The 72,089-nt window shown below is 31.0% G+C and overlaps 1 protein-coding gene, 1 long non-coding RNA gene and 2 pseudogenes across 7 annotated transcripts in view; 2 read left to right on the top strand and 2 right to left on the bottom strand.

The window, feature by feature from the left end:
- Positions 1-24,076: 24,076 nt before the first annotated feature.
- Positions 24,077-26,305, top strand: LOC130933244 (uncharacterized). 3 transcript variants are annotated; one of them, XR_009067654.1, is made up of 3 exons: positions 24,077-24,545; positions 24,857-24,996; positions 25,334-26,305. XR_009067654.1 is itself a non-coding variant. In XM_057862800.1 (2 exons), exons 1-2 carry the CDS (start codon positions 24,145-24,147, stop codon positions 24,861-24,863), a joined length of 408 nt encoding a protein of 135 aa, XP_057718783.1. In that variant the 5' UTR covers positions 24,077-24,144; the 3' UTR covers positions 24,864-25,327. The 3 variants fall into 3 exon arrangements, 1 of the variants encoding a protein (XP_057718783.1); XR_009067655.1 differs by having other exon boundaries at positions 25,378-26,305; XM_057862800.1 differs by lacking the exon at positions 25,334-26,305 and having other exon boundaries at positions 24,857-25,327.
- A 349-nt stretch (positions 26,306-26,654) lies between these two features.
- On the bottom strand, positions 26,655-49,038 carry LOC130934167 (ceramide synthase 1 LOH3-like; annotated as a pseudogene).
- Positions 49,039-50,318: 1,280 nt separating this feature from the next.
- LOC130934168 (E3 UFM1-protein ligase 1 homolog) lies at positions 50,319-52,165 on the bottom strand (annotated as a pseudogene).
- Positions 52,166-69,380: 17,215 nt separating this feature from the next.
- Positions 69,381-72,089, top strand: part of LOC130936734 (uncharacterized) — a 4,981-nt gene continuing 2,272 nt past the window's right edge. For 2 of the 4 annotated variants that reach the window (XR_009068167.1, XR_009068165.1), the window contains exons 1-4: positions 69,381-69,544; positions 69,656-69,922; positions 70,237-70,517; positions 71,119-71,611. This is a non-coding gene — a long non-coding RNA (uncharacterized LOC130936734). Of the gene's footprint in view, positions 69,545-69,655; positions 69,923-69,999; positions 70,091-70,236; positions 70,518-71,118; positions 71,612-72,089 lie in introns of all 4 variants that reach the window. The other 2 variants (XR_009068166.1, XR_009068168.1) reach the window with 2 other exon arrangements.

The following is a 72,089-nucleotide window of genomic DNA, read 5'->3' on the forward strand; positions in this document are numbered from 1 at the left end:
TGGACTTAGTCAGGCAAAACAGTAAAAAGGTTTGTTGTTGTTGTAACGCATAAACCATAAACAAGTGAAATAACGAAAGCAATAAATAGTTCAGTGTGAAAATAATATGAGAAAATAGTTAATGTCTTGGAGATGTTTACCTTTTCGGATTAAAATGTCTTACCAACTATTTTAACAATGAATGATTCATTCTATGGCAAACCATAAGTGATTAAACCCGAAACTCTTAGCGATTTAATCTCCTCTAATCCTCATCAAACGCCACTCTCGTGGTCACTCAATTCAAATCAGAGGATGAAGTTCATAAAACTAGTTTAACGCCACATAAACCCTAATTACCCAAAGCTAACAGGATTATATGTCACATATCACGATTAGTTTATTTATTTAGCAATTTAGGAGGAGTATTTTTAAGTTGTAGTTCAAGCAAGATAACTCTCTCGAGAATCACAAGAAGTCATGTAGAAAAGAGTCATACTCTCGTTCCACCTAGTTCATAAAATTAAGAACAAAAACAACACCTTAGAATTGAATCAAACATAAATTAAAATAGAAGAATAATAGTTCTAATCCATAGAAATAAACAAAGCTCCTAACCTTAACCAGGAGGTTTAGTTGCTCATAACTTACAGAGAAAATAAGATTCCGGAAAGTGCGGAAGGGAGAAGATCATAAACCTCAGTGATCTTTTCTTTTAAATACTAACCTAATAATAAATGCTAGATATTATTTGTAAATAAAAATTACAAATAGAAAATAAAATAGGCTAAGAAGTGCTAAATCCACTTGAGAGGCCCAAAGAGGAGTGATTTGGGCTGCTGCTGGAGTTTAACCCAATAATGGGCGTTAAACGCCCCAAAGGTGGTCAAAATTCGTGTATGCTGAGGTCCCTTGCTGGCGTGAAACGCCAGGTGGGCGTTCAGCGCTGGCAGGGGGGAGTTTCTAGTGCGGGTTTTGTCCCTCTTGGACACTAAACGCTCGGCTCGGCGTTTAGCGCCAGATTTGGCAGTGACTCCAGAAAAAAAGTATAGAATATTACATATTGTTGGAAAGTTTTGAAAGTTGACTTTCTAACACTGTTAGAATCACATCAATTAGACCTCTGTAACTCAATTTATGCTCGTTGGAATGCAAGGAGGTCAGAGTTGACAACATCAACTATCCTTTCTTCGTCTTTACACAAAACTCTGCCAAATTTATCCAAATTTTACCTACAATTATAAAAATACTAAAACAACTCAAAGTAGCATTCAAAGAGGGTTTTTGCACTAAAATAAAATAAAAGCAAATGAAATCTAACTGAAAATAACTAGAAAAAGGGTATATAATATTCACATATCAGAAGTGGGGTTGGCAGAGAAAGACACACACGTTACTGATAACATAGAAAAAAATCCCAGAAGATGAAAACAGGTCAGAAGACAATGTTCATCTCTCTTCTCAACAACCACAAATTCTACCTACCAAAAGTACAACTAAAGAAACGGTTCCTGTGTCTGAATATAAATCTAGAATTCTATATCCTCAGAGATTACAAAAAGAAGCCAAGGATTGTCTAGAAGTACACCTATGAAAAATCTCCCTGAAAAGCTAAAGGACCCAAGCAGTTTTGTGATTCCATGCACTATTGGTGAAGTGACTGTCCAAATAGCCTTATGTGATTTAGGAGCCAGCATCAACCTAATACCATCCTCATTAATGCGCAAGCTCCAAATTGAATAGGTAAAATCCACCAAAATCACGTTGCAACTTGCTTACCGTTCCTTGAAATTTCCATTAGGAGTGGTTGAAAACTTATTGGTGAAGGTGGGGCCATTCATCTTTCATGTGGACTTTGTCATATTGGACATGGAAGAAGATGTCAATGCTTCAACTATACTGGAGAGGCCGTTCCTTGCTACAGCAAGGGCATTGATTGATGTTCAGAAAGGCAAATTATCCTTAAAGGTGAATGATGAACAAATTGTGTTCAATGTGTTTAAAGCTCTGCAACACCCGAATGATTCTGTGGATTGTATGAAGATAGATGTTATTGACTCACTGGTACAAGAGGCATTAGAAAAGGAAGAGTTAAATGAAGTACTTGGAGCCTCTGTTTAATCTGAAGCTGGAGGAACTAAAGAGGCAGCACCATTTAAAGAAGTTGTCTTCATGCCTCTTAAAGATGAAGGACCCCCTGAACCTGAATTAAAGCCTCTACCCACTTCCTTGAAATTTATTTTTCTTGGAGAATCTGAGACATAACCAGTAATAATCAACTCCTCACTAAACAGATATGAAGAAGAGGCATTGATTTAGGTGCTAAAAGATCATAAGACTGCAATTGGATGGAGAATTTGAGACTCTTTATTCTTGAAGTTGATTCTTGTTTCCTCCATGAATGAGATTGTGGCTTGGGATAGCTTTTCCAAGGCTAGTTCAAGACTTGAAAGCCTCTAGGAGTCTTGTTGATTTGGTTGGGTGGGGGTGGTTGTTGTTTGTAAGAATTGTTCTAAGGGTTGAAAGGGTGGTTATTTTGGTGATGAGGATTGAAGGTGTCATGCTAAGGGTTGAAGTGGCTTTGTTGATGGTTGTTGTTGAAATTATTAGGCCTCTGACTTTGATTTTTCCACCCAAAATTTGAGTGATTTCTTCATCCCGGATTATAAATCTTGGAGAAAAGATCATTCTAATGGCCTTGAAGAATTGCCCATATAATTCACTTGCTCTTGGGAAGGTTGTCCATACTCCATGATTTCACTTTGAGGTAATCCATTGCTTACACCATAGGAATTTTTTTGAGAGCTCACTGCTGAGACTTACATTCCTTCTAAGTATTGAGTAATTGCATTAATCTATTAGGACATGACTTTATTCTGAGCCAAAATAGTATCTAAAGCATCTAATTCCATTACTCTTTTCCTCATTGAACTTTTGGAGGAATAGATGAATTGATTATTGGCTATTATTTCAATCAACTCCATTTCTTCATTAGTGGTCTTCTTCGTATGTAGAGATCTTCCAGCTGAATTATCTAATGAAACCCGTGAAGCAGGGGTGATCCCATCATAGAATATCTGGAGTTGGACCCAGTCTTCAAACATGTTTGGGGGGCAATTCTTGAGCATCTCTTTGTACCTCTCCAAGCTTCATAGAGGGACTCTCCTTCATGCTATCTGAAGGTTTGAACGTCTGTTTTGAGCTTAATCAACCTCTGAGGCGGGAAGAACTTGTTTAGGAACTTAGTGACCAAGTCCTCTCATGTGGCTATCCTCTCCTAGCTCTAATTATCCAGCCACTGCTTAGCCCAATCTCTTACAGCAAAAGGAAAGAGCAATAATCAATAAACCTCAGCCGGGACGCCATTGGTCTTGACAGTGTCATAAATTTGCAGGAAGTTTGAGGTGAAAAAGTTAGGATCTTCCTGCGGGATCTCACTGAATTGACAATTTTGTTGCACTAGTATGACAATATGAGGCTTCAGTTCAAAATTATTAGCATTGACAATTAGTGTAACAATGCTACTTCCATAACTCCTTGGATTAGGGGTAGTGAAAGATCCATGGGTCCTCCTAGGTGGAGGAGCATTAGCATTATTGCTTGCATTCTCTGCCATGTTGAATTGAAACTCTTCTTCCACTGCCTCATTAATTTCTTCTTCGACTCTTTGATTTCCAGCTTGTTTCCTTTGTCGCCAAAAAGTTCTTTCAATTTCAGGATCGTATTGAAGATGTTCTTTATCCCTGTTGTTCTACATATACAAAAATAACAAGAAAATCAATCTGAAAATCTCTTCACAGTGACGAAGGGAACTCCCAGAGGGGAATAAAATAAAAATAGTAAATAAATAAAAGCTAAAAAGGTCTAATCTAGATAATCAATTAATTGGTAGTTTGTTAACCATGATTAATCCCTGGCAACAGCGCCAAAAACTTGTTGCGGATTTTACACCACAATACTGCCGGCAGGTGTAGCAGGTCGTACCAAGTAATAAACTCACGATGAGTGATTGTCGATCCCATAAGGATTAACGGATTAAGCAAGCAATGGTCAAACAGTTAATCTAGTCAGACAATCAAAATTAGGTTTATGAAAAGCTTGAACATAAACAACAATGTAACAAAAGCAAACAGTGAGTATTGAAAAGTAATATGATTAAAAGAGTTACGGTTTTAGAGATATTGAAACATCCAGATCAATAATTTTCACTTTCCACCTTGATCATGCAAATATATTTCTATGGAAAATCATTAAAATAATTAAACCTCAATCCCTTAGTAATTTAATTTCTCTTTAACCTAATTAACTGCTAATTCCTTAGTCAATTCTGTAAGAAAAGATTCAAGCACGTTCACTGATTTATAGGCCACACAATTCATAAGAGTTTCCCCTAGTTTATTAGTGTCACTTATCAAGTCTAATTCAAAACTTAAGAGTTGTGAGAATTGGTTTTTAAGCTTAATTCAATTAGTCAACTTTTCCAAAAAATTAAGAGAATTTAAGTCAGAGAGGAATTGTTTCCCAACACATTCAAACTCTTTAGGATGAAGAACGAAAACCTTTTCTTAATAAAGTATAAATGCATTAATCAAAGGTATGGAAAGCTAGAACATTAATCTATGGAATCAACAGAGCTCTTAACCTTAACAAAGGAGAATTAGTTGCTCATGTTCTTCAGAGAAACCCTAGAATTATCAAAAGTAAAAGTGCCAAAGAAGAGAGGTTGTCAGTGACCCTCCCTTTTAAATACTAACCCTAAACAAACTTAAAACAGAATCAGCATTCAAATAAAATAAAATCTTCTTCATAACTATTTTTCTCTCAGCAAAGATCTCCTCCTTTTCTGTTTGCAACTCTCTAATTAATGCTATGATTGGTGGGACTTTGATTAATCACATAAATGATAAAGAATTGAAGGTTTAATGGCTTAGTTTGAAGTCCTTGGAAGTGACTAAGGATCTCACGTGATACGTGAGTACTTTACATTGTATGTAAAGTCTTGCTAAGGCCCAAATTGTTATCTGTTTGGTTTACATTGCATGTGAAAAATCCACATTGTACATGGCCTTGGGTTCCTTCAATTGTGGCCTCTATTTGGTCCACAACATTTTATGTAGAGAATCCTATGTCCCACATAAAAATACAATGCATGATACCTAAAAATTCCTTTTGCTGTGCATGCGTATGCATGACAGCTCACGTACCACGTGAAGTCTTTTACGTCCCACGTTGAATGATGAAGTCATCCATACGCATGATTGTCAAATTATCCATATTTGTGCGTACGCATGCTAGGTGCGTACACATGATATCTCTTTGCTCCCCAAATGTGGTATGCCATGTCTTCCACCTTGCACGTCTATATGGGTTATTTTCAGTGGACTTTTTGCTTGGTCCAGAAAGCATCCTATTCAGTACAGAAAGCTTTCTACTTGATGATTCCTATCTTTTTTTTCTTTTCTATTTATTGCTGTTTTTCTTTAAAAGTTTTTTGTAATCAATGAACTCAACTAAATCAAAGCAATGCTCATTTTACCCATGAAATCATTGCTTATTCAACAAGAATTCTTAGTAAATTAAATAAAATCATGAAGAAAAAATGCTAAAGATATGGATTCATCAAAATGGCAAAAGAAAATACAAGGATTGGGTGGCATTCAAAAGAAACTTGACATTGAAAATTTAAACAAAAAAAAAAGAATACCAGTGGAGAGGAGGTCAAAATATAAGATGCTGTTGTCGATGGTGGATTTTAAGTTGGAGTCAAAATAGGAGTAGACGGATTAATAGTCTAAATAGTCTGAGTAGGATGAAAGAATTCTATTTCAACATGAAAGGGCTAATCCACTTCTCGACCAGAGGGATTGTCGATATTAGCAACTCGAAAAGAAGTCCCTGTCCGGGATTACTTCAACTACAATAAATTAGAAAATTAAAAATTGCAAGTATAAGGTGAAATTTCTGAGTTGCGACAGACATCATTAAGCATATACCTTTGAGATTGCAGGTCAAACATTTTAAAGCTTTGGTGTTTCATCTTTTTCCAGAATACCAATAGGACCACGCTTCTTTGAGGTAAGGGTTGCACCACTTGACCTTCCTCTAATCTGACCTCTTCTTTGTTTGATATTTTTCTTAGGTGTAACCTCTTCATCATTATTCCAGTTTTTCTCAACTAGTTATGGGTCAGCAGTAACTTTACTTTTGGGTGTTTGTCGAGTAACTGGAAAAATTAAAAGGCAAGGTGAGTCAAGTACTGAAATGATTCCTAAAGAAGCACCAAGAACTTAAGAAGAAATTAAAGACTTTTTACATATACTCACCTTTGTTTTTCTTCGACACTATCTCCATAGTAGGGAAAACCATAATCGAAATTGCTTGATCGACAGATATACAATGAGGAGAAAAATGATTTAACCACCATTCATGAAAGTCAGGAGTCGACAAGAAACAACAATTGACATTTAGATACTAGTATTGGGTCGACATCCTCAAATTCTTTTATCTCTGACACCTCATAGAGAATCATTTGGCGAGACAGAGGAGAAGGTAAGGCTTGGGTCAAGCCAAACTGTTGGGCTACATATTGGGGAGAATAAATGATTAACTTCTTTTTAAGAGCCCAAGAGGATTCATGAGGTAGGCCGACAAGGAGAATTTGAAGAGTTAAGATTCTAGCCCACATATCATTGACTATTGCTTGATTCTCTGCCTTAGAGCTAGTAAAATAGTTAAGGCATGAAACAGAACTGGGTCAAAATGAGAATGTGTTTGGGAAATAAGAAACATTGTGGTCTTCTTTGATGTTGAACAAAATCCTAGCAAAATGTCAAAAGGCACCAATGAGAGACATGGTCTTTGGTCTCGTCCAAAAAAGTAGGGAAAGACGAATACCATCAATTTTTGCATTGAGAACTTGAGATCAGAAGCTATGAGTCAAGATTCAAGAATAGCTTTGAGCCACAAGTTTACAACCCAGAGGGGACCAAAAGGGTTGATTTAAGGATCCTCTTGTCAAATTTACCAACAATCAAGGAAAGTGTTTCATAAACCTGACTCAGAATCAAAACAAGAAGGTCGATGAGTTTTTTTGTGAGGAAGCATAATGGCCAGGGGAAAGTAGTTATTCTTTTGGGTTTAGACTGATTTCGAACAGAAGACAAAGATGTTCAGCCAAAGTAAGAGGAAAGCTACATGCTCATTGTTAAAAACCGGCTTGCCATTGGAACCCATGTTATTTTGAAAGTGGTAATCGGTCGACCATGATACAAGTTCACCATCAAGTGGTAAGTTGGTCAGGGTCGAAATGTCCATCAGGGTCAGACCTATCATTCCATAAGAGAAATAAAAGTTATTAACGGCAGGGTACCAAAAGTACAAATTAGCCCCTAGTACAGGAGAAATGCAAGGAAGGTCAAAGGTAGCTAATTCTAAGGCATTCAAACTATTTAGATATTCTCAAATCAGTTTATACATAGGTGCAAGATGAAACATCCAAGTCAAAAAAGAGGGTTCAAGTTCCTAGCAAGAGCAGTTCTAAAGACATGAATAGTAAAGTATGAAACCTTGACATTCTTGCAGAAAATCAATGGTAAATGCTCTGGGGTGATAGAAAGAAAGAAGAAATAGAATCAATTTGTTCTCAGGGTGCAAAAGAGCCCAAGAAAGAATGTAATACTCCATTAACTGAAAATGATAGGAATACCTGGCGGCGCCAGAGATCAAAAGTCTCTCCATTTAGGTTTGGGGCTCTTAGAGCTCCATCTTCATTATAGAACCGCGCCACTTCAACCACTAATGGAGGAAGGGGAATTACTTCATCACTTTCTTCATGGAAATGAGAAGCAGCAACCATGGTTGCCAAAGAATAAGAAGCGGCGGTAATAGCCGACGTAGAACTTGAGTAAGATATAGACTGGGAAACCATGGAAGATGCAGCGTTCAGAGAGAAAGGAGATTAGGTTTTTCGAAGGACAAGGATTTTGAAAATTAGGGATGATTTGATTGCAAAAGAAATGATGGAGTGAGGGGTACTCTATTCAATAAATGGCTTATTAAAACCCAGAGAACGTTATGCACTTCCAGAAAAGCGCATGTCATTATGATGTGTAACTATCCTTTCAAATCATGAGAATTTGAAAAGGTTGCATGCAGGGACAAACATACAGGGAGGGGGCGAGTGGAGGCCTCCCCCCCCCCCCCCCCAAAAAAAACTTTTTTTCAAATTAATAGTAATAAGTTATTAAGTATGATTTAATTTTTTTTAATTTATTTAGTATTTAGTCTAGTATAAATAAAAGTCCAGCCAAACCTAAATATTAATAATCTCTAAGATCTAAAAAGTAAGTAACAATATTAAAAATATCTGAAAAAGATATAATTACTAATATTTTTTAATTAAATAACATTTTTCAAATCTAATAAAGTGGATTCTTTTTCTTCTTGTGACCATCCTTCTTGATTCATTTGATAGTAATTCTCTTTGTTTCAACTACTACAACTAAGAGATCTTTTTCAACTTTGAATATTGTGAAGAATAATGATGCATGAGCATCTTTTCTTTATTTTCTTATTATTTTAGATATGAATTTATTAAGTTTTATTCAGTTTGAGGCGCATTGTGGTTTTATTTTTTTTCAGAAAAAATCCGGGCGAGTTTGGCAGACTTTGTGCAGAAGAAAAAATGAAGCCGCCAAGCTGGCGCCAAACGCTAAGCCTAGAGTTTGGTGCCAGGCATCTCGTGATGCGTGCAAGACCTCTAGCTCCTGGCGCTAAATGCCCCCAACTTGGCGTTTAGCTCCAGGAGCTTTGTAATTCGTGCAACTACCACATGCTAATGGCACTAAACGCCGATCCTGGTGCTTAGCGCTAGGAAGATTGCGATGCCCACAACCCTCTCTACCTCCTCGGTGCTAAACGCCGAGCCTGACGTTTAGCACCAACACCGCGTTTTGGACTTCAAGGAAAGGGCTTCATCAGTAGAATATTTTTATAATAATTAATTTATTTTGTTTTCTTTTGATTATTATTATTACCAAACATAATCTTTTAGGGTTTAGATATTATTTTATTTTATTTATTTTATTTTATTTTCAAACCAATTAGGTTAGATATAAAAGGGAAAAAGATTTAGCCCTTTGAACTTCCTCTTCTCTTCTCTTCTCTTTCTCATTCTACACTTTATAAACTTTTAGAGTCCTAGTTCTTCTTTGAGCCATGAGCAACTAAAACTCAATAGTTAATGTTAGGATCTTTGTTTATTCTATGAATTAATACTATTGTCACTCTATTTTAATTAATGCACTGATTTATATTGAAGAATTACTTTCGTTCTTCACCTAATGAATTTGAATGCATTGGAAGATAACTCTTTTTCTACATAAATTCTTGTTGATTCTTGAAAAAGTTAACTCACTTAAATATCAGCTTAAAAGTAATTCCTCCTAAATCACTAATTTCCTAGACTTAACGTGATATGTGACATATAATCATCTTATATTTAGTAATTAGGATTTTGTGGCTAATAAACTAGAATTGGACCTAAACCTTTAATCTACATTAAGTGACCAAGAAATTGGCAGTTTATTAGGTTAGAGGTGACTAAATTACTAAGAAAACAGGGTTTAGTTAATTACAGTTTGCCATGAATTGAATCTTGCATAATTAAAATAGTTGGTAAGAATTGTTAATCTGAAAAAATGAATATCTCTAAAACCTTAACTGTTCTCTCACATATTTTTTACACCAAATTTACTAATTGCTTTCTTAATTCCTGAATTACTGTTTGATGCAAATTGAAACCTAAAACACTCTTTTGTGCTTGTCTGACTAAGTGAATCAATCAACCATTATTGCTTGGTCCATTAATCTTCGTGGGATCGACCCTCAATCACCTGAGGTATTATTTGGTATGACCCGGTGCACTTGCCGGTTCAGTTGTGCTATGCTAAATTCCGCACCAAATAACTCAAAAACAAAATAAAAGATAAATTTTTTGCTAATTGTCTTTTAATTACATTGAGAAGAAAATTGTTGAAAAATTTGACACAGATTCTGTTATCGATGAATTTTATGATACGAAGAATCGACCACTTCATTAATAAGAAGTACATACATATTTTTTGTATTTTAAAATATATTCTCTATCGGTATATTTCTATAATACATCTTACATTATATAATTTTTTGCATATTTTTTAATATTATATATGTTATTGGCCCCACAATAATATTTCTGGATCCATCCCTAGTTGCACATGTCTGGCACGAGGAATATTAAAACTTGTATTTTTGAACAAAATAACAAGTTTTAAAGGGGCAATTTGTTAGTACAAAAACTAAGTTTTTCTCGACAAGAAGGTATCTCAACTACCAATGGTTTCGACTACAAAAGAAGAAACAGACAAGCTAATTAGGAAGAAGAAAGATGATACAAAGAACGTTAAAGTCGAAAGGTAGTTAGCACCTTTCCCTGAGCATGAAGGCTTGCTGCTCGACCTTCAAGTTAAGTGGAAAACATGGGTGTGAGATTTGAGGAGCAAGCTGAAAAAAACGTAGGGCTTGAAGACCAGCGAAGACATGGGTGTCAAACTTAAGGGTCAAGATCCTTCATGGTCAAGGCAAAGTCATGGCTAAAAAAAGGGAAAAATAAGATAGTAGATAACATACTCCATGACAAGACCATATTCATGGCCTATAAATAGTAGAAATTCAGAATTTCAATCAAGAATACTAGATCATCACATAAATTCATAAAATTTCTATTCTTCGCAACACAACGGAAGAACATGGAGTGTAAGTGCGTGCGAGTGTTAGAAGTTAACTTTTAACTTGTTTTCTTTTATTTATTTGATTCATTGTCTTTTACTTTATATTTTATCGTTATTCTCTTTCTTTTACTATTCAATTTTATGTTTCAATGATTTTAAACTTTTATCTACCTCTTTATTTGTTTATTTATTTATTTTATCTTGTTTAATGTAAATTTGTCACTAGTAATTTTAACGCAAACCATTTTAACATCATCTACTTAATATACTAAAACTGGGTTTTCCTCCGACTGCTAAAGGTGACGTGTCGATCTCTCATGCCTCCATTTTCCCTCCAAAACAAAATTTTTTTTTCTATTCTAAATTATTTTATTATAATTATATTATAATTAATACTAAATGAATAGTATATAATCATACTAATTTAGTAACATATCTTTATTATAATTATATCAAATCAATATTTAATGCACTTTTAAACTACTTATCAATTATCAATTATAAATACTTTTAATAATTTTAATGATAATAATAATATCAATAATAGTAATAATAATCTTTGTTACCCGTATATCAAATAATTTTTCTAAATTATTTTATGAAAAAGATCTTTAATATAATTATATTATAATTACTGCTAAATAAATAATATATAATTATACTAATTTAGCAACATATCTTCATTATAATTATATCAAATCAATATTTAATGCACTGTTAAACTACTTATCAGTTATCAATTAAAAATATTTTTAATAATTTTAATGATAATAATAATATCAATAATAGTAATAATAATAATAATAATAATAATAATAAATATTTGTTACTCAATTTACGTATATCAGATAATTTTTCTAAATTATTTTATAAAAAATATTTTTAATATCATTATATTGTAATTAATATTTAATTAATAATATATAATTATACTAATTTAAAAACATATTTTCATTATAATTGTATCGAATCAAAATTTAATACACTACTAAACTACTTATCAATTATCAATTAAAAATACTTTTTATTCAAATTATATTCCGTTAAATTATTTTTGATACATAACAAAGATTAGGAACATATGTTCATTATACTAATTGATTATGGTTAATAATTTCATTAAAATTATTCATTATTGTTCCTAACTGTATTCATCATATATTTCAATCTATTTTGATTCACATTCAAATTATTGTACTAATCTTCGTTTCGGGATATGATGAAATTAATATATAATTATACTAATTTAGGAATATATATTCATTATAATTGTATCAAATCAATATTTAATGCATTATTAAAAAATTACCTTAATAATAGGTAATTTACATATTTATTTTTGTTTTACTAGAATCTATATATAGTGTTTTCCTGTTGTACACGAATCTAAATTTGAGAGTCAATTCATAATTTTATATTTAGTGTTTTTTTTTTTACTACTTCATAGAATAAGAATGTATTCTTCGTTTTTTATTGAAGTTGATCCTTTTAAGGTACAATTTATAATTTTTTATAATATTTTTCATATACTCATTATATGATATTATTCTTTTGATAATTTTTTATTTGTTGTTATTCTAAGTTATTCTTATCGTCTAATATTTCAGTTCGATTGTCTTTTGCCACAATCATTATATGATATTATTCTTTTGATAATTTTTTATTTGTTGTTATTCTAAGTTATTTTATACCTTGCCGCATTGCATGGATAGCGGATGATGAAGCTTATCTAACAAGAGGATGGTCTGAGTTTGCACGAATTCTAAATATTGAAACTTACGATGTTATTTCAGTTGATTGTCGTTACACGAATGATTCTATACTATACGTGACTAAGAACTAGAATAGGTTCAATATTGTTTAGGTAATTTGGTTTTACTATTAGTATTTGATTAAATTATAATTATAGAATTTTAAATTATTGCATCAATTTATATATTACGATTATTTTTTGTGGATGTGCTATTTTTAAATAATTTAATACAATGAAGTAGTGTCCAATATTATTAAGTTTATTTTTATCCTTTATTTCTTTATTTATATTTTCATTATATTTGACACAAAATAAACCTACACATATATTAAATCGTTGACCTAAAGACAATTTATTTGTCAATAAAAACAAATTTTATTTATAATTGGAATAAAATTTATTTACCAATAATCGGTGACAAAAGTTGAAATTCACCCGTGTTTTAAATTGTAATTTATCGAGAATTTATTTAAGACAGCACGTGATAACATATTTTGAAAATAAGATAAATTATAATGTTAAGATAATTTTATATTTATAATTATTGTTTTAGATAATTATAATAAATTTAGATAATATAAAAATGCAATATAATCGAATATAATATAAATCTAATCGAATTTTATATTGTTTTATATTACTTATCTCCCTAATAATTTCTAATTTTACATTTTAAATTGAAATTCTAATTATAATATTAGTTTTAGAGAAATTTAATTAATCATATAGAAAATAATATACTAATAGTTTTAGTATATTATCTATAGCAAGCGAAATGATTTCGTCAGATTTTTTATTAAAATTGAAATTATAAATTATTTAAAAAAAAAGTTTATTAATAAAATTACTAATAGTCATATTTTTATACACATGATATATGTTTTTTATATATTATTTTAAAAATATAATGAAACATGAATAATGAATGAGTATGTTATTTTTTTGACTAGCTAATTAATGTAAAATTGAGTACCCTTTTTTATTCGATTGAGGTCATATTCTGATTGGTGAAAGTTTCAATCACCTTAATTAAATTCTGTCTTTGTGCCTTAACTTATACAAGTAGTAATATTTTACATATTATTTGGTATATCTAAGTAATTATTTTTCATAGTGGAGATGTAAAAAATCATATTAAGATTTATTGCCAAATAATTAGTTGATGAATAATAGTAGATTATATTATTTTGAGAAAGTATTTTCATTATAATTATATCAAATCAATATTTAATTATGATAAAATATGTTAATTATAATTATATCATAGAATTATAATAATTACGATATTTATGTTATATATTTTAATTATTTATGTACGTAAATAAAATAGAAATCAATCAAATTAAATTATCACGGTAAATAATATGTTGTATATTCTTACGATAAATAATCTGTAGATAAAATTTAAATTATACCCGTGTCATATAATCATAATTTATTAATTGGTATAAAATAAAATTAGTAATAATCTAAATAATTATATCTTAACAAAATATAATTTGAAGTAATAGAATATTTTGTTAAAGGTAAATCAAATGAATAAGATTGAAAATTATATACCAATGAATAAGATTGAATAAATCAATGATTTTGTACTTTAATTAAGTAATTAATGCACGTGATAATTTTGTACTTTAATTTCGATAATGATTTGTAATAAAATCATTGATTAATTACGATAATGATTTGTAATAAAATTATAATTTCGATAATGATTTTATTACATTTGCTAATACACGTTCATTATTTAGTAAATCAATAATTTTGTACCTTAATATTTTGACAATTATTACTCAATTAACCAGTTAATTGAATTAATAATAACAATTTTTAATTTCAAATTTTGTATATTAAGTAATTATTAAAAATTGGGTAATAACGATTTACACAAGAAAATCATTGAAAAATTCAATTAACCATAAAAAAAATATAATAACGGTTTTAGTATATTATTTAGGACAAGATAAATTATTTCCTCAAATTAAATTTTATATAATTATAGTAATATTATACATATAAAATTAAAATTGAAATTAAGATTAACAAAATAATTTAAATATTATTTCAAAATCATATCGTTTATTTAAATTTAATGTCTATTTTAAAAATAATTTTAATTTAATAAATATATGTATTAGATTATATACACGGGTAATAATTGATTTTAAATTAAATAAATAAATAGTTTAGTAATATTTAAAAAAGATAATTTTAATTTAATAAATATTCATTACCCGTGAAATAATTTCAAAATAATCGCAGTATCTTATCAACATAGTAATAAAATAATTTAAAATCATAATTTTTTTTTGAAAATTATTATTTTGTTATATGAAATTGAAATAAAATTTATTTGCCAATAATCGGTGGATAAAATTAAAATTACACCCGTGTCATATAATTATAATTGATTAATTGGTATAAAATGAAATTATACCCGTGCCATGAGTAATAATATAAATAATTATATCTTAACAAAATATAATTTGAAATAATTTATAAACAATTATCTTAACAAAAATAATTATTTAATAATTGATTTAAAAATTAATGCAAAAAATAATTATTAATAATAGTATTATTAACTGGGTAAATAATATAATTTCAAATTATTACTTGAAATATAAATAATATATGAAAATCTATTGAGTAAATCAATGATTTTGCACCTTAATAATTTGACAATTATTACTCAATTAACCAATTAATTGAATTAGTAATAACAATTTTCAATTTCAAATTTTGTATATTAAGTAGTTATTAAAAATTGGATAATAACTATTTATACGGAAAAATCATTGATAAATTCAATTAACCATATAGAAGATAATATACTAACAGTTTTAGTATATTATTTATGGCAAGCAAAATTATTTCCTCATATTTTCTATTAAAATTGAAATTAGTAATAGTTTAAAAAAAAGTTTATTAATAAAATTACTAATAGTCACATTTTTATACACAGGATATATGTTTTTTATATATTATTTAAAAAATATAATGAAACATGAATAATGAATGAGTATGTTATTTTTTCGAATAGCTAATTAATGCAAAATCGAATACCCTTTTTTATTTCATTGAGGTCATATTCTGTTTGGTGAAAGTTTCAATCACCTTAATTAAATCCTGTGTTTGTGCCTTAACTTATTAAGGTAGTAATATATTACATATTATATCTAAGTAGTTATTTCCCATAGCGGAGATGTAAAAAATCATATTAAGGTTTATTGCCAAATAATTAGTGGATGAATAATAGTAAATTATATTATTTTGGGAAAGTATTTTCTTTATAATTATATCAAATCAATATTTAATTATGATAAAATATGTTAATTATAATTATATCATAGAATTATAATAATTACAATATTTATGTTATATATTTTAATCATTAATGTACGTAAATAATTAGAAATCAAAATATAACTTATAATTACCCGTGCCATGTAAGATTAAATAAGATATATAATAACATAGATGATTTGTTACTTATACTGATTAAATACAATAAATACATATTAATTTAGTTAAAAAAATAACTATCTCCTATGTTTTCCTATTTATTTTTTAATTCATTAAATCCAATCAATTATAATAAATTAATTATATCAACTAATTAATTCAATCAATTATTTTCTAATTTATTTTTTGAATTCAATAAATCAAATAAAATTAATTATACTAATTATTTGTATTGACTAATTGATTTGATTAATTCTTAAAAATATTTTTATTTAATTTATTTTATTTATTTGAATATAACTAATTAGTTATTTAATTTTATTAGGATAAATATCAAATTCTATTTCTAATATAAAAATACAAATTTTATTCATTCCATTTTTATTTTACCGCTATAAAAGACCATATATGCTAGAAGAAAATATCATTCATTTACCAATTACTCTTTCATTGGGTAGCTTTTACAACAATTCTTTTTCTTCCTATGAGGCGCCGTCACAAGAAGGCAACTATCATGAACACAAATCAGCACACACTCTTCAACTCCCGTGCTCATCATTTAGAGCAATATATGATATGTTATCCATTAAGCATTTATAGACCATGGTGTTATCATGTTTGCATAAATAAATAAAAAATCCATAATTAAGCTTAAGTCATTTATCTATTTGTGTGGTATTTTGTAGTGTGAAATTACTTTTAATTTGTGTTGTGCAATGATATTATGGTTTAATTTAAACTTTTATTTTAGAATTGTGTTATGATTTTATCTCATCCTTTTTTCTTAGATATTAAGTTGATGTATTTTTATTTATTATTATTGAAGCAGATGTGATATAAAATTTGTAAAAGGAAAAAAATTTACATTCAATTTATTTTATTGTAGTCTTCTATTCTTCTATTTTTTTATTCTTTTATTCATTTTATTTTCTTTTTAAATATCATATAATTTATTATAATTTATACCAATTAATTAATTATAATTCATTATATCAGTTAGTTTAATTTATTAATTTATAATATACATGATAAAATAGATCATTTGTTACTTATACGTTTATTTTTCTAAAACCTAAATCTAAATAATTATATTTTCAGTTTTTTTATGAATAAAATATTATTAATAATGAATAATAATTAACCATTCATACTTTTAATTAAAGTGTTTGGATGATTTTTATATTTATTAATATTAATTATTGATTATTTTTTCATAAATAAATTATATTATAATTTTATGTTAGTTTATAATTGATTAATGATTAATGTTTATAAAGCTATGTTACTCTAAATTTTATATTTTATAAATATTTTATTTAAATATAATTTTTTAACATAAAAATGTATTATTTTTAATAATATCATATTTTATATTTTTTAATTATTCTAAATGAATATTTTATCAAATATTAATTAAAGATATTCTTCCATTTGCTTTTACTAATATATTTTCTAACTATTATATAAAATTAAAATCGTATTAATGAATTTAATATTAAAGTTAATTTGGCTTTTTATTATTTAGAGTGTTTTTCAATCAATAATTTTATACTCTTTACTTTTTTTTAGTTTCATTTTGAATTTTAATTTAGTACTCAAAGGTAGTGAAATTCTATTGATACTGAATAAAGTTACAAAAGGATCCATAGGGTAGAATAAGTAAAATAATGTGATACCCACATTGTAACATTCAAATGAAACAATTTAGGATCTAAAATGTTTATCTTTCTCTTTTTCGCCGTCTATTATATTATCTATCCTATCATATAAAAATCGAATTTTTACCTTTAATGATAGAATCAACGTAGCATGTTTCTGTATTATTTTGTTTAACTTATTAAAGTCAATTCATCATGATGAATTAATTATATCAACTAATTAATTTGAATAGATATTTAAGTATCACACAATTTAAAATTATGTATATTAATTATTTGATTTAATTTTTACGATATATAAATTTAAGGAATAAATTAAAATAAGATAATTTATTACTTATTTAAATTGAATACAACAAATATAAATTAATTTAGTTAAAAATTTACTATTTTCTAATCTTCTATACATAAAAATGACAAAACAAAATTATAAAAATAATCTTTTTATCACTTTTGCTATTTTAATTTTATTTTCTTTATTTTTTTATGTATAATTTTATTTTATATTAACTTTGTTTATTTAATAATAAAATATACTCATATTAATTCTATCATATAATAATATATTTTTCTCCTATATTAATCAAAGAATTTCAATAGTTATCAACTACATCTAATAGAATGACTGAGAAATGAGAACTACGAGAAGTTAAACCCAGGTTCAAAATGCTGAAACAAAGAAAAGAAAACAGTGAATATATGATTAGAGAAAAATGTATAATAATGACAAAATATACTAAAACTGAAATTTTTTCTCAAACTACTAAAAGTGAGGTGTTAATTCCTCGTGAATTCATTTTTTCTCTAAAATGAAATTACTATTTTTTTCTAAATTTATTTTAAAAAATATATTTATTATAATTATATTACAATTAACATTTAACGAATAATGCATGATTATACTAATTTAGAGAAATATTTTTATTATAATTATATAAAATCAATATTTAATACATTATCAACTAATAAAAGCGAGGTGTCAATTTCTCATGAATTCATTTTCCCTCCAAAATGAAAGTACTATTCTCTCTTCTAAATTTATTTTAGAAAAATATATTTATTATAATTATATTACAATATTACAATTAGTATTTAATGAATAATGCATAATTATAATAATTTAGAAAAATAAAATAAAGTCCAGTAATTTATCTTCCGACTGCACACGTGTATAGAATAACTTTTAAGAAGGAGTCATGTATAGTAAATACGGTCGATGATTGTAAAACTGTATACTAACATTGATATAATATTATTTTAGGTATATGTTTTGCAGGCATCAAAGAAAAGTGTTGAGTTGTTTTTTAGTAGATTTAAATTATTCATTGTTTATTAGAGAATTTTGTGCATTAGAATTCTCTAATAATTTATTATTTATTTTGAGCTAATTTTGATATGTTTTTATTTGACAGTAAAACAACATATAAAAATTTGTTGGTGGGTCGAAGTATTATTAAGTTATTTATCATCACATTGAATATATATGTTTGATTTATTGAAAAAAGTAGATTACTAAAACCAATTAATAACTATTTAGAGTTAATATATTTAACACTAGCTTAAGAAAAAACAAATAATACATAACATGTTAATGTTTTTATTAATCAAATAATTATAATTTAAATTAATCTTAACAAAATAATTTAAAATTATAATTTTAATCTTATCACGTGCATGACACGGGTTAATACACTTGAAAATTACTGCACGATGAATGTGGTATATAGAGAAGTTTTTAAGAGCCTATAATAAAAAGGTAATAACAAAATGTCTTACTAAATCTATTTATTTATTAAAATTTATTACTATCACTTAAAAAAATTTAGAAATTCTAGGAACTAATAGATGAATTCTTATTGTACATTAATAGTTTGAGAATATTAAAATTATCATAAAAATTTGTATAATTTTATTCTTTGACAAATAATTTTATAATTACGTTAATCATATAATTTTATATACAAACATTGATACAGTGTTGTTTCATATATATATTTTGCAGGTATCAAATGATAGCATTGAATTGTTATTCATTAGGTTTAAACTATTTATTGTTTATTACAAAACTTTTTGCATTAGGATTCCCTATTAATTTGTTCTTCATTTTGAGCTGATTTTGATATTTTCTTACTTCACAGTAAAATAACATATAAAACTTTGTTGGTAGATTTAAGTATTACTAGATTATTTATGGTCATATTGAGTATATATGCCTGATTTATTGAAAAAAGTAGATTAAATAACTATTTTATAGTTAATAGAATTAACACTATATTAAAAAAAGAAAAACAATGCATACAAGTTATTTTTTTATTAATTAAATTATTATAATTAAAATGAAATTTAACATAACAACTTAAAATTATAATTTCAATCTTATCACGTGCATGGCACGGGTGATTAAACTTGTTATTAAATAATTTTTTAGTCAAATTGTTTTTTTAAGAAGAGTGGTATGTTTTTCGAATGAAATAAAACAGAAACATATATATTTAATTTGAAGGAAATACGTAATCAATGAGACTAAAATAATCAAGCCATCGAGTACCACCTTGCAACCCTTATATATGAAAGTTAGCTTTCATACGTAATGTTAATAGTTTTATTTATTTGTATTTGAATACCAATAACAATCAATGATTAGGGAAAATAATAATGAAAATTAGCTTTTATACGTAATGTTAATTCTAGAATCGGAGTAGGAGAGGACTAATATTATTTATCAAATTAGATATTATTGGAGAAACTTTGAATTAGTATTTATGTCATATATATAGCGTCTAGATAATTTTTCTCATGTCATATAGATAAGTTAGAATCATTATTTGTTGTTTATAAAATTAAGGATGAATAAAATTAAAGGTGCATACGCATATAATAATTTTCTACCAAAATAACAAAAAGTATCAAAATTAATAAAAATATTAAATTGCAGATACAATCCAGTATATATGATTCGAAAATTACTAATCAAAAAGTTATTGGTAGAATATATATATATATATATATATATATATATATATATATATATATAGATCAGAATTAATTCACGAACTTGTTATATTCTTTATATAATAATACTATCAATTTATTAGTACTTATTAAATGACTGTAATATAATTTTCTTATTAAAGCGGCATTTTATATCTATCAAATCATCTTATTATCTATATCTATATTTATATAATCTTTTAAGAAAATGTTAGGTGTAACATTGCTTTCATCCCTCAAAATCTTTTTTTTTTCTAAAGTTAATAATAAAATTTGGCAAAAATTAGTGCACTCTAGATAAAATAAAAAGTGCAGTACTCTTTAAAAGTTAACATATTATCAAAAGTTATTAGATAAATTAAATTTATTTATTATTGTTATTATTATTTTTTTTGTCTTGAGCTAAATAAACAAATTGACACTAACAACAAAAACTAATTTGACGATGACAACAAAGTACTCAAAAAAAACTTGATCAAATTCTTTCATTACTTTGTTATTGTTAATGTGATGTCTTCAAACATCTTCACTGTTTTGTTTATTGGGCGGTGTTTCCACTGTCGTTCTGAGCTAGCCACAAATTTTGACGTTCTTGAATCCACTCTCTTCCACCTCTGCCATGAATGACCTTCAAAGTCCAAAAATTGTTGCCATAGAAGAAGAAGAAACCTGTCTGTCGTCTCTGGTTGGCTAACTCCAAACACAAAATCGATTCTGTAGAATAACCCGGTCTTCATGAAGGCCCTGTACGTAATAGAATGAAAAATTAAAATACAATTATATTTAAACAATTATTTGCATTACTTTTTTTATTAATTTATTCAAAAAATAATTAAACTTTAAAGCTAATTGGTATAAAATATTATACTAAGAGTATTTTGTTTTTGCCAACGAGCTATAATTCAAATGGCATAATCTTTTCATACTCATCTAAAAATTTTTTGTCATATTATTTGAACCAGAAAAAAGAAAATGTTATTTTAAGAAAAACTATTAATATATTTTTAATACAAAATAATAAATTTTAAATATTCTTTTAAATAATATAATTATTTCAAATAATATATTTTAAATATAGTAAAGTAACATATTTCAATAAAAAAATTGTTAATAAAAAATTATATAAATATTTTTTTATATAAATTTTTGTTTCGCACAAAATAAAATTATTATAGGTTTGTTTGCTTTTTACGTTGTATATATATTTTTTAAATTAAATTTATATAATACAAAATATTTTATCATTCACTTCATATTTAATGTTATAATTTGTTTCACACAAAATAAAATTATATATATGTATTAATTAAATTTATATAACACAATTTTTTATTATTATGTTTATATTTAGGTAAATTCTACTTTACCCTTCCTATAATAACATGTATATTACCCTCTGTGACCTGTCATCTTTTAATTGATTGCTATGTTAACTATGATTAAACTATTAGTAATTAAATTATAGGGTAAAAAACTTAAATAAGCTAAGGGAGCTGAGAAATTACGCAAATCTGCCAAACTAAAAATTGCTTCACGAATGAGCCAAAGCATATTACTATATAATTCGAACCAGATTGGTTCGAACTAACAAAACACATAATTTGAACCAAGGTAGTTCGAATATTGATGGAACAATTGATGCATGTAATTTGAACCTAGTTGGTTCGAACTAGGTGAGTTCGAATTACACGTTTGGACGCTTCAGCAAGTAATTCGAACTTAGTTGGTTCGAATTAGTCAAAGTTTGCCTCGAATATTAATTCGAACTATGCTGTTAAAAAATTAATAATTTATTAAAAAAATTTTATTAAAAAATTTATTAAAAAAATTAATAATTTAAAAATTAAAAAAATATATATTTTATTTCATACGTTAAAAAAAGCTAATAAAATATTTAATTATGAGACTTTTTTAAAAAATTAATGAGCTGTCAATTCGAATTCCATACAATACTTTTCTGTCCATTTTTAATAGCTCATGAATATTTTTTAATAAAATTTTTTAATAAATTTTTTTAAATTATACTACAAATAATATTTTATCCTATGCAAAACAATTTAAAAAAAATGGTTTAAAAAATGTTAGGAGTACTATAAAAATTTGTAATGTTCTAATAACTTAGGTAAATACATGAATGTACTCAAATTTTAAATAAAATATTCTACATAATCAATAATAATTTAGAAATGAAAGAAAATATTTTATTCCATACAAAATAATTAAAAAATATATTTTATTCTACACAAAATAATTTTTAAAAATGGCTTAAAAGATGTTATGAGTACTATAAAAGTTTGTAATATTCTAGTGATTTAGGTAAATACATGATAAAAATATTTTTTATTTAATTTCTAAATTATTAGTGACTATGTAGAGTATTTCTTTAATGTCCTAAGTCATTAGGACATTACATATTTTTATAGTACTTCTAAAATTTTTTAAGCCATTTTTTAAATTATTTTACATAAAATAAAATATTTTTTGTGGTATAATTTAAATAAATTTATTAAAAAATATCCATTAGCTATCAAGAATGGGCAGAAGAGTATTATATAGAATTCGAATTGCTCACCGTATAATTTGAATCAGAGTGATTCGAACTTCCACATGCGTAATTCGAATCATGTAATATCTCACCATATAATTTAAATAATTTTATTAAAAAATTATCATGAATATTTTTTAATAAATTTTTTTTAATTATACCACAAAAAAATATTTTATTCTATACAAAATAATTTAAAAAATGGCTTAAAAAATATTAGAAGTACTATAAAATTTGTAAAGTCCTAATGACTAGGACATTAAAGAAATACTCCACATAGTCACTAATAATTTAGAAATTAAAGAAAAAATATTTTTATCATGTATTTATCTAAATCAATAGAATATTACAAACTTTTATAGTACTCATAATATCTTTTAAGCTATTTTTTAAAATTATTTTGTATAGAATAAAATATATTTTTTAATTATTTTATATGGAATAAAATATATATTTTTTTAATAAATTTTTTAATAAATTATTAATTTTTTAACAGCATAGTTCAAATTATCATTCGAGGCAAACTTTGATTAATTCGAACCAACTAGGTTCGAATTACTTGCTGAAGCGTCCAAACGTGTTAGTTCGAATTACTCTCAATCCTAGTTCGAATAACTCTTAATCCTAGTTCGAACCAATTAGGTTCGAATTACATGCATCACTTGTTCCATCAATATTCGAGCTACCTTGGTTCGAATTATGTGTTTTCTTAGTTCGAACCAACCTGATTTGAATTATATAGTAATGTGCTTTAGCTCATTCGTGAAGTAATTTTCAGTTTGGCAAATTTGTGTAATTTCTCAGCTCCCTTGACTTATTTACGTTTTTTACTCTAAATTATAGCCCAAAATGAATAATTATGTAATTTATTAAAAATTCAATCTTTAATTCTTCCCGAAATCAAGCTCCCACACAATGAACCCTAATCTTCTCTATCTCCTTCCCCCATCTCCGTTTGTCCTTCTGTCTCCTCTCTCCGCTTCCATGGATCCCTACTTTCATCACTACCGTTGCCCAAATACGTATATTCCTCTTCCTCCGACGTATAACCACCACCATCTCCGCCAGGTTCCCAACCACGTTCTTGTGAACCCTACCGCATTCAATTTCAACCCTCCCATTTTTTTACCCGCCAATCCACTCTTTGTTCCTCAGGTTCCTGTTCTTTTCGAACATGATTCGCGTCACCGTAGTTCAATGCTATCGCAGTCTCATTCAAATTCTAACCCTAGCCGCAGTGCTTCCAGGTTCAGGAAGGAGTGCTTTGGCGGAGCAAACCGCCGTTGCCATGTGGTTGTTCCTCCGAATTCTGGTATCAAATCGAAACTTTGCTCGGAAGAGGTGCGAGACTCTTCTCTCGAGACAACGGCTTTGGAACTGGATAGGTACGATTACGATAGAGCAGATAGGGTTCATGAATATAATGGCATTCCAAAGAAATAGGTTAAGAGTAAGAGTGCTTTTCTTATAATCCAGGCGCCAAAACCGAGCAATGGTAAGAATGAGGATGATGAACAATTACATTGTGATGATTGTGCTGTTGTTGACTCATTGGTTATTTTAACCCTAAAAAAATTATTTGGATAAGTTTTGCAAAGGAACACATCTAGATGCTCAGACCCAGTAAGATTGTGTTTGATACACTGGCTTGATGGTAATAGTTTCTTGTGATTTGGAATTTTGTTTCCCCCTAAAGGATGTAGTGCTACATGATCTGGATTCTACCAATGCACAACCTCAAGGTGGGCAAGAATCAATTGATGAGTGCAAATAGTGGATATGGTGGCTTAGGAGTATAGGAACAGAATCGATTGATGAGTGTTGTGCTTCCACAAGGTACGTATTTTTATGGATGTCCATCATAATGGTGTTGAACAATACTTATCCACAAAGATGTTCTCATGCAATGACCCCTAATTGCATTTGCTTTGTGCAAGTGTAGCCATAGAGAAGATGACTTTATTTTCTATTTGCATTAGTTCAACTTGTCCAACTAGTTGGCCTTCTATGGAACCACATTGTTTGCTTCCATATGTTGAAAACTGTTAAAGAACTGATGGTTGTTTTAGATTTGTATGTAATATGCTTGATGAAATCATTTATATTTGTTTTCATGCATGTTGAATGCATAAATATTTTTCTTACGATTGATACTCATTTGAGCTTATGATAGGTATTGAAGTATTTCTTTGTGGTGACAAGAGCTTCTTGATTCAGGATCTCCGTAGGTGATTTCAATGCTAGGGAACTCTTATCCCAATGCTGGTGGTCCACTTTCACAAAGCCATGTTATGGATATGTTGAATGATGTAAACTCGAGTGATAATTCTCGTTTTGACATGAATGACTTCCCTCAACTGACTAGTCGACCTAGTTCTGCTGGAGGGCCTCAAGCACAATTGGGTGCAAACGAAGATTTCCAGCTTTGCCAGGATTCAAAGGTGTAGTTACTGGAGAAGATATGTGACCTGATTGGCTGTTATGCATTTCTTTCTAGCAATTTTGGCTGTTTTATGTTATCAAATAGTTTTTTTGTATAGTTGCCTTATGATTTGTTGTTTAAAGTGTCTCTTCTTACAGAGTTGAGTTGTAGACTGAATTATGCACTTTCTCTTATGGAAAGTTTTATGGATTTATGTGCATATCTACCTTAGTTCCTTTGGTGCTTGGTTTTATTGCTTTGTTTATTATATTCTGAAATTGTAAGTCATGTAAGGTGTTAAATAAGCATATGGTTTCCTGGTTTGTATTTGTAGGTTGGAACTACTGAATGATTTGTCTTTTTATAACAAAATGTAGAATCACCATTAATAGATTGTTCCAACTCTTACTTCCTTGTGCAATTTGATTTTAACATGCGGATTTTTTATGTTGTAAGATATGATTCTGATTGGACTGAAAAAAAATATTTTTTGCAAATCCTTGTTTGGACACAGAACAGCATAGTGAGTTCAAATTCATAATGATTAATGAGATCTGATAAATAAATGTCCTACTCCCTCCGCAAGTGAATTATGGTTAATATTAATAAACATGGCATAAAGAGTTCAAAATAATTAAAGAAAGGGAACCGAGGAATTTTCACGGTTCTTCCGGATTTTAAGAATTTGTTTAAAGATAGGTTTGGGGAACTGATTGAGTTGTCTTTGTGTGCATAAAAGCAATTAGCTTATACATTTTCCTTTAATGTTGAGTGTTTCTTGTTTTAGAGGATCTTGGTTGCCTGAAACTTGAATTTAAGTAAACGGTGGAAATGTGTAAAGTAAAGTGGATTTTTTTTTCTTTTCATTCTATTCCTCTAATACTTGAAATCTTAGTTCATAATCATTAGCAACTGCTCCATTGTAGATTGATTTAAGAATTTTGAAGCTAAGACAATTCATCTGCAAGAAAGAAACCTGGCAACATCTACCTCAGTTTAAGGAAAACACACACAAGATTAAATAAAACTAATGCAGATGCCTATAATTTCTATATCTATTTATATTGAAACCTAACACAATGGACATTTTGAATTCCATCTTGCCTCATAGAAACACAATGTTCAAAACATACATCACGAGAGAGGCAATGGCTTGATGAGTGTCAATGGCTCAAGCCATTTTACTTGTGGAATACCCTTCTAAAGCTTTTAAATGTTATAGAATTAACTACTATATTAAACATGATTCCACATAAAAATGTGACTATATTTGTAGAACTCCAAAGTGTGAAACTACTTGTCAGTTGCCACCATTCAAAATTCACCTTTGCCTTAAGATTACATTATGGTCTTGCTTTCCATCTCAATCTTCATGGCTATCTTCATCTTCTGAATCTGCATAATGGAAATGAAGCAGTTTGAAATCAAATAATCAGTTGGAAGAAATTCATATTAAGTTTTTGAAACTTTTACAGGCTGAAGCTACTACTGAAAATAAAGCAATATAGTTGACGTAAATCCATCAAGATTTATTGAATAAAAGTAAATTGCAGACAGCAATGTGTTTAGGCACAAAGATGTCCTACAATCATATACAATTACATTGAAGGAAGCAATTTAAGGGGAAGAAGTCAACCAACACCTAGCTACCATATCAATACAGATACCAGATTCAAATGACACAAATTAATAACTCGTGCCAGAACTTCTAAAGCATGTCTACTTCCATGAACACACTAAGCATGCAAAACATATTGAGAACAATGCTCTTTGAATCAAGAGTTTACATTAGCAAGCCAGGATCTTTCAACTTACCAGATCGAACATCATCACTAGTTTTTCCTCTTGCTTGAATTTGTCTAACAAGCATCCGAAATATCAGCACCCACCAGTATATATGCAGAACAAGCAAGCAATATAGAAGACTGTTGAATACATAATAATATTTTTGACCCTCCACTTTGTGCTTTTCCTTATCCAATGTGAGCAAAACTTCATAGCTGGCAAAGAAAGATGTAAAACTACTGAGCATCGAAAAGCAAGATTATACAGACAACCAACACCTGTAATATTACACTTCGTAATCAATTGTTGAAATTTATGCATGGAAAGATCTTCTTTCTAATTTAGTGAATCTTTTATATGAGCTATTATTTGATAGGAAGGGGAAAAAACAACATAGGATAAAAGATTACCAAAAAGAAACCACAAAGCTAAAGGAAAACAAATGATACCCCGACCCCCCCCCCCCCCCTTTTTATTCTTTTTTCTTCCGCCTAAAAAAAAACACACAAATACTCAGAGACAAATATATAAATAATAAACCAAAACACCATGGATGAGAAATCCTTATTTTACTTGTTCATATAATAAGATTGCACAAGATTTATATACAAACTATCCCTCAAAATAATTATAATTCTGCTCAGAATTGGAATTCCGTGTGTTTTTAGGTGAATTCTTTGCCAAAGAATCAAAATAATACAAACAGTGACCCTAGGCATGTCTGACTGTGTTTCATACTTTAGTCTGTCCCATAAAGTTATAATGGAAAGACGAAGGAAAGTTAATGTATATTGAGAAACAAGTAATACAAACCTTGTACTCCAGAGAATCCAGAATGGGTAGTAAATGAGGCGCAATAAGACCCAAGATAAATGATGAGCGGATAATTTATACGCTTTTTGGCATTGTTTTTAGGTAGTTTTTAGTAAGTTCAAGCTACTTTTAGGGATGTTTTCATTAGTTTTTATGTTAAATTCACATTTCTGGACTTTACTAGGAGTTTGTGTGTTTTTTTATGATTTCAGGTAAATTCTGGCTGAAATTGAGGGACTTGAGCAAAACTCTGAAAAAGGCTGACAAAAGGACTGCTGATGCTGTTGGAATCTGACCTCCCTGCACTCAAAATGGACTACAGAACTCCAACTGGCGCGCTCTCAACGGCTTTGGAAAGTAGACATCCAGGGCTTTCCAGCAATATATAATAGTCCATACTTTATTCGGAAATTGACGACGTAACTTGGCGTTGAACGCCAAGTACATGCTGCTGTTTGGAGTTAAACGCCAGAAAAACGTCATGATCCGGAGTTGAACGCCCAAAACACGTTATAACTTGGAGTTCAACTCCAAGAAAAGCCTCAGCTCGTGGATAGATCAAGCTCAGCCCAAACATACACCAAGTGGGCCCCGGAAGTGGATTTATGCATCAATTACTTACTCATGTAAACCCTAGGAGCTAGTTTATTATAAATAGGACTTTTTACTAGTGTATTAGTCATCTTGGGACGATCAGTTCTCAGATCATGGGGGCTGGCCATTCGGCCATGCCTGAACCTTTTACTTATGTATTTTCAACAGTGGAGTTTCTGCACACCATAGATTAAGGGTGTGGAGCTCTGCTGTACCTCAAGTTTCAATACAATTACTATTACTTTCTATTCAATTCTCTCTTGTTCTTATTCCAAGATATACGTTGCACAACACTTTGATGAATGTGATGATCCGTGACACGCATCATCATTCTCACTTATGAACGCACGTGACTGACAACCACTTCCGTTCTACCTTAGGCCGGGCGCATATCTCTTAGATTCCCCAACAGAATCTTCGTGGTATAAGCTAGATGGATGGCGGCATTCATGAGGATCCGGAAAGTCTAACCTTGTCTGTGGTATTCCGAGTAGGATTCCGGTATTGAATGACTGTGACGAGCTTCAAACTCCTGAAGGCTGGGCGTTAGTGACAAACGCAAAAGAATCAATGGATTCTATTCCAACCTGATTGAGAACCGACAGATGATTAGCCGTGCTGTGACAGAGCATTTGGACCATTTTCACTGAGAGGATGGGATGTAGCTATCAACCAAGGGTGATGCCTCCAGACGATTAGCCGTGCAGTGACAGCGCATAGGACCATTTTCCCGAGAGGATTGAAAGTAGCCATTGATGATGGTGATGCCCTACATACAGCTTGCCATGGAAAGGAGTAAGAAGGATTGGAAGAGAGAGTAGTGAAGCAGAGTTTCAAGAGGAGCACAGCATCTCCATACGCTTATCTGAAATTCCCACTCTTGATTTACATAAGTTTTTCTATCCTTTTTATTTTCTTTTTATATTTGATTTTCTAAATTCCATAATTTTATCCTCCTGACTGGGATTTACAAGATGACCATAGCTTGCTTCATACCAACAATCTCTGTGGGATTGACCCTTACTCGCGTAAGGTTTATTACTTGGACGACCCAGTACACTTGCTGGTTAGTTGAACGGAGTTGTGACCACACATAGCAGAGAGCCACAAGAATAATTCCATATAAAATAAAGAATACAATATTGTGAGTATCACAATTTCGTCCACCAAGTTTTTGGCGCCGTTGCCGGGGATTGTTCGAGTATGGACAACTGACAGTTTATTTTGTTGCTCAGATTAGGTAATTTTCTTTTCAAAAATCTTTTTCAAAAATTTTTCTTTTATTTTTCGTTTTTCCAAAAATATTTTCGAAAAAAAATAATAAAAATCCAAAAAAATTAGAAAATCATAAAAATAAAAAATATTTTGTGTTTCTTGTTTGAGTCTTGAGTCAATTTTTAAGTTTGGTGTCAATTGCATGCTAAAAAATATATATATTTTCTTGCATTTTTTCGAAAATTTCATGCATTCATAGTGTTCTTCATGATCTTCAAGTTGTTCTTGACAAGTATTCTTGTTTGATCTTGATGAGTTCTTGTTTTGTGTTGTTTGTTGTTTTTCATGTGCATCTTTGCATTCATATTTTCCATGCATTAAAGATTTCTAAGTTTGGTGTCTTGCATGTTTTCTTTGCATCAAAGATTTTTCAAAAATATGTTCTTGATGTTCATCATGATCTTTAAAGTGTTCTTGGTGTTCATCTTGACATTCATAGCATTCTTGCATGCATTCATTGTTTTGATCTAAAAATTTCATGCATTGAGTATTTTTGTTGTTTTTCTCTCTCATCATTAAAAATTCAAAAGTAAAAAAAATATCTTTTCCTTATTTCCCTCCAAATTTTCGAAATTTTGGGTTGACTTGGTCAAAAACTTTTAAAATTAGTTGTTTCTTACAAGTCAAATCAGAATTTCAATTTTAAAAATCTTATCTTTTTAAAATCTTTTTCAAAAATCATATCTTTTCCATTTTTTCTCTTATTTTCGAAATTTTTAAAAAAATTATTTTTTTCAAAAATCCTTTTCTTATCTTTTATATCTAATTTTCGAAAATTAGCTAACAATTAATGTGATTGGTTCAAAAATTTGAAGTTTGTTACTTTCTTGTTAAGAAAGGTTCAATCTTTAAATTCTAGAATCTTATCTTTTAGTTTCTTGTTAGTTAAGTCATTTTAAAAATTAAATCTTTTTCAAAATATATTTTTCTTAAAACTTTTATCTTATCTTTTTATCTTACCCTTTTCAAAATTTTATCTTTTTCAAAATTTGATTTCAAAATATCTTATCTAACTTATTATCTTCTTATCTTTTTCAATTTTGATCTCAAATCTTTTTCAATCAACTAACTAACTTTTTGTTTGTTTCTTATCTTTTTCAAAACCACCTAACTACTTTTCCCTCTCTAATTTTCAAAAATATCTCACTCCTTTTTCAAAAGTTCTTTTTAATTAACTGATTGTTTCATGTTTTAAATTTTAATTACATTTTATTTCTAATTTTCGAAAATTACTAACCTCTTTTTCAAAATTATTTTCAAAATTTCCCTTCTCTTTTCTTTTTCTATTTAATTATTTAATTACTAACACTTCTCTTCACCTCTCCTCATCCAAAATCCGAATTCATCCTTCTTCATTCTTCTCCCCTTTCTTCTTCTACTAACATAAAGGAATCTCTATACTGTGACATAGAGGATTCCTCTTCTTTTCTTGTTTTCTCCTCTTTCATATGAGCAGGAACAAGGATAAAGGCACTCTTGTTGAAATTGATCCAGAACCTGAAAGGACTCTGAAGAGAAAATTAAGAGAAGCTAAGTTACAACAATCCAGAAACAACCTTCAGAAATTTTCGAACAAGAGAAGGAGATGGCAGCCGAAATAATAATAATAATGCAAGGAGAATGCTTGGTGACTTCACAAAACCAACATCCAAATTTGATGGAAGAAGCATCTCCATTCCTGCCATTGGAGCCAACAACTTTGAGCTGAAACCTCAGCTAGTTGCATTAATGCAACAAAACTGCAAGTTTTATGGACTTCCATCTGAAGATCCTTATCAGTTTTTAACTGAGTTCTTGCAGATATGTGAGACTGTAAAGACGAATGGAGTTGATCCTGAAGTCTACAGACTCATGCTTTTCCCTTTTGCTGTAAGAGACAGAGCTAGAATATGGTTGGATTCACAACCTAAGGATAGCCTGGACTCCTGGGATAAGCTGGTCACAGCCTTCTTGGATAAATTCTTTCCTCCTCAAAAGCTGAGCAAGCTGAGAGTGGATGTTCAAACCTTCAAACAAAAAGATGCTGAATCCCCCTATGAAGCTTGGGAAAGATACAAGCAGCTGACCAAAAGATGTCCATCTGACATGTTTTCAGAATGGACCATATTAGATATATTCTATTATGGCCTCTCTGAATTTTCGAAAATGTCATTGGACCATTCTGCAGGTGGATCTATTCACCTGAAGAAAACGCCTGAAGAGGCTCAAGAACTCATTGACATGGTTGCAAACAACCAATTCATGTACACTTCTGAGAGGAATTCCGTGAATAATGGGATACCTCAGAAGAAAGGAGTTCTTGAAATTGATGCTCTGAATGCCATATTGGCTCAGAACAAAGTGTTGACTCAACAGGTCAACATGATCTCTCAAAATCTGAATAGATGGCAACATGCATCCAACAGTACTAGAGAGGCAGCTTCTGAAGAAGCTTATGATCCTGAGAACCCTGCCATGGCAGAGGTTAATTACATGGGTGAACCTTATGGAAACACCTATAACTCATCATGGAGAAATCATCCAAATTTCTCATGGAAGGATCAACAAAAACCTCAACAAGGTTTTAACAATGGTGGACGCAATAGGCTGAGTAATAGTAAGCCATATCCATCATCTTCTCAGCAACAGACAGAGAATTCTGAACAAAACACTTCTAATTTAGCCAATATAGTCTCTGATCTGTCAAAGGCCACCTTCAGTTTCATGAATGAAACAAGATCCTCCATTAGAAATTTGGAGGCACAAGTGGGCCAGCTGAGTAAGAAAGTCATTGAAACTCCTCCCAGTATTCTCCCAAGTAATACAGAAGAGAATCCAAAAGGAGAATGCAAGGCCATTGATGTGATCAATGTGGCCGAATACACAAGGGAGGAAAAGGACGACAATCCTAGTGAGGAAGACCTCCTGGGACGTCCCTCAAGCAAGAAGGAGTTTTCTATTAAGGATCCAAAGGAATCTGAGGCTCATATAGAGACCATAGAGATTCCACTAAATCTCCTTCTGCCATTCATGAGCTCTGAAGACTATTCTTCCTCTGAAGAGGATGAAGATGTGACTGAAGAGCAAGTTGCTCAATACTTAGGAGCTATCATGAAGCTGAATGCCAAGTTGTTTGGTAATGAGACTTGGGAAAATAAACCACCCTTGCTCATTAGTGAACTGGATCCTTGGATTCAGAAAACTCTACCTCAAAAGAAACAAGATCCTGTCAAGTTCCTAATACCTTGTACCATAGGCACCATGACCTTTGCAAAAGCTCTGTGTGATCTAGGGTCAGGGATAAATCTTATGCCACTCTCTGTAATGGAGAAGCTGGGGATCATTGAGGTACAACCTACCTTGTTATCATTGCAATTGGCAGACAAGTCATTGAGACAAGCTTATGGGTTAGTAGAGGACGTGCTAGTAAAGGTTGAAGGCCTTTACATCCCTGCTGATTTCATAATCCTAGACACTAGGAAGGAAGATGATGAATGCATCATCCTTGGAAGACCTTTCCTAACCACAGCAGAAACTGTGATAGATGTCAACAGAGGAGAATTAGTCCTTCAATTGAATGGGGACTACCTTGTGTTTAAGGCACATGGCCATCCCTCTGTGATAATAGAGAGTAAGCATGAAGAGCTTCTCTCAGTTCAGAGTCAAGAAGAGCCCCCACAGTCAAACTCTAAGTTTGGTGTTAAGACCCCATATCCAAACTCTAAGTTTGGTGTGGGCAACTATACAACATTGACCTGATCACCTTGTGGCTCTATGAGAGCCACTGTCAAGCTATTGACATTAAAGAAGCGCTTGTTGGGAGGCAACCCAATTTTATCTAATTTTTATTTTATTATATTTTATTGTTATTTTGTGTTTTATTAGGTACATGATCATGAGGAGTCACGAAAAAAATCATAAAAATTAAAAACAGAATCAAAAATAGCAGAAGAAAAAAATCACACCCTGGAGGACGCACAGACTGGCGTTCAACGCCAGTAAGATGCATCTGGCTGGCGTTCAACACCAGAACAGAGCACCATTCTAGCGCTGAACGCCAGAAACAAGCAACATTCTGGCGCTGAACGCCAGGAATGTGCCCAGAAAGGAAAAACTGGCGCTGAACGCCAGTAACAAGCATGAAACTGGCGTTCAACGCCAGAAACATGCTTTACATGGGCGTTGAACGCCCAGAACGTGCACCAATGGGCGTTTAAACGCCAGAATGGTGTGCCAAGGCATTTTACATGCCTATTTGGTGCAAGGATGGAATTCCTTGACACCTCAGGACCTGTGGGCCCCACAGGATCACCTCAGGATCTGTGGATCCCACAGGATCCCCACCTACCATATTCCCACCTTACCTCCTAATCCTAGTTTTTGTGATTACTCTTCCCCATGTCACACTTCCCAACAACTTTCACCAATCACCTCAATTCCTCTTCCCAATCAACCCATTCACCACTCACATCCATCCACTCTTCCCCATACACCACACCTACCTTCAAAATTCAAAACCATTTTTCCCACCCATTCCCACCCTAAATGACCGAAACCACACTACCCCCCCTCTCCCTATAAATACCCTTCCATTCGACTTTATTTTCACACAACACAACCCCTTCTTCTTTACTTGGCCGAACCTTCATCTCTCCCCCTCTACCATATTCTCTTCTTCTTCTTCTTCTTCTCTTCTTTCTTTTATTGCTCGAGGACGAGCAAAATTTTAAGTTTGGTGTGGTAAAAGCATAAGCTTTTTTTTGTTTTTCCATTACCAATGGCACCTAAGGCCGGAGTATCCTCTAGAAAAGGAAAAGGGAAGACAAAAGCTTCCACCTCCGAGTCATGGGAGATGGAAAGATTCATCTCTAAGAGCCATCAAGACCACTTCTATGATGTTGTGGCAAAGAAGAAGGTGATCCCCGAGGTCCCTTTCAAGCTCAAAAAGAATGAGTATCCGGAGATCCGACATGAAATCCAAAGAAGAGGTTGGAAAGTCCTAGCCAACCCCATGCAACAAGTCGGAATCTTAATGGTTCAAGAGTTCTATGCCAATGCATGGATCACTAGGAACCATGATCAAAGTATGAACCCGAGTCCAAAGACTTATCTCACAATGGTTCGGGGGAAATACTTAGATTTTAGTCCGGAAAATGTGAGGTTGGCGTTTCACTTGCCCATGATGCAAGGAGATGAACGTCCCTACACTAGAAGGGTCAACTTTAATCAATGGTTGGACCAAGTCCTTATGGACATATGTGTGGAAGGAGCTCAATGGAAGAGAGACTGCAAAGGCAAGCCAGTCCAACTAAGAAGACTGGATCTCAAGCCTATGGCTAGAGGATGGTTGGAGTTCATTCAACGCTCCATCATTCCTACTAGCAACCGATCTGAAGTTACTGTGGATCGGGCCATCATGATTCATGGCATCATGATTGGAGAGGAAGTAGAGGTTCATGAGGTCATCTCCAATGAAATCTACAAAATAGCCGACAAGTCCTCCAATATGGCACGGCTAGCTTTTCCTCACCTTATTTGCCATCTATGTTACTCAGCTGGAGTTATCATAGAAGGAGACATCCTCATTGAAGAGAATAAGCCCATCACCAAGAAGAGGATGGAGCAAGCAAGAGAAGCCCCTCACGGTTCTCAAGAGATGCATGAGGAAGCTCATCATCAAGAAATCCTTGAGATGCCTCAAGGGATGCACTTTCCTCCCAACAACTATTGGGAGCAACTCAACACCTCCTTAGAATATTTGAGCCACAATGTTGAACAACTAAGGGTGGAACATCATGAGCACTCCATCATTCTCCATGAAATAAGAGAAGATCAAAGAGCAATGAGGGAGGAGCAACAAAGGCAAGGAAGGGACATAGAAGAGCTTAAGGACATTGTTGGTCCTTCAAGAAGAAGACGCCACTAAAGGTGGACTCATTCCTTGTTCTTTATTTCTTTCTGTTTTCGGTTTTTAAAGTTGTGTTTATTTATGTTTTGTGTCTTTACTTCATGATCATTAGTATGTAGTAACTATGTCTTAAAGCTATGAATAAATTCCATTAATCCTTCACCTCTCCTAAATGAAAAATGTTTTAACTTAAAAGAACAAGAAGTACATGAATTTCGAATTTATCCTTGAATTTAATTTAATTATATTGATGTGGTGACAATACTTTTTGTTTTCTGAATGAATGCTTGAACAGTGCATATTTTTTATCTTGTTGTTTATGAATGTTAAAATTGTTGGCTCTTGAAAGAATGATGAACAAAGAGAAATGTTATTGATGATCTGAAAAATCATAAAATTGATTCTTGAAGCAAGAAAAAGCAGTGAAAAAGCAAAGGCTTGCGAAAAAAAACTGGCGAAAAAAAAATAGAAATAAAAAGAAAAAGCAAGCAGAAAAAGCCAATAGCCCTTAAAACCAAAAGGCAAGGGTAAAAAGGATCCAAGGCTTTGAGCATCAATGGATAGGAGGGCCCAACGAAATAAAATCCAGGCCTAAGCGGCTAAATCAAGCTGTCCCTAACCATGTGCTTGTGTCATGAAGGTCCAAGTGAAAAGCTTGAGACTGAGTGGTTAAAGTCGTGATCCAAAGCAAAAAGAGTGTGCTTAAGAGCTCTGGACACCTCTAACTGGGGACTCTAGCAAAGCTAAGTCACAATCTGAAAAGGTTCACCCAGTTATGTGTCTGTGGCATTTATGTATCTGGTGGTAATACTGGAAAACAAAGTGCTTAGGGCCACGGCCAAGACTCATAAAAGTAGCTGTGTTCAAGAATCAACATACTTAACTAGGAGAATCAATAACACTATCTGAAATTCTAAGTTCCTAGAGAAGCCAATCATTCTAAACTTCAAAGGAAAAAGTGAGATGCCAAAACTATTCAGAAGCAAAAAACAAGTCCCGCTCATCTAATTATAATTAATATTCATTGATATTCTGGAATTTATAGTATATTCTCTTCTTTTTATCCTAATTGATTTTTAGTTGCTTGGGGACAAGCAACAATTTAAGTTTGGTGTTGTGATGAGCGGATAATTTATACGGTTTTTGGCATTGTTTTTAGGTAGTTTTTAGTAAGTTCAAGCTACTTTTAGGGATGTTTTCATTAGTTTTTATGTTAAATTCACATTTCTGGACTTTACTAGGAGTTTGTGTGTTTTTTTATGATTTCAGGTAAATTCTGGCTGAAATTGAGGGACTTGAGCAAAACTCTGAAAAAGGCTGACAAAAGGACTGCTGATGCTGTTGGAATCTGACCTCCCTGCACTCAAAATGGATTTTCTGGAGTTACAGAACTCCAACTGGCGCGCTCTCAACGGCGTTGAAAAGTAGACATCCAGGGCTTTCCAGTAATATATAATAGTCCATACTTTATTCGGAAATTGACGACGTAACTTGGCGTTGAACGCCAAGTACATGCTGCTGTTTGGAGTTAAACGCCAGAAAAACGTCATGATCCGGAGTTGAACGCCCAAAACACGTTATAACTTGGAGTTCAACTCCAAGAAAAGCCTCAGCTCGTGGATAGATCAAGCTCAGCCCAAACATACACCAAGTGGGCCCCGGAAGTGGATTTATGCATCAATTACTTACTCATGTAAACCCTAGGAGCTAGTTTATTATAAATAGGACTTTTTACTAGTGTATTAGTCATCTTGGGACGATCAGTTCTCAGATCATGGGGGCTGGCCATTCGGCCATGCCTGAACCTTTTACTTATGTATTTTCAACAGTGGAGTTTCTGCACACCATAGATTAAGGGTGTGGAGTTCTACTGTACCTCAAGTTTCAATACAATTACTATTACTTTCTATTCAATTCTCTCTTGTTCTTATTCCAAGATATACGTTGCACAACACTTTGATGAATGTGATGATCCGTGACACGCATCATCATTCTCACTTATGAACGCACGTGACTGACAACCACTTCCGTTCTACCTTAGGCCGGGCGCATATCTCTTAGATTCCCCAACAGAATCTTCGTGGTATAAGCTAGATGGATGGCGGCATTCATGAGGATCCGGAAAGTCTAACCTTGTCTGTGGTATTCCGAGTAGGATTCCGGTATTGAATGACTGTGACGAGCTTCAAACTCCTGAAGGCTGGGCGTTAGTGACAAACGCAAAAGAATCAATGGATTCTATTCCAACCTGATTGAGAACCGACAGATGATTAGCCGTGCTGTGACAAAGCATTTGGACCATTTTCACTGAGAGGATGGGATGTAGCTATCAACCAAGGGTGATGCCTCCAGACGATTAGCCGTGCAGTGACAGCGCATAGGACCATTTTCCCGAGAGGATTGAAAGTAGCCATTGATGATGGTGATGCCCTACATACAGCTTGCCATGGAAAGGAGTAAGAAGGATTGGAAGAGAGAGTAGTGAAGCAGAGTTTCAAGAGGAGCACAGCATCTCCATACGCTTATCTGAAATTCCCACTCTTGATTTACATAAGTATTTCTATCCTTTTTATTTTCTTTTTATATTTGATTTTCTAAATTCCATAATTTTATCCTCCTGACTAGGATTTACAAGATGACCATAGCTTGCTTCATACCAACAATCTCTGTGGGATCGACCCTTACTCGCGTAAGGTTTATTACTTGGACGACCCAGTACACTTGCTGGTTAGTTGAACGGAGTTGTGACCACACATAGCAGAGAGCCACAAGAATAATTCCATATAAAATAAAGAATACAATATTGTGAGTATCACAATTTCGTCCACCAAGTTTTTGGCGCCGTTGCCGGGGATTGTTCGAGTATGGACAACTGACGGTTTATTTTGTGGCTCAGATTAGGTAATTTTCTTTTCAAAAATTTTTCTTTTATTTTTCGTTTTTCCAAAAATATTTTCGAAAAAAAATAATAAAAATCCAAAAAAATTAGAAAATCATAAAAATCAAAAATATTTTGTGTTTCTTGTTTGAGTCTTGAGTCAATTTTTAAGTTTGGTGTCAATTGCATGCTAAAAAATATATATATTTTCTTGCATTTTTTCGAAAATTTCATGCATTCATAGTGTTCTTCATGATCTTCAAGTTGTTCTTGACAAGTCTTCTTGTTTGATCTTGATGAGTTCTTGTTTTGTGTTGTTTGTTGTTTTTCATGTGCATCTTTGCATTCATATTTTCCATGCATTAAAGATTTCTAAGTTTGGTGTCTTGCATGTTTTCTTTGCATCAAAGATTTTTCAAAAATATGTTCTTGATGTTCATCATGATCTTTAAAGTGTTCTTGGTGTTCATCTTGACATTCATAGCATTCTTGCATGCATTCATTGTTTTGATCTAAAAATTTCATGCATTGAGTATTTTTGTTGTTTTTCTCTCTCATCATTAAAAATTCAAAAGTAAAAAAATATCTTTTCCTTATTTCCCTCCAAATTTTCGAAATTTTGGGTTGACTTGGTCAAAAACTTTTAAAATTAGTTGTTTCTTACAAGTCAAATCAGAATTTCAATTTTAAAAATCTTATCTTTTTAAAATCTTTTTCAAAAATCATATCTTTTCCATTTTTTCTCTTATTTTCGAAATTTTTAAAAAAATTATTTTTTTCAAAAATCCTTTTCTTATTTTTTATATCTAATTTTCGAAAATTAGCTAACAATTAATGTGATTGGTTCAAAAATTTGAAGTTTGTTACTTTCTTGTTAAGAAAGGTTCAATCTTTAAATTCTAGAATCTTATCTTTTAGTTTCTTGTTAGTTAAGTCATTTTAAAAATTAAATCTTTTTCAAAATATCTTTTTCTTAAAACTTTTATCTTATTTTTTTATCTTACCCTTTTCAAAATTTTATCTTTTTCAAAATTTGATTTCAAAATATCTTATCTAACTTATTATCTTCTTATCTTTTTCAATTTTGATCTCAAATCTTTTTCAATCAACTAACTAACTTTTTGTTTGTTTCTTATCTTTTTCAAAACCACCTAACTACTTTTCCCTCTCTAATTTTCAAAAATATCTCACCCCTTTTTCAAAAGTTCTTTTTAATTAACTGATTGTTTCATGTTTTAAATTTTAATTACATTTTATTTCTAATTTTCGAAAATTACTAACCTCTTTTTCAAAATTATTTTCAAAATTTCCCTTCTCTTTTCTTCTTCTATTTAATTATTTAATTACTAACACTTCTCTTCACCTCTCCTCATCCAAAAATCCGAATTCATCCTTCTTCATTCTTCTCCCCTTTCTTCTTCTACTAACATAAAGGAATCTCTATACTGTGACATAGAGGATTCCTCTTCTTTTCTTGTTTTCTCCTCTTTCATATGAGCAGGAACAAGGATAAAGGCACTCTTGTTGAAATTGATCCAGAACCTGAAAGGACTCTGAAGAGAAAATTAAGAGAAGCTAAGTTACAACAATCCAGAAACAACCTTCAGAAATTTTCGAACAAGAGAAGGAGATGGCAGCCGAAAATAATAATAATAATGCAAGGAGAATGCTTGGTGACTTCACAAAACCAACATCCAAATTTGATGGAAGAAGCATCTCCATTCCTGCCATTGGAGCCAACAACTTTGAGCTGAAACCTCAGCTAGTTGCATTAATGCAACAAAACTGCAAGTTTTATGGACTTCCATCTGAAGATCCTTATCAGTTTTTAACTGAGTTCTTGCAGATATGTGAGACTGTAAAAACGAATGGAGTTGATCCTGAAGTCTACAGACTCATGCTTTTCCCTTTTGCTGTAAGAGACAGAGCTAGAATATGGTTGGATTCACAACCTAAGGATAGCCTGGACTCCTGGGATAAGCTGGTCACAGCCTTCTTGGATAAATTCTTTCCTCCTCAAAAGCTGAGCAAGCTGAGAGTGGATGTTCAAACCTTCAAACAAAAAGATGGTGAATCCCCCTATGAAGCTTGGGAAAGATACAAGCAGCTGACCAAAAGATGTCCATCTGACATGTTTTCAGAATGGACCATATTAGATATATTCTATTATGGCCTCTCTGAATTTTCGAAAATGTCATTGGACCATTCTGCAGGTGGATCTATTCACCTGAAGAAAACGCCTGAAGAGGCTCAAGAACTCATTGACATGGTTGCAAACAACCAATTCATGTACACTTCTGAGAGGAATTCCGTGAATAATGGGATACCTCAGAAGAAAGGAGTTCTTGAAATTGATGCTCTGAATGCCATATTGGCTCAGAACAAAGTGTTGACTCAACAGGTCAACATGATCTCTCAAAATCTGAATAGATGGCAACATGCATCCAACAGTACTAGAGAGGCAGCTTCTGAAGAAGCTTATGATCCTGAGAACCCTGCCATGGCAGAGGTTAATTACATGGGTGAACCTTATGGAAACACCTATAACTCATCATGGAGAAATCATCCAAATTTCTCATGGAAGGATCAACAAAAACCTCAACAAGGTTTTAACAATGGTGGACGCAATAGGCTGAGTAATAGTAAGCCATATCCATCATCTTCTCAGCAACAGACAGAGAATTCTGAACAAAACACTTCTAATTTAGCCAATATAGTCTCTGATCTGTCAAAGGCCACCTTCAGTTTCATGAATGAAACAAGATCCTCCATTAGAAATTTGGAGGCACAAGTGGGCCAGCTGAGTAAGAAAGTCATTGAAACTCCTCCCAGTATTCTCCCAAGTAATACAGAAGAGAATCCAAAAGGAGAATGCAAGGCCATTGATGTGATCAATGTGGCCGAATACACAAGGGAGGAAAAGGACGACAATCCTAGTGAGGAAGACCTCCTGGGACGTCCCTCAAGCAAGAAGGAGTTTTCTATTAAGGATCCAAAGGAATCTGAGGCTCATATAGAGACCATAGAGATTCCACTAAATCTCCTTCTGCCATTCATGAGCTCTGAAGACTATTCTTCCTCTGAAAAGGATGAAGATGTGACTGAAGAGCAAGTTGCTCAATACTTAGGAGCTATCATGAAGCTGAATGCCAAGTTGTTTGGTAATGAGACTTGGGAAAATAAACCACCCTTGCTCATTAGTGAACTGGATCCTTGGATTCAGAAAACTCTACCTCAAAAGAAACAAGATCCTGTCAAGTTTCTAATACCTTGTACCATAGGCACCATGACCTTTGCAAAAGCTCTGTGTGATCTAGGGTCAGGGATAAATCTCATGCCACTCTCTGTAATGGAGAAGCTGGGGATCATTGAGGTACAACCTGCCTTATTATCATTGCAATTGGCAGACAAGTCATTGAGACAAGCTTATGGGTTAGTAGAGGACGTGCTAGTAAAGGTTGAAGGCCTTTACATCCCTGCTGATTTCATAATCCTAGACACTAGGAAGGAAGATGATGAATGCATCATCCTTGGAAGACCTTTCCTAACCACAGCAGAAGTTGTGATAGATGTCAACAGAGGAGAATTAGTCCTTCAATTGAATGGGGACTACCGTGTGTTTAAGGCACATGGCCATCCCTCTGTGATAATAGAGAGTAAGCATGAAGAGCTTCTCTCAGTTCAGAGTCAAGAAGAGCCCCCACAGTCAAACTCTAAGTTTGGTGTTGGGAGGCCACAACCAAACTCTAAGTTTGGTGTTAAGACCCCATATCCAAACTCTAAGTTTGGTGTGGGCAACTATACAACATTGACCTGATCACCTTGTGGCTCCATGAGAGCCACTGTCAAGCTATTGACATTAAAGAAGCGCTTGTTGGGAGGCAACCCAATTTTATCTAATTTTTATTTTATTATATTTTATTGTTATTTTGTGTTTTATTAGGTACATGATCATGAGGAGTCACGAAAAAAATCATAAAAATTAAAAACAGAATCAAAAATAGCAGAAGAAAAAAATCACACCCTGGAGGACGCACAGACTGGCGTTCAACGCCAGTAAGATGCATCTGGCTGGCGTTCAACGCCAGAACAGAGCACCATTCTGGCGCCGAACGCCAGAAACAAGCAACATTCTGGCGCTGAACGCCAGGAATGTGCCCAGAAAGGAAAAACTGGCGCTGAACGCCAGTAACAAGCATGAAACTGGCGTTCAACGCCAGAAACATGCTTTACATGGGCGTTGAACGCCCAGAATGTGCACCAATGGGCGTTTAAACGCCAGAATGGTGTGCCAAGGCATTTTACATGCCTATTTGGTGCAAGGATAGAATTTCTTGACACCTCAGGACCTGTGGGCCCCACAGGATCACCTCAGGATCTGTGGACCCCACAGGATCCCCACCTACCATATTCCCACCTTACCTCCTAATCCTAGTTTTTGTGATTACTCTTCCCCATGTCACACTTCCCAACAACTTTCACCAATCACCTCAATTCCTCTTCCCAATCAACCCATTCACCACTCACATCCATCCACTCCTCCCCATACACCCCACCTACCTTCAAAATTCAAAACCATTTTTCCCACCCATTCCCACCCTAAATGACCGAAACCACACGACCCCCCCTCTCCCTATAAATACCCTTCCATTCTACTTCATTTTCACACAACACAACCCCTTCTTCTTTACTTGGCCGAACCTTCATCTCTCCCCCTCTACCATATTCTCTTCTTCTTCTTCTTCTCTTCTTTCTTTTATTGCTCGAGGACGAGCAAAATTTTAAGTTTGGTGTGGTAAAAGCATAAGCTTTTTTTTTGTTTTTCCATTACCAATGGCACCTAAGGTCGGAGTATCCTCTAGAAAAGGAAAAGGGAAGACAAAAGCTTCCACCTCCGAGTCATGGGAGATGGAAAGATTCATCTCTAAGAGCCATCAAGACCACTTCTATGATGTTGTGGCAAAGAAGAAGGTGATCCCCGAGGTCCCTTTCAAGCTCAAAAAGAATGAGTATCCGGAGATCCGACATGAAATCCAAAGAAGAGGTTGGGAAGTCCTAGCCAACCCCATGCAACAAGTCAGAATCTTAATGGTTCAAGAGTTCTATGCCAATGCATGGATCACTAGGAACCATGATCAAAGTATGAACCCGAGTCCAAAGAATTATCTCACAATGGTTCGGGGGAAATACTTAGATTTTAGTCCGGAAAATGTGAGGTTGGCGTTTCACTTGCCCATGATGCAAGGAGATGAACGTCCCTACACTAGAAGGGTCAACTTTAATCAATGGTTGGACCAAGTCCTTATGGACATATGTGTGGAAGGAGCTCAATGGAAGAGAGACTCCAAAGGCAAGCCAGTCCAACTAAGAAGACTGGATCTCAAGCCTGTGGCTAGAGGATGGTTGGAGTTCATTCAACGCTCCATCATTCCTACTAGCAACCGATCTGAAGTTACTGTGGATCGGGCCATCATGATTCATGGCATCATGATTGGAGAGGAAGTAGAGGTTCATGAGGTCATCTCCAATGAAATCTACAAAATAGCCGACAAGTCCTCCAATATGGCACGGCTAGCTTTTCCTCACCTTATTTGCCATCTATGTTACTCAGCTGGAGTTATCATAGAAGGAGACATCCTCATTGAAGAGGATAAGCCCATCACCAAGAAGAGGATGGAGCAAGCAAGAGAAGCCCCTCACGGTTCTCAAGAGATGCATGAGGAAGCTCATCATCAAGAAATCCTTGAGATGCCTCAAGGGATGCACTTTCCTCCCAACAACTATTGGGAGCAACTCAACACCCCCTTAGAATATTTGAGCCACAATGTTGAACAATTAAGGGTGGAACATCATGAGCACTCCATCATTCTCCATGAAATAAGAGAAGATCAAAGAGAAATGAGGGAGGAGCAACAAAGGCAAGGAAGGGACATAGAAGAGCTTAAGGACATTGTTGGTCCTTCAAGAAGAAGACGCCACTAAAGGTGGACTCATTCCTTGTTCTTTATTTCTTTCTGTTTTCGGTTTTTAAAGTTGTGTTTATTTATGTTTTGTGTCTTTACTTCATGATCATTAGTATGTAGTAACTATGTCTTAAAGCTATGAATAAATTCCATTAATCCTTCACCTCTCTTAAATGAAAAATGTTTTAACTTAAAAGAACAAGAAGTACATGAATTTCGAATTTATCCTTGAATTTAATTTAATTATATTGATGTGGTGACAATACTTTTTGTTTTCTGAATGAATACTTGAACAGTGCATATTTTTTATCTTGTTGTTTATGAATGTTAAAATTGTTGGCTCTTGAAAGAATGATGAACAAAGAGAAATGTTATTGATGATCTGAAAAATCATAAAATTGATTCTTGAAGCAAGAAAAAGCAGTGAAAAAGCAAAGGCTTGCGAAAAAAAAACTGGCGAAAAAAATAGAAATAAAAAGAAAAAGCAAGCAGAAAAAGCCAATAGCCCTTAAAACCAAAAGGCAAGGGTAAAAAGGATCCAAGGCTTTGAGCATCAATGGATAGGAGGGCCCAAGGAAATAAAATCCAGGCCTAAGCGGCTAAATCAAGCTATCCCTAACCATGTGCTTGTGTCATGAAGGTCCAAGTGAAAAGCTTGAGACTGAGTGGTTAAAGTCGTGATCCAAAGCAAAAAGAGTGTGCTTAAGAGCTCTGGACACCTCTAACTGGGGACTCTAGCAAAGCTAAGTCACAATCTGAAAAGGTTCACCCAGTTATGTGTCTGTGGCATTTATGTATCTGGTGGTAATACTGGAAAACAAAGTGCTTAGGGCCACGGCCAAGACTCATAAAAGTAGCTGTGTTCAAGAATCAACATACTTAACTAGGAGAATCAATAACACTATCTGAAATTCTAAGTTCCTAGAGAAGCCAATCATTCTAAACTTCAAAGGAAAAAGTGAGATGCCAAAACTATTCAGAAGCAAAAAAACAAGTCCCGCTCATCTAATTATAATTAATATTCATTGATATTCTGGAATTTATAGTATATTCTCTTCTTTTTATCCTAATTGATTTTTAGTTGCTTGGGGACAAGCAACAATTTAAGTTTGGTGTTGTGATGAGCGGATAATTTATACGCTTTTTGGCATTGTTTTTAGGTAGTTTTTAGTAAGTTCAAGCTACTTTTAGGGATGTTTTCATTAGTTTTTATGTTAAATTCACATTTCTGGACTTTACTAGGAGTTTGTGTGTTTTTTTATGATTTCAGGTAAATTCTGGCTGAAATTGAGGGACTTGAGCAAAACTCTGAAAAAGGCTGACAAAAGGACTGCTGATGCTGTTGGAATCTGACCTCCCTGCACTCAAAATGGATTTTCTGGAGTTACAGAACTCCAACTGGCGCGCTCTCAACGGCGTTGAAAAGTAGACATCCAGGGCTTTCCAGTAATATATAATAGTCCATACTTTATTCGGAAATTGACGACGTAACTTGGCGTTGAACGCCAAGTACATGCTGCTGTTTGGAGTTAAACGCCAGAAAAACGTCATGATCCGGAGTTGAACGCCCAAAACACGTTATAACTTGGAGTTCAACTCCAAGAAAAGCCTCAGCTCGTGGATAGATCAAGCTCAGTCCAAACATACACCAAGTGGGCCCCGGAAGTGGATTTATGCATCAATTACTTACTCATGTAAACCCTAGGAGCTAGTTTATTATAAATAGGACTTTTTACTAGTGTATTAGTCATCTTGGGACGATCAGTTCTCAGATCATGGGGGCTGGCCATTCGGCCATGCCTGAACCTTTTACTTATGTATTTTCAATAGTGGAGTTTCTGCACACCATAGATTAAGGGTGTAGAGCTCTGCTGTACCTCAAGTTTCAATACAATTACTATTACTTTCTATTCAATTCTCTTTTGTTCTTATTCCAAGATATACGTTGCACAACACTTTGATGAATGTGATGATCCGTGACACGCATCATCACTCTCTCTTATGAACGCACGTGACTGACAACCACTTCCGTTCTACCTTAGGCCGGGCGCATATCTCTTAGATTCCCCAACAGAATCTTCGTGGTATAAGCTAGATGGATGGCGGCATTCATGAGGATCCGGAAAGTCTAACCTTGTCTGTGGTATTCCGAGTAGGATCCTGGGAATCCGGAAAGTCTAACCTTGTCTGTGGTATTCCGAGTAGGATTCCGGTATTGAATGACTGTGACGAGCTTTAAACTCCTGAAGGCTGGGCGTTAGTGACAAACGCAAAAGAATCAATGGATTCTATTCCAACCTGATTGAGAACCGACAGATGATTAGCCGTCCTGTGACAGAGTATTTGGACAATTTTCACTGAGAGGATGGGATGTAGCTATCAACCAAGGGTGATGCCTCCAAACGATTAGCCGTGCAGTGACAGCGCATAGGACCATTTTCCCGAGAGGATTGAAAGTAGCCATTGATGATGGTGATGCCCTACATACAGCTTGCCATGTAAAGGAGTAAGAAGGATTGGAAGAGAGAGTAGTGAAGCAGAGTTTCAAGAGGAGCACAGCATCTCCATACGCTTATATTTGATTTTCTAAATTCCATAATTTTATCCTCCTGACTGGGATTTACAAGATGACCATAGCTTGCTTCATACTAACAATCTCTGTGAAATCGACCCTTACTCGCGTAAGGTTTATTACTTGGACGACCCAGTATACTTGCTGGTTAGTTGAACGGAATTGTAACCACACATAGCAGAGAGCCACAAGAATAATTCCATATAAAATAAAGAATACAATATTGTGAGTATCACAATTTCGTCCACCAATAAAACAAATAGAATAAATGCAATGCTCGCAATTGTTTCAGCACCACTGTATTTGGACATTTTCCCTATCTCCAGAAACACATCACTAGCATCATGAAGAGCTAAAACAACAGATCCAACACGAGCAAACCTGAAGGTGTTAACATAGAAGAGAAAATTGATACCGTTGTATAAAAATATCAAAGTGAAGTGTATTTATATCAATTAGCATTAGAACTAGCGTGTGCAATAGGACCACAATCTCTCTCGTGTTTTAATATGAACCTATGGTTAATATGGTGTCTATGACTGTATTTACCACTGATGCTTAAGATTTTAATACAGTAATTATCCTTTAGATTTCTCTTAGTAAGTTAAAATTCACCATATAACTCAACTCATTATGAGCAAGGTCATTGTGAAAAGAGGACATTATTTTAAAATGAAAGTAATTAGCATGATTTAATCAAGAATCCTCACAGATATAACCCTTTCAGTTTGAAGTTTGCGAAATATAAATGAACACAAACAAATTAAGAAAATTATAGATTTGTATCTCCAAAGAAATTACAATTAAAAAAAAAAATTTGCATGACAAGACAATAAGAAATTAACACACCTAAAAATATAAGACAGCACAATGAGAATGAAAGTAGCCACATGGTGACCCATGGACACCCCAAAGTCGGAGCGCCGTGTTTTCCAAAATATTAAAGCAAAGATGGAGTAAGAATATAATCCAGTAGCATACATGTAGAGTGCCTTCAGTTTCAACCTGAAATGTTTAGAGCTTACAACTCTATCACCAGACTTAATTTGAACACAAAATTTATAGCAAGGGAAAATGATTGCAGAAAGATATTAAACATTGCAACTGGATAACTATAATAACTGGGCTTGTAAGCAAATAATCTTACTTAATCTTTTGATCTGGCCAGACCTGGCTCCCTGGCCCCACCCAAAAATTTTTTGTATTAGTAAACCAAGGTTCATCATAAGTTACGGACAGAGCAAGTACTTCTGCTGACAGAAAATAAACACATTTCCAGGCTGATTCCTTGAACTTCCTAATCTTTTTCTTCTCTCATCATTTTGGAAATCCAGCTGCTTATGCCCCTTTCCAAATATCAACCATCTACCCAATTTCTGTAAATGTTGTTTACTTTAGTTTATATGAACAAACTAGAACCAGAAATAGAAAATTCTAAAAGTATAGAACGACCACAGTGCAAGGCCACCAAATGATGACTCCTAGCATCATCACAGTTTGATAGATAAAACAAGTGATGAAAAGCATAAGGAAAAATAACATGAAAAAATAAGACGAGAAAAGAAGCTTATATGTTACCAAGATTATATAAAGTAAGAATGTAATCACCTAAAACAACATAAATATTTAAAATCAGTTTTACCATCTATCATGAACGAGGGAGGAGGGATGAAGCATGCAGATATTCATTGTCTTTGGAATTTCCAATCATGAAGGGTCAGCATTTTCGCTCTTTTAACAAAAAAGTATGTTAACATTATAAATTTAATTAGCTTGTGAAGAAAGCTAACCAAACCCTCACTGATGAACACACTAATCCAATAACGGAAAGCAAAAAAAGGATCAAAATGTTGATGCTGAAGCCCTCAGTAGAAATAAAGAAGATATCATGAAATATCAAGGCATATCTGTGAAGATAGCATAGAATCAATTTTGTTATTTACTGTATATATGATCAAATCACATCAGTGTTATTTTAAGCAAAATTATACCATTAATTTGCACTGAATTTTGTGAAAATTGAACATCAATAAGACTGACAACTCATATTCATGCATATTTGAAACTTTTATATATTACCATCAATTTTGATCTATAAAAGAGTATGTCTAATGATTTTAGATTGATATGAAATTTTATAGATTTGATCTACAATGCACAAACTTCTAATCCAACCTATTCAACGTAATAATTTTGATATAATTCTAGTTTCTATCTCCTCCTCTCCTACCTAAAACCCTCAATCTCAACAGAGCTCCAGATAACAGAATTGGATTGAATTTAGGGATTCAAAAACACATTGAAGATACTGTAATCACCCCCAAGCTAAACAGTGTAGGAACCATCTCACACCTCTGAAACTATAATAACAATAACGCCGCACAGAACAACACTCCTTAAACTGATACAACAACTCACACATATTATATTCAAAAACTCCGTTCCTCAAAAAATTCTCATGAAAACTCAGTAACAAGTAGCAAACGTAAACAACAATACATTCAAGTCAACGCCACCATGAAAACACTATTGAAAAAAAAATTACGAACTTAACGTAGAAGCCCTTGCAATCGCAATTGTACTTTCCTCAATATTAAAGGCATTAATATTAAAAAAAAGGAACACAAGCTAATAAAAAAAGTAAAAAAAACCCAATATGAGTAACTAAGAGAGAATTAGGGAATATTTAAATAAAGTTTGCCCAAGTTAATTCTTTGGTTGACATGTATGCTAAATGTGATTCGGGGAAGCAAATAGGATTTTTGCAAATTGGGCTCTTCAAAGTTCAGTTACTTGGACAGCCCTGATCTCGGGTAATGTTCAGAAGGGACACCCTGAAGAAGGTATAAAGCTATTAATTGATATGCAAAGAGCTCAAAAGACTGCAGATGCAGCTACCTATGCTAGCATCCTAAAAGCCTGTGCAAATTTAGCATCTTAGGCTCTGGGAAAGCAGTTACACTCGCAAATTAATATTTTGGGTAATTTTCAGTTGGTCTACCAATCTGATATTTAATACATTACCAGTGTTATTGACAGTATATTTGTGAATCTAGTAGCTTCAAACAAATTCTGATAAAGCTTTATGCGGGTGAAAGCATAAATACCTTACGATATGAATGTAAAAGTGTTCTTTCGAGTTTCTTGTCGAGTCTTTTCAAAGGCTATGCACTGAGGGAAAAAAAAGAATATTCAACATCAAAACACATTGCAAGGCTTGAATCACTACAGAAGCACTGGAGGTCAAATCATTCCTGAAGCTCAACAAAATAATAGACACATTATCTCTCTTCAGTTACTGCTCTAAATGCGTCCATGAATACTTCAACATTATGGTTTGAACATTCAAATTCAACTTCTAATTATACTGTTCACAAATCAGAGAGGAGAATAGTTCTGATGCTTAAGAAAAATGATATTTTCACCCAACTGGTTGCAACTGTAAATTGAAAAATGGTTGGCAATGAATTACATAAACCTTAACAAGAAGATTTGTTGTAAAATTAGAAATGCCAACCTTTCCCTCCAATGCTTCTACAACAGCAAGAGCCTTATCTGCAAGAGGTCTAGGAAAACTCTTGGACTACAAAAGGAAGTAATAAACAAAATGTAAGTACTCATTCTATGGCTCCTACTAATGCTTAGCAGCAAACACAATACCAATACAGATGTTGATGAAAATAACATCTTATTCTTACAATTGCAACTCTGTCTCCAGGACTAATTGAAATAGATTCAGAACTTGGAGCCTCCTGAAGCTCAACACCATTCTTCAATTTGTTCTGTTCATTCTGCAGATGATGAATCTATTGTGTTAGACCATATTAAACCCTCAAGATATATATCACGTTTATAGAAAGTTCATTGTATAGAATTACCAGATCATGAAAAAGCATATCCACCATAGGAGCTGCTACTGTTCCTAGTAAATGCCTATGTAAAACAACCTGCCATCATTTACATGTCAATTTGCACATTTCAACAATGAAAATAGAAAAATTAAACTTCTAAAAAACATAACAGAACTTACATAAGTTTATTGATCATCTTCAATCAATTCCAAGGCTTTTTCATAGAGCTGCATGTTTAAGAAAGACTGCCACCAGGGAAACACGGAAAAAACAATTAAGATAGTAAACTGTATGTATAAAAGACCACAAAAGTTGTGTTTGTGCCACTTTAGCAAACCTCATCAAGTTTCTTCTGTAAATTATCAAGCAATCATTTCATTCTGTCTGCATTTTCTGTTAGTAATGCCTTCCTTTTCTCCATCCAAGAACTGATTTTTGTAGGCCTTAATTTGTTAGCCAAAGGCTCAAGAATTGTTTCAGGATCATCTAGACCTATTAAATTTATAGCACTGCATTTGAGAATACAGAATAACTTGTATAGGAAGAAAGGAAAGATCTGAAGTCAGAATCAACAGACCTTGTTCTTCAAACTCGGGAAACAGGGTAGTAATTTTCTGCACGATCCATTCTTCTGAGGGATTACTAAGATTGTCGTCCTTCATTTTAACTAATTCTTTCCTTGAACCTGACTTTGAATCTGATGTTTGTGACGATGTATCCTTGCTCTTTCTCTGGGTTTTCTTAGATTTTGTGGATGCCTGTTCCTGGTTATCTGGATCACTTTCAGATAGATTTGCCGCTGCATTTCCAGTGGCTTTCCCCTTTTTTTTCTTGGACCCTTTATCAAAATGCTTGTTGGCCCCAGCATCACTTGCCATTTCATTGGACTCATTCAACCTTCCTGAATCGTATCCTTTTGCTTCATTGGCAAACGCCTGTGATGCGATGTAAGAAGTGAAAACCATAATAAATTCCCTTAATGTTTGAAAGAGGAACTAAATTATTAGCACCAACGTAGATAGCAGAGCACTTTAATACTACCACCTTGGACACTATCAATCAGAGGATTAAGAGTAAAAACTGGAAATGCAATACATCAAAAGTATTTAAAATTGCTTCCAATTGTTGCCAACCAAACACTGAGAGAAGGATCATCAAGGGTTCAACCAAAACAAAGGCCCAAGAAAGAAACCATAAAACCTTAATCTGGACATCACTTTGACAATGCATAATCGATCGCAAACATGTCACGTACAGCTGGTGTCCAATGGACTCCTGCACGAACTGATCCTTGAATTTTGCCTTCTTTCACAAGTCCATTAAACAAAGATTGGAAGAAAGATCCATCAACCGCCACACCACCGGTTCCGCCCATTTCCTGCAGTAACTGCTGCAATGAGCTCCACAACATCGTCAAATTTGTTGGCACTGTGATGCCCCTTGCTGCCCCCCGAACCATTGCATTCATGCTGGGCCACATAGGCAGGAGTATATAATTGCCCTCCCTCAAGCCTTCCTTTCACATGTCCCAAAGATCAACAACACGTAAAATATAACTCCGATGTCATTCCAAATCTTACATAACACATGAGAAACACTATTGCGGTGGGTCGTGGCTTAGTGGTCAAGGATAAATAAAGACATAGGAAGAAGGAAGGAAGTGTGGCAACAGGCGAACAGCAAGCAAGAGCGTCGACAAGGCAACCATTAGCAGCAACAGCCAAGGAACAGAGTTTCTGACGAGAAGATGGGTTTAGAGAAGGATAGACGATGGGTTTAGGGAACAAAAGCTCAGCAAAACAGAGATTCTGGTGAGAAGCATTGACGAAGGAGTTAAAGAAGGATGGAGAAGAATGATTTGGTTTAGGCGGGTTTAGGTTTTCCTTTTGCGCCAAATTTTGGGAAAAATTGAAAGAGGCGGTTATTTATCCAAGATTAAAATTTTTTTAAAGGGGTTTATAAAATCATGTAAATAGAATTTCGAGAAAAAGAAAAGGAAAAAAAGGACTTCTCCTATTAATATTACAGGAATTTATAAACAGTCATAGTAAATAATATCAGTAAAATAAAACATTTTTTGTAATGCACAATGATTTTAAATTGGATAAAATACTATTCAAGTCTAGTATATTGACTTGTTTAAATATTATATTAGCAGTTTAATATATTCAGTAGCTTTTTAAAAGATTAATTTTTCTAATTTTAATTTTAATCTTATTAATTTGACATAATAATTTAAACATTAAAAATAAAAACATTAAAAAATGTATAAAAGTTTTATAATTTATATTATATAAAATTAATAAATTTAAATTAAATAAGATATTAAATAAATTTATTATGTTGTAATAACAACATAATAAATTATAAATAATTTATAAACAATATTTTTAATTATTTATAAACATTATAAATAATTAACTATTTATAAACGTTATTAACTTTACTTATTTATTTTTAATAGTATCTAATTTGAAGTAGAGATAAAAATTCATATTTAAAATACTCTTTATATTCATACATAATATCAATTGATGAAAATTATTTTTTAAATTTTATATTTAACTTTTTAAATTATCTTTATTTTTATTATTTTTTTAAAACATTAATATACATTTTTGTAATACCCCTTCACTATATTAAACAATATTCTTTTTTTTACTGTATACTAATATCTGTACACATACGTAATATTAACTATTAAATTACATTGGCCTTCCTTCTTATTTTTTTTATCTTCTCATGTTACATTCTCTTCACCCGATTGTTATGAATTATTACCACGTATTATCATCGTAACTTTTACCCTTGTCTATCACTATAATCTACAACCATCTATGATGTTAATTTTTATGAGTTGTTGAAAATTTGCTGAAAAAATTAAGACACAAAGCATTTATAATTTTTGGCCAAATTATCAAGATTTGATGTTAGTAATCCTATAAAACAATATCAAAATTTATTATTTCGATCTAAGTTAATAAAAAAACAGCTCATAAAAGTTATAAATTTTGATTTATCTTGAAAGCTAAAAATTAAAGTTAAATCATATTAGCTCTTTTATTAAGCACAGAAATAAACATCAAAATGACTCAATAATAGGTTCGATTAGAGAACAAAATATCCTATAATAAAAGAATCATTTAAGCTAAAACGTGCGTAACAAAATATGACGTGCCTCGGCAAATATAAAATGCAACGAAAAAAATAAACTATATATCATTTTGCAGTCGTGACTATTTTTGTAGTATATCTTTCATATATGCATGTGCCTTATCCATAACTTCTGACTTCTTCAAATTGAATTTCTTGCTAACCAAGTCGATTGCTAGCCATATCCTATTGCTAGCCATATCCTATCACTGTCATAGACCTAATAATTTTAAAAAGTACGAATCAATTAGAATTATATATATATATATGGTGGATTCTATGGTGTAGAAAGGAAATTGTTTCTACATGTGTAGAAGGATAGGTGTTAATGCATTAGTAGTTTATGTTGATGATTTTTGGATGGGAAAGAATTAATTAGAGTACACAATTGTTGATTTATTGGACCTACAAAAAAAAGAGAGTGTGTGACATTATATCTGTGTCATAGAGACAATTTATTAGGTTTTTTTATTTTAATAAATTAAATAAATATTTTATTTATTAAAATAAATAATTTAAAAAATTATTACCATGTAGACGAGATATATATATTTATAAATATAAAAATATATTTTATAAAAATAATAAAAATATTAATAATTTAAATTAGACCAAACTCTTAAAAATAGAACATTTCAATTAATATGGAAGGTGGACGATCTTAACCGTACTACTTCCATCCACCAGCGTTTTTTATTAGAATTTACACTAAATCAATTTAAATAATAATAAGGCGGGATTCGAATCCCAACACTTGTTTAAGCAAACTAGTGAGCTAACCACTAGACCAAGTTTATTAATTAGTTAGTTAAAACCGCCTATTTCTTCTATTATTTTGAAACTGCTCATCTTTTCTATTATTTGAAACTGCTTATCTTTTTTATTATTTGAAATATTCTATTTTAAGAGTTTGATTTAATTTAAATTATTAATATTTTTTATTATTTTCAAAAATTCTATTTTTATATTTACAAATACACATATCTCGTTTACAGTAAGGAGATATATGAAAATTAAAAAAATACACATATCTCGATACGGATAAAATTATCTCGTTTACAATATAAACAAGATAAGAGATGCAGATGTATTTTTCTAATAATTTTTAAAATTATTTATTTCAGAAAATAAAAAATTTATTTAATTTATTAAAATAAAAAATTTTCACATATTATTTGATTTATTGTTAATAAATATGTATATCACTAATCAAATTAGAATTAAGCCCATTAGATGAAAAAAATTTTGAAAAAATAATAATATTTTTTAATATTAACCAAAATATTTTTCATAGAATTTAAAAAAGAAAAAAATCTGGAGACTAACTTACTTTCACTCTTAAAATTATTACTATTAAAAACAAAAGAATGTATAATTTAAGTAATAGGTAATTACTATTCATTTACCGTGGTTAACAAATTTAATTTGTTTTTATAATTATATGTCCTAAATATATTACTAATTATTTTTATATTTTTAATATTTTACATTGAATTGATAATTTACTATAATTAAAGGTATCCCATTTTTTTAGAAGAAAATATTTAACTTTGAACAAAAGACTAAATTAGAACGATATAAAATATTTTAGACAAAAATAAAATATTTTTCAATTGTAATTGAATGAATCGAAAACATTAAGGACATTAAGGATATTAAGGACAAAAGTATATTTTATCCTATTATTAAATATTTGAAAATAAATAACAATTTACAATTGAAAAAATATTGTTTTGGTTCATAATATTTAAACTAAGTTCTAATTTTATCCTTAATGTTTAAAATATTTTATTTTTGTCTAAAACATTTTATATCGTTCTAATTTAGTCTTTTGTTTAAAATTAAATATTTTCTTCTAAAAAAATGGGATACCTTTAATAATAGTAAATTATCAATTCAATTTATAAATTAAAACATGTAAAATATTAAAAATATAAAAATAATTAGTAATATATTTAGGACATATAATTATAAAAATAAATTAAATTTGTTAACCACAGTAAATGAATAGTAATTACCTATTACTTAAATTATACATTCTTTCGTTTTTAATAGTAATAATTTTAAGAGTGAAAGTAAGTTAGTCTCCAAATCTTTTTTTTTTAAATTCTATGAAAAATATTTTGGTTAATATTAAAAAAATATTATTTTTTTTAATTTTTTTTCATCTAATGGACTTAATTCTAATTTAATTAGTGATATACATATTTATTAACAATAAATCAAATAATATGTGGGAGTTTTTTATTTTAATAAATTAAATAAATATTTTATTTTCTGAAATAAATAATTTTAAAAATTATTAGAAAAATACATCATCATCTCTTATCTTGTTTATACTGTAAACGAGATAATTTTATCCGTATCGAGATATGTGTATTTTTTCAATTTTCATATATCTCCTTACTGTAAACGAGATATATGCATTTGTAAATATAAAAATATAATTTTTGAAAATAATAAAAAATATTAATAATTTAAATTAAACCAAACTCTTAAAAATAGAATATTTCAAATAATAAGAAAGATAAGCAGTTTCAAATAATAGAAAAGATGAACAGTTTCAAAATAATAGAAGAAATAGGCGGTTTTAACTAACTAATTAATGAACTTGGTCTAGTGGTTAGCTCACTAGTTTGCTTAAGCAAGTGTTGGAGATTCGAATCCCGCCTTGTTATTATTTGAATTGATTTAGTGTAAATTCTAATAAAAAATGCCGGAGAATGAAAGTAGTACGGTTAAGATCCTCCACCTTCCATATTAATTGAAATGTTCTATTTTTAAGAGTTTGGTCTAATTTAAATTATTAATATTTTTATTATTTTTATAAAATATATTTTTATATTTATAAATACATATATCTCGTCTACATGGTAATAATTTTTTAAATTATTTATTTTAATAAATAAAATATTTATTTAATTTATTAAAATAAAAAAACCTAATAAGTTGTCTCTATGACACAGATATAATGTCACACGCTCTCTTTTTTTGTGGGTCCAATGAATCAACAATTGTGTACTCTAATTAATTCTTCCCCATCCAAGAGCCATCAACATAAACTACTAATGCATTGACACTTATTCTTCTACACATGTAGAAATAATTTCCTTTCTACACCATAGAATCCACCTATATATATATATATATATATTACATTTTGTCCTAATAATAATTAAAATTTTAGAAAATGAATAAAGTTGGTTACCGTGATGCCAAAATCATCAGTCCACCCGCACTCTTTCATCCATTGAGCAATCCAGATACCGCAGTCATTACTGTTTAGTTAAATGTGTGATTGTACTAATTCATTAGTTTAACCGAACACATGATTCGTACGTAACAAACTCAATAGACATGACAGCAAAAAATTTTTTTAAATTAATATTACTTACGAGCCTTTCCTCTGTTGTGGCAGGTCAGACGGTTTCACGACACGAAACTCAGAAATCCGAGGTACAGTGATTTCACTAGAATTGTAGAAAGATTTGTGTTCTAACATTCGTTCGATGAATATAGCCTGTGTGACATAAAATATTGTTGGTTACTGTGTAGTACAAGCAATGTAACGGGTTAATTTTTATTACCTATTTAAAATGGATAGATTATAAAAAATTTAAAAATTATTAATTCGATATTAGTGTTAACAAATAAATCTTCATTTCAAATTAAACAAACTACTAAATCACTTACAAACCGAATATAGCAATGATCTTAAAATACAAATTCAAATTGTAATTTCAAACGATGTCGTGTTTTTTCGTTATATACAAAACATTCAAAATTAATAGATAATAAACGTTTAAAAGCTAATTGTACTTTTAACAAAATCAAACTGGACCACTTACCATGGTTTTAACTGATAATAGCCTACCATAGTTTCTGTCTGGTATTTTACAAGAATCAAGCACACAAATCTTTTCTTTTTTCACGTCTACGACATCAGGAACCAATGCTCATTGAGGTCGTTGATGGGGACAAAAATCTACTTATTTACAAAATAATGAGGATTGTGAATCTATGCTATTAAGATAAACATACAATTTGGATTAAATAAATCATATATTATTTACGAAAAATTAAAGGACTTACCCTTGACAAATACTCAATCTTACACATGTAGTTATCCGTATATTGTTCCCTTAGTTGATTGGGTGGTCTAGACCATGTAAGTGCTAGTTGCTTATTATATTGTCATAAAAAAAATAATACATCAAGTTATTCATATGCTGCTTGAAACTTAATCCAAACAAAATATCAAATACAGATTTTTTTGGGGGTATTTTTTTATTGAAACTTACCGAAAAGGTTGTTGGCAGAAACCATAGGCGGCACAAGCAACTTCATCCGTCGTTAGAATCATGTCCTCCGGTGGTCTAAAACTAATGGGCATCCACTGCAAACACGAAGCCATCATCATGTGTAATTAGACAATAAAATTAAAAAAAGTAATACTAAACAAAGTCATCACTACACAATTTCATGTTTTTATACACATACCTATGGAACTTTCAAGCCTCATGAACGCCGCGGCAGCACAAATGATGAGGTACCCTTTTTACCAATATATATTCCCGTATTTGAATTCAAATCTAATTCAGATGATCTTCGTGGGGAGGCATTTGGTTTGAAGAGCTCCTTGAGAGTCACGTCATTTGCGTGGTTATCAGAATTGTTGCTAAGGGAGAATTTGTGTAGGGTGGGTTGTACAACTGTTTTTTGACATTCTTGGGATCGAATGAATTTGCTCATTATTTTATCTATGTCAACTTTGTTATCAGTTTTTGCATTATTAATATTTGTGGTATTATTAATGGCTAAATTTTCTATGTACGGATTGTCCGATCTAATTCTATTAACGGCGTACAATGGATAAGCCATTTGGTTTTGTTTTTCGAGGATTTTCATCAGAGAGGTTATGGCTGTTATCATCCTATCAACTGCATTAGTAAAAATAATTTCACGCTGGTGGTGGTACTGGTTGTAGGTGGGTGGTGAGTCAGCTTCAACGTGTTGAGAATAGTTCTTATTAAGAGGCGAACTTACCTCCTTTTGTTTCTTGTTACCCATATTTAAACTTCCATAAAAACTGTATTTTAAATGTTGCAAATAACACAAATTACGAACACTTATTTAAAGCATCATCCGATACTTAATAATTAATAAACGTTAAAATTGTATTCTAAATATTACATAAAATTTAATAAAAATTAATTCCTATTAAAAAATTATCACAAAGAATGTAGCTTATTGAAGTTGAAAAAATGATTACTTCATTGTTCACTAAATATACGCTGAAATATTAATCTAATACATTATTCCATGATCTCTGGTGCAGAATAATTATTTACACAGGAAATAATGATTCATGTTTTAAAAATTGTAATTAAAAATAATCTACAAAATTTCAGAAAATGTTTAAAATCATATACTAAAGATATGTACTAATAAATAATAAAATAGTTTTTTTGTATTATATTAAATATTACGGGATAATAATTAAGAATTAAATTAAAGTTGAGAAAAACACAAAATTGGACTTACATCTATTACTCAAATAAATCGATTATACTATAAAGACCATATTTAGTTGTATAATAAAATTGGACCGGTTACCTTGAGGATGTATCTATTATTTGTTTTAGTGTTCTTTTCCTCTGCTTTGTCCTATTCTTGTCCATGCTAGCTGTCGATTCGCTTGTTACGTTGATTGTAGATCTAGCTCTTTCCTTGCTTGGCCTCCTTCCTCTCCCCCTCGAAGACATGTTTTCGTGATAATAGTTAATTCAAGCAAAAATTAACTAATTTTTTTCTCGTATGAATAGGTAAATTATAAAAACTTTTGACTAGAGTAGATCCAGGTGCTCCGAATTTATAAGGGCTAATGATAGAGTAGATTTCAGAAATTAAAATTTCAAATATTGAATTTTGAACAACTCAAATTTAAAGTTACGGAATTCAATTTGTTTTCAATCTACATCATGTCAACCACATTTAATAAAAATACACTAAACTTTCAAATTGAAGTAATAGTTTCCTTTTTTAAATTTATCCAAAAATATCTTATTCCAATATAAAGACGCAAATACATTTTTTCATATATCTTTAGAAATCGCTACTAGCAGTAGCGGTTTACGTAAACCATAATCCGCTATAGCCAGTTGCATATTACATGCAAATGGGGGAACACATAAGCCGCTAGAGGCTGTCGCGGTTTCTGTTTATCGATGCTTGGCCATAAACCGCTACTGGCAATAGCGGTTTATGTGCATAGAGACATGTGCGTAAATCGCTAGAGGCTATAACGATTTAGGTTGAAAAAGGTATTTTTTGTTTCTGTACCATTTAAAAGAGAAAAAAATAATGCATTTAAACTTAAAAAACATTAAATCGAATTTATTTTTTAACCGAATTTCTGAATTTCTTTAGTTTGAAACTTAAATAGTATTGTTGTTATTGTTATATATTCGTTTCTGTTTAATAGTGATCATGAGCCAAATTATCTACTTTTAATGTATCACTACTCTGTACCCGGTGCACTAATTTACTTATATATATTATTTTCATATACCGTTTTTAATTAAAAAACAACAGAAGTTGATAGCGATAATTAGTATTATTCTATTACGCCTAGAGATCTAACATTTTTCAAGTTTTGAAACCACATATGTAATATTTAATTTGTAACAATATGGTTTGGACTTTTTTTTTTATAAATAATTGGAATTTTAGATTTTAAATTTTAGTTTATGTATATCATTTATTTGCAACTCATTTTATACAAATTTAATTTAATTTAAATTTTCGTTTCCAACAAATGCTGAACCGATAAACTATTGCATTTAATTCTCAAAAAAAATATTGATTTTTTTTAAATCGAATTTGAAAATTTCTTAATTTTAAAATTTAGATGGTATTATTTTAAATTATTGGTGATTCTTTTACGATTAACGATGATCATGAGATTAACGATGATAATGAGCCAGCCTCTCTTTAGAAGATATCGTTGGACAATTCAGTTGATTCGACTATCTCATACTTGGACCATTAGATAGTTTCAGTAACAAAATACGTTTGTTAAACTTTTTAAATAATTGTTAGATAATTCTTATTTAATTTTAACTATAGTTTAATCTTTTATATATTATTTAATTATTAATTTTATCTTTTATTTTATAAATTATTATCATCTTATTCATGTATCATATTTATTAATGTTAAAAATAGAAGAAACAACGAAACACATCTTCCATTAATCAACGATTTTTTTTCCTTGATCCATCTCTAAACACCAATAAATTCGTGTTTCTTGGTAAATCAATCGAATTGGCCATACAACACCATCGATTGAATATCATATGTTTCTTTAAGATTCAATTGATTAGTGATAACACCTTTCATTTTAAATTTTATTTAAAATTATACGAATATGTTTATTTAAATTAGAAAACTAAAATAATAAGAGTACATTTATTTCAAAAATTTTAATTTAAAAATAACGTAAATGTATTTATTTGTATGTTGAAATTTAACAACCGTAAATTTTTTTTTAAAGAAAATCGAATAAATAAAATTAATAATATGAGTACAATAATACGAATACATGCAATTTTATAAATCATTAAATTTTAAATTACAAACTAATACAAAGTTTATAATTTAGAATATTAATTATTTAAATAAAATTAAATTTATCAAAAAATAAAAATATACTAATACACTTCTAATCGTATTAGAACTAAACAAGTTTGGTGAGTTCATAAACAAACTTTACGTAAATAAATTAGTCTAAGTCAACGGTGAATTTTGTGCAAACTTTACGAAAACACATTAATAATATTAAATCTTAAAAAGTAACATATTTTTTTCAGAATTGTGATTTTTTAATCTATAACAATATATATCTATAACAATATACCATCAGAATACAGAGAATTTGGTCTCAAATTCTCTCTTCTTATTTTACTCCAATTTTTATAATCTAAAATTAGAAATACGTACTCAATTTCTGTCAATACTATATTAAGTCAGGACAAAAATATATAACTGCTTCACTTTCAACCATCAAAGAGATTTAAAAAAACCGTTCAATCTCAACGTAAAATTATAAAAATAGATTCGTTTGCAAAATAATTTTAACAAGGTAATTTTTTTAAATAAATCTTACAGAAAATAATTTTTCTCTTTAAAATATCTGTAACAATATATAATGAGAATATGAATAATGTAGTATCCAATTCTCTTTTTTCTATTTTACCCCTCTTTCTTGTAATCTAGAACTGTATGCATGTACTCACGTTCTGTAAAATTCTACATTAACTCACGAGAAAAAAATATAACTGCTTCACTTTCAACCATCAACGAAATTTTAAAAATCTGCTCACTCTCAACCAAAGATTTAAAAATAGATCCACTTACAAAATAATTTAAACAAGATGATTTTTTTTAATTAAATGTATAGAATAATGTTTCTCTTTGAATTATTATCATACTATATTAATATACTCTTGATACTTATAAAATATATTATGATAACTGGTGTCTACATTCAAGCTTTAATATTACTCTTAAAAATAGGTCTATTATTAAATAAATGCTTTCGTCAATTATGTTAAATTAAAAAATCTCTAACCATTTTTTCACATATATTTTTGTTGGATGTAAATTAATCTTACAGATTTTCGTGTTTAGGATATTTTTATTAGATAATGAATTAAAATAGTTGAACGAGGCTAATTTTTTATAAAAAAAAATTTATAAAGACTAATTTTTTTTCTTTAAATAATAAACATACCCTTCTAATATACTCTAGGTACCTACACAATATATGATATCAATTACAGTTTAAATTTAAGTTCTAATATTGTTATTAATGAGATAAGTTTATTATTTTTTAAACAATATAGAGACAATAATTTCTGTGTCAATATATCATGATCTATTTGACATATAATATTTATTCATCTGAATTTATGAGGTGATTTTAAAAATAATATTTAAGTAATTTATTTTTTTGTAATTTTTCTTTATTTTGAAATTCAAATTTTAATACATTTATTTTTATTCAAGGTTTATTTTTTTTATTTTATTTTAATTCTGTTAAAACAAGTTATGAATTTTAATTTTAGTTTATAATTTTTAGGATAAATAAAACGCTAAAATTTTTTTAATAAATTAAATTAGTAAATTATATTTAAGATTTAAATTAAAATTTGATACGCAACATTTTTAAATTGGAGTTTAAACGGTTTGCCACCTATGCAAAGAGTAACTTAAATTTGAATATCGTTAAAGGCCACCGGAAAAATTTTGTAACAAATTTCACATGTGTAGTGGAATTAATTTAAAATTGAAAGAAAAAAATTTAACTTAAACCTCCTATTTTTTAGATAGTATTACTTTTTCAAATTTCAAACGACAATGGAAACGTTATAAATAACTGTTAGAGTAGTCATTACTATTCACTCTCCTTAATAACATGTTTTATGTTTCTCTGTTATTCACCCTTTTCAGCACTCACATTACCATTAACGTGACCTCATGACTGGTCGTACAACTAGGAGCAGTTCAAAGAGGTTTGTAACGTCAAGTTTTTTATTAAATTTTTTGGTGACTAATTTTATGTTATTTTAATTGTTGTTTAAATTTTATTCGTTCCATACCATATTTCATTTTTTTATGTCTACGTGTTAGTATTAATTTATAAAATTTTAATTGATGATTAACTTATTTAAAACTCAATCTGACATTATTTACGTATTTTTACTTTGTTTGAAGAGTAAACTCAATGCAAAAAAGAGAGATGAAAAAAAAAACCACGCAAAATGAAATCATCACCGCACAAAATGCTATTTGTGACGTATCCTCCAAGTAAATCTCAATTTAAAGGTATTCCTAATTATTCAATTTTCAGATTACCAACTCCAGTGAAACATTCACGAATTGGAATCCAACTGGTTAAATTTTCACACACTAATGGTAAGATTATTAGATTACATACAAGAACATGGATAAACTTAATTACGGTCATATGATTTAATGGTTAAATTATTACACATTAAAAATTATTCAACAGATCCTCGTCTATTTAACTATCATGATAATTATTTTATACGAACACTAAAAAATGTTTACTACATCGACCACTAATGTTAAATACAGGATACATATTCAAAATATATAAAATAATATATAAAAATATATAATCATTAATCTTTTTAACATATAATTTTTTTATTATGAAAATAAAAGTTATAGTTCTCATTTGTTTTTTTTTATCATCGATAACGTAAAATTATTTCCACTATTAATTAATGGAACTTAAGAGGATAAAAAATGGTAACAAAATATATACAAAGCTACGTTTGATCATGAAGACAATACAACACAAGGAATAAAGATATAAAATTTAGTGTTCAGTTTTTATATTTTATTTGATAATAAATTAAACATAAAAACTAAAATATAAAAGTTTATTTATCATTATTTTTCATACAAAATTTTAAAAAATATATATAATGACAAGAAATTTAATTACAAACAATTGATAAGAATAATAAAAAATAAAAATTAAGTTGAGCTCTTAATTAATATTTCATGTCTTTCGTACAAAAAAATACAAAATATATTATTTTTATGTTTCTAAATATAATATATGTGTTTATATCTTATTTACTAAATATAATTTTATAATTTTATTTTTCTGTTTTAATCTTATATACCGGTAAACAAACTTAGCTCAATAGCAGACGTATAGTTAATAATCATCTTACTATAATTTTGTACATTTTCTCAAACTTTACTGGCTAATTAATAATATAAACATACTGTTAACTTATTTATTTATTTACAAAAATTAATATAAAGTTTAACTATTTTGGCCTGCGAAATAACAGGGGAAGGCTCAAATAATTGCAATGCATGATTGGTTGAAAAGATTTATTTTGTTTTCATTAATTTAGATTTTGAAACTGTTTTTTTATTTACGTTTGAAAAATAAAAAAATTTGGGATACACAAGTCATATTCTCCAATATGTGTTTAAAAAATTTAACTAAATTTGAGTACACAGATCCACTGTTCGGAGTGCACACTCCAAATTTTTTTAATTTTTTAAACACAAATTGGACGATCCGATTTTTACTCCCTAAATAAGATCATCACACATTTTAAAAGATGCTAGAGTAATTTACAATTAGAAAGCATCCCATTGTTAAATCATTATTAAAAATAAAAATATGGAAATATGAAGTGAAAGTCTTTGATAATAGATATTAGGGTTGGCTCAGGTGAAAAGAAACCTCTAACTTTTAATTAGACTCCAATTCGGGGATGCCCCATCGGAGGTGGCAACTTTACTAGAGCCAGCCACAAAATGGTCTCCCCATTTATTTCGTGGGTGCCGTGCCAGAAATGCTTGCTGCTCATGTCAATCCTATTTTATGGCCACCACATCTAAATTAGAGTGTAAATTCAATTCGCAGGCGCTCCGCCTATGCTTTTGTGAATTTTCGGAACCATTTATCTTCATGCGTATTTTTGGCAATAATATATTTGTGATATTTGTTTATATAAAAAAGCCTATTACGTAAACAAGTTTTTCTAAAAGTGATTTTATAGTCATCTTTTCTAACCACAACTATGACTTCCTAATCTAAATTACGTTGTACATTAGTTATTTGACGTCTAAAAAATAAAGAACTAATTATTCTTTATTTTAAAATTCCAGTAACAATAATTTTTTTAGAGCACTTTCAAGTTTTTTTCCGATCATTCTAAAATTAGACTATGATAATCTTAGCAACTATGTTACACTTTTAAGCCATGTTATATAAATAATTATATGTTTGAGTACATTAAAAATATTTTTAACTCATATCATATTGTAATTATTTTCTATTTTATTACAATTATTATGGTACCTTTATCAAAAAACTTTATTTTATGAAAAAAAAAATTTATAACGGACTATACTATGTATTAATTTATCATAACATTTGGTTTTGATAAAAAAACATCATTTTATATAAGTATAATATTAATTACTTAATCAATACCTTAATTTTGTAAATGTAATAATAATTGTAATATTATATTAATCTAAATAATTAATTAGTTTTTTTTTTATATATCAATGACGAATAAAAGAGTGACACATTGTTCAAAAAATCTTGTAAACTATTTCTTTAATCTTCTGAAAACGTAAAATGTTTCATTCCACTAGTCATTGTTGAGAAACACTTTGTATTAATCAACTGCAACATTTCAATCAATTGGGCTTTACAGGATGAATTTGCTAGTTACATCTTCGTTCAAATTTGTACCGTTTTAATAATTTTTATGCATAAGTTAATTCATTAACCATGAATAAATATTTAAAATTAACAACTATATAATTCCGGCTTTATAAAAGTCAATTATCTTAAAATTATTTGTTTAGTATTTGGTTATTAGTTTTATTTTTTACAATTTAATCCTATGTAAAGTAAATTAATATTAAATAGATTCTTGTTACGGTATTGTTTTCTTTTTAATATTTTCTCACAAGAAGAGACTTGTATGACAGACTAAAAAAATTTTTTTAACTATACTTTAATTTCGCACTTGTGTAGCCAAAGTCTTTCCAAGAAGAACACGGAAGCCTCCTTCGACGATTTATTTGTCAGCAATCAATATTTAAATTTACTCTCAGAACCTCTGTATCAGTGTTTAACTAAATACATTGATTCAAAGATTTTGAGGGTAAAATAAGAGGTACAAATAACGATACGCCAAGAGTTTCAGAATTTGGCCCAAACATTAACTCCTCCTGCAAACACAGTAATGTCTACTGCTAGAGGTGAAGAAGCAAATGGCAGTAAGGTAAGTAACAAGAGTTAGTAATCTCTGTTTTAAGGATTTTTTAAAGTTTGCCAAATACGAATTTCATGCTTAATAGTAGGTGAATATAGTAACATATGAACAATAAGAAACTGTGTTTAATAAAACTGAAAATGATCAAAATAAATATTTGTAATGTATACATTTAATATGCAGGCAACTAAACGTGACGGACAACTTTATGAGTTGGATGTCGTCAAATGTGATGTTGAAAGATTGCGTTCATTGACAATACCAGTAAATAAAAATTATTCTATTAAGAATATGTTCATTATGAATAATTTGACTATGATTTCATAATTATTTTTATTTCAGTTGACGTTTGAAATCCCCAAAGATATGCTGGTCAATGAAGAAGAAACAATGGTAGCTATATATTTATATAATGCTAATGCCTCTCCCGAGTAAGTATCTTGTTAATATACATATAGATAAAAGTTGTTAAATATTTTATTTCATGTGGTAAGATTATTTATTTATTTATCTATTTATTTTTTCAACCGCGAGGAAATAGTTGTACACGAAGGTGTGGATGGTTGTGGAAGATCATTCGATGCACTTAAGCCTATGCGACAGATAGATGCTAATGTAAAATTCCAAATTTTTTTTCGTTAAATTTTTTATTTTTCAAACCTCTGAGACTAATTTTATTTGTTACCTTTAATCTTGCTAGATATTAACAATGGTTGCATGCAAAATGACTCATGATGAAAAAAACCGTTCCGGAGATCCAAAGATATGGTTTCTTCCGCCTAGGGTCTCCGTAAGTCATATAAATTCAAAGTCTACTATATGCTTTAATAAAATAACCAAAGTGAATTGCAATTTTCCTTGACTGTAAAACTTGGTAGGAACAAGCACTTTCCTTTTTCTACCCACCAACAAATGTGGTAATGAACCATTCAGCATACTTATCTGATGTTAGCAGCTTATCAAAGGTAGCTAATGTATTTGTTTTAACTTTGAAACCTACCCATCTACTATCATTTGCCATTATATGTTTTTATAATCTTGAGTTTTTGTGATTTTTAGATTTATGTGCCAATTAAGGAACACTTTAAACACTGGTACTTATTATGTGTTGACGTGAAGAAGAGGAAGTTGATATGTGTAGATCCGATGCAACAACGACCAAGGAAAACCATAAGGGAGCGACAGATTCGACAACTGGTGAGTTATTCATGCTTCTAAATTGAATTTGTTGCCAATAACTCATTTAATTTTCAGCAACAATTACTTATAATTATAATTGCTGTCAATGTAGGCAAATTTCATTGACTGGATGATCCATGAACATTTGGCCGATGAGAGTAGCGGGTAAGTCAGATTTAGATGAAGTTGCATATCAACTCGACGAATTTCGGATCTACTATCCACAGAATATTCCACAACAAGATAACTCATAAGACAATTTACTATACGAATTTAAGCAAATTCAAATAAGTTTCTAAGGAAAGTGATGCAAATACTTTAATTCATATGCCTCATATTTGATTCTTGAATGTGGGTTGCTAGATGGCAGCTATATGCTGAGGTCAGAAATTCATTTATCATACCAGTGAGTATAACATTATAATTCCTGATATTGTATCCTTATTAAATAGAATATTCACTAATTTATTAATTTCACAACATGCAACCAGTGGACGATACTACACGCATGCGATTGGGGTTAGACTTAGTGCTGAGTAATTATAATAAGGTCAAAGAAAACACCATCTCAGCCGCAAAAAAATTGGTCACCAAAATTAACTGAAATGCAACCATTTATTATGTTCATGATCCAAGTCTTAGTTATTTTTCTAAGTTTAAGATTTTTTGAATTATTTACGTTGACAGGGTTTGGTATTTTATTTTAGTAAGACTTTATATTATAACCGTTTCTAATTATTTGTTTCTAATTCTGCCCTTTTTTGTCGATAGTATTGTGTTGTTTCCATTTATTTTACTAAAATTGTAAACTTAAAAGAAGAGACGTTGCAACCTCATAATTGAATGAGGAGGTACATTACACAATAATTACAATTTTACAGAAATTATATTGCAAATGTGTTAAAGAACTCCCGCATGTTTACCCAAAAACTCTACTCCCTCTGTAATTTAACTGATAGCGATTTTTGTTCTGAATAGTTTGGGTGGTAGAAAACCCCAAAAATTAAATCTATGAGACACAAAAGATACTCTCACGCACAAACCCGCTAAACCAAAAACCCCAATAGCCCTAAACCCGCAAAAAATATAGCACTCACCCAAATTTGTGACCCTATCTTCAGCCTTTCCTGCAAATTGGCAATGACGTCTGCTCCCCCGAAGGTCATCGCTGTTCATAGTGGCCCTCTTCTCGAACTGCTCTTTAGATTAGTGGGTTTGGTATTCTCTTCCTTGAATTGCTATTGTATTTCACTTTTTCCCCCTTTTTTGCAGATGACAAGTCATGTGGAGAATTGCATCAGATGTTAGTTCCTTCTCCCTTTAAAAAGTCTTGGAAAAACAAAGAGAAAGTTGTTCATCTCAACTCATACTACATAAAATTTTGCCCCTTTCCAGAGGATAGGGTTTACGAAAAGTTTGGTCTATTCATCATGCCTTGTCTTCCAGCAGAGGCTGAGAAACTGGAACTTGATCTTCATCTTGCTCATGGTAGATTTGTTATATCAACATTTGTTCCATTTGGAGTTGTAGAATTCGAAGGTAAATGAGATTTTATTTTGTGTTAAGCAGAAAAAAAAAAGAATTTTAAGTTTATGATTGGACTCTTCCTCTTGCAGATTAAGATGGGTGAACATTATTAAGAGATGTTCCTTAAAATTATTTTTGACCGATCAGAATTTGTGTCTGATCGTGTAACCCTAGGTGAAGGTGCTGAATCTCACAATGATTCTTCAACTAATTCTTATACTTTGATTAGTATCTTCTTGTTCATCCCAATTCTTGTGTTCAGTTTTAAAACTTGTTGTAGTCCATCAATTCAGTAGCATAATTTGACATTATCATGCTTGTGGCAGGCAATTCAAGAGGTTGTCTGCTATGGAATTATCAGATTTTGGCTGATTTCTTATTATGAGTTGTGGAGTCATTCTTCTACAGTAGGCAGGTCTTCTGATTCTCTACTCCTATGATCGTATGTTATATCATTATTTTTTTGTGTTGATAAGGTATAATGCTATATACTGAATTTGTTTTATTCATCCTGAAAATCATGCTGCCTCAAATATCATCTTAATATATCATATGATTCCGTGGTCAAGGAACAATCAAATTATATGTGGTCTTCAATGTTTTAGAGGTGAGCATTTTCGTAATACATAAATCTCAGTTATAGGGAATATGTAGTTCCCTATATGTCGATCCTTATTGTCATTTTTCAATCAAGAGGAATGTTAATGTGAGAAAGATATTGGTGTGACAATAGAAGGGAAATAATTCAACTCAGAAATCAGTATCAATATGCTATGCTATCTCCATGTTCTTATTTTTCATTTGGTAAGATATGTGAGTGGCAGTATCCCTGCTATTCCAAAGAAGTAAATTCACCATTTGGTTTTGTAGCAAACCTGAATTAGTGAGAATTGGCAGGAAAGTCAAAATTTATATGCAAGAAGGGATGTGGAAAAATAATAGTGTTGCCTCGACTTAGGTCCAATTTAGGGTATGCCAATTAAAAATGTAACTGACAAAAGCAGGATGTATGTTCTATGATGAAATACACAAGTAATAGTTATATACCATGGATTGGTGGCCTTTGGTCATTTAACCATCCAGTCAAAAGCTACCGGAATTACAATCAAATCTGCTACTGCTTTTTCTTTATGTTGATTGATTAAATTCTTTAAATCAATGCCATTTACTCTGAAACTTATGCTGGAAGTTTGTGACTGATCTTGCAGATTTTTTATTAATTATGTTAAAGTTTCAATGGGGATGTACCGCAAACGTTCTTTCATTCAGCTCAAGGACTTGCAAGTTGTCCACCGGCAAGTACGAGATTCTGGATATGGAGATATATGGCCGATGAAACTTTAGCTATTGCTGCTTCAAAAATCCTTCCTCTTTGGAATTACTTTTGTTTTCTCAGATTTGTAGCCCCCACCCCCCCCCCAAAAAAAACACAAAATACCAAAGAAAAGGGAAAAATCACAGATGTTTTGTTAACTATCTTATTCTTTGTAAGAAAAAGTAAGAAACATTTAATGGTTCCTTGAATAGTCTTACGTGTTCATTCTATTATCTTATTAGCTCAGGCAATCACTCTATCGACCTGTATAGTTGACCACAACAATGCATTGTTCGCTTTGCTGGTGTCAAATGATTTTACTGACATACAAAGCAATGTGTTTACTCGATACAGCATGGAGAATGTACACAGTTTGGTTTAGTTTGGTAAGTTATTCTGCCTTGTAGAGTTTATTCTAATTTGATTTCCGCTTATTTGGTATATTGATGATTAGTTTATATGCTAAATAGAAAATTATGCAAACAAGTTTACAATATGATGAATAAAACTAACTGATTAAGCAAAATCAAAGTTAGTTTTGGTGTTGAAGTCCATGATAAGTGCATCCCTTTGATCTAAATTCTTATTTTGTTAGGACTTAATGGGTTGCATTGGTCAAACACTAACAAATATATCAAGTATGGGTTTTGATTGTTTAAGGAAATATGATACGAATATCTTAAGCATATTCAAATAATGTAGACTAATAGCATATTCAAATGATCATAAGCATATTCAAATAATGTTATCTAGACTAATAGAGGTTTAGTGTTTTGTTGCCAAGAGGAAAATTTAAGGTTATTGCAGAGTATTACTTCACTTGTGCAGCTGTGTCTAGGAAATATACTTAGTACCAGTGTTAAA

Source organism: Arachis stenosperma, chromosome 6 (genome assembly GCF_014773155.1).
Source record: "Arachis stenosperma cultivar V10309 chromosome 6, arast.V10309.gnm1.PFL2, whole genome shotgun sequence".
Lineage (NCBI taxonomy): Eukaryota > Viridiplantae > Streptophyta > Magnoliopsida > Fabales > Fabaceae > Arachis > Arachis stenosperma.

Bases quoted from the DNA above. Each gene is read 5' to 3' on its own strand.
- LOC130933244 (XM_057862800.1), top strand. From the start codon at position 24,145: ATGGATCCCTACTTTCATCACTACCGTTGCCCAAATACGTATATTCCT.